Source organism: Cryptomeria japonica, chromosome 11 (genome assembly GCF_030272615.1).
Source record: "Cryptomeria japonica chromosome 11, Sugi_1.0, whole genome shotgun sequence".
Taxonomy (NCBI): Eukaryota; Viridiplantae; Streptophyta; class Pinopsida; order Cupressales; family Cupressaceae; genus Cryptomeria; species Cryptomeria japonica.
In genome coordinates this window covers 528,372,968-528,445,056 of record NC_081415.1, presented here as the reverse complement: position 1 = coordinate 528,445,056, position 72,089 = coordinate 528,372,968, and positions in this window count along the sequence as shown.

The window sequence follows — 72,089 nt, the reverse complement described above, 5'->3', positions numbered from 1 at the left end:
TAACACATCACAAAGGATCTTATCCTTGTATTCTCCAATAGAAAACTCTACCCAGGTTTGTTCATTGTCAAGCACACTCTGCTCATGATTCAACCATGTCACCTTATCTGGGTTAGTGTGGGGTATCCTTGTGAGTTTCAACTTCTAGGTTGCCTCCTCTGATATTATTTTATCAGTTGACCCTGAATCAACTATAACCTTGCAAACTTTACCAAGGATCTTGCATCTCACCCTAAACAATGCTCTCCTATGCTTAGGCTCATTCTTGACTGGCTGTCTTATCAAGATCCTATTGAACATCATATTTTCTCCAATCTCTAATTCAATATGGTCCACCTCAAGTGTCTTGCTTCTTGAAGAGTCTTCATGTGCATAAGCAACCCTCTTTCCATTGTTTGATGATGCAGGCTTGTCAGGGCATCTATAGGCCGAGTGTCCCAATTGTCCACAGTTGTAACATTTCATAGTTGCAAAGTAGGAGTTACCCCTGCTGGTACCTCTACCCCTACTTGGACCACCTTGTGCACCTCTTCCTCTAGAATGGCCCCCTCTAAGATTGCCTTCACTGCCATGTTCAACCAACTTGGCTTCTCCTTGGTTCCTTTTCTCATTTGCCTTGCTTTGGTAACCACCTCGATGATTCACTTGTTCTATACCTCTGCCTTTACCCCTGTTATTGGAGTCTCCTTTCCTTTTGTTCCTCTCTTCTACCTTGACAGCAAGTTGATGACATTTTTGAACAGTAGTAGGAGTCCATAGGCTTATCTCCTCTTGAATGTTCCACTTTAGGCCGCTTAGATACCTAGCCACCTTAACATATTCATCTTCTTGGACTTTGGATCTAAGACAAAGCTTTTGAAATTCTTCAGTGTAGGAGGTCACATCAAGGTTTTTTTTCTTCAATCCCTATCTCTTCTTATGAAGTTGGACTTCATAATCCTCTGGTAAGTAGTTCTCTTTGATCTTACTCACCATGGCCTTCCAATTGGCAATAGGTAGCTTTCCCATGCTAACTCTCTCTTCTTGCAAGTACTTCCACCATGTCAAAGTTGCTCCCCTTAATCTTGATTTGGCAACCTTAACCTTTTGAGCCTCTGTCACTCCCTCACACTCAAAGTGGTTCTCCATACTCTCAATCCATTCCATGACAGTGTCTATGTCCATCCTTCCACTAAAATATGGCAATCCTTCAAAAGCTTTGGTGTTCAAAGCCTTAATAGCATTTACAATTGGTTCTTCATTGAACAAGGGATTTAGTTCAGGTATAATATCATCTATGTCTATAGCTTTCTTTCCTTTATCCTTGGTGTCTTCACCCCAAGGTCCTTGTGTCCTCTGATCCACCACTTCCTGCAGCTTATCCCTTATCTCACTCATAGCTTCTTCAAGGAGTCTATTCTTCTCCTTCTGCTCTTCTACCTCCCTAGCCAGCTCTGCATTAGTGACCATTGTTCTTTCCCCTACTAACTCAATAGAATACAGAGACATACATAGTCCACCAAATCTTTAACCTGGCTCTGATACCAATCTGATGGGATGGGGTTTGGGATAGACTAGCCTAGTCTATGCTCTTGGATCCTTTCCTTGGATCACCATGTGTTCTAACCACACCCTAGGGTCTCTAGGACTTCCCCTACATGTGGAATCCCCTGACCTTTCCCAATCCACCCACCAACAAGTTGAAAAACTACTCCTAAGGTCTCACCTACTCATGAGGTTCAAGAACCCTTACTTAGGCTAATAAAGGTTTGGCTTGCTCCACACCTTCCTAGGTCTTAGCAAAGATAGGTTAGGTCTATTACAAGGTTTTTCCACCCATTCATGTGCCCCCAAGAGGTTTCAAGCTTTCAACCCCTTACCGATTTCACTATTTTGTGTTTTGCCTACAAAATAGGGCTACAAGGATTGTCACCAATTAGGCCTCCTACCCGGTCCTTTAGGGCTCCCTCTTGCAAATGATGCACTTTCTTGTGAATCCTCGCAAAAGACCTGCTATTCATTTGGCAAGGACTCAAGGATTTTTTAGGTTTTAGGCCTCCAAGTGTCCATACACTGCCCTAGGTGGATTTTAAGGTTTTTAAGCGTTTTTAAGAGGGTTTTTAGGCCTGCCAGGGTCATAGTGTAGGTTTGGTACTCTTGCCACCTTTCTTGGATTGGTGGAAGCTCCTCCTTCACACCAATGGTGCTCCACTCACCCCTCTACAACTCCTCTAAAGGGTGCCTCCTCCTCTGACATTCCTTGCTCTCCAAGACCTCTGCAACTTAGCCCTTCCTAGTCAAGCATTGTCCAGTCTCACCTAGGAGTGGATCTTTAAATGGCCTCCTTGCATTTCCAAGGGCCCTACTTATATTGAAATATAGTATAGTGTCTATACTCTCATTCCCCATGGTTTCATTGTGATTCCACAATGGGGAATGGAGTTATGAGCCCATTGACACAAACCAGTCCAAAACTGGACAGTGAGAAGCAATTTACAAAAGATTTACAAACACACCACACTTGCCAAAAAAACACCTAATCTATATGCTCAAAATGAAATTATTTACATGATAGAAGACACTTCACATAATTTTTCTCCCAAATCAATCCACTAATGATCTTTCTTTACTCCATTTGTGCCGACTGACAACAAAATTGCAGTCACAATCAAGTCACTTTGCTTGGTCGTACAACAACTGACATCCAAACCATTAACTTAGGGTTTGAAACTACTTATACTACCCTTCCGTCGGTCTATGTTCCCATATTAGGGTTTTCCATGCTAGCCTAAAGATTTTGACCTCATGGTGGAAAAGTTGTCATGCAACTTTTGCAACTTTTGAGCAACTTTCTCAATGTTGCTTTTCTTGACTCCTAGACCCACATTGGGCTAACCTAAGGACACCATCATGTTGTGAAGTACCCCTAAACACCTCAAAGGCACACATACCCTCTATTTTCAAGAAAATCTCAATCTTGACTTATGACCCTAAGACCTCAACTAGGACCCTAACTAGGACCAATGAGCACATGGCTCTTTATTTTATATACAATGGCTTTATAAAGAAGCAAGAACACAATAAAAAAAAGTGGTGGGAGCCCTTTGAAGGGTTCTCTTGCACCACATTTCTAGCAAGCTCTTTTCCCAACCCAAGGACTTCCGTGGGATTGGGATCCAACTTTGTGCATTTACCCAGTTATATCAACAAAATCAATTGTTATGAAGGTTGCTAGTAGGAGCCTCTAGCTATAAATTGTTGTACAAAAATTATTTGTAGAAGAATACTCAACTTCAAAATATGTAAATAAGTAGAGATATTATATTCTCTAGATATATCTTGAATCTACTCAAAAATATTAATAATATAATAAGGAAAACTAGTCATGGGTCAACCTACTAATTCCTCCTTTGGGAAGACCATAAAACCAACTCTTGTGTATTTGTTTAATAGCATAAATTTTTTGTGGATTAGTTTTTATTAATCTTTAATGTATCATGAAGTTTACTGTCAATTGTATGTTGAAAAGCTAGTGACTTTCATGTGTTTGAACTAGATGTAGTTATTTAGATAAGTGAGAACTTTAATATATATATGTTAAAATCATCATTAAACTATCTATGGTCACAAGTTAATTTCATTATTTACAAATCATTAACTATTCATAATAATTTTACGTTGGTCATAATTATAATACTATATCATAGTACTAGCCATTGGAAGGGGTAGTGGAAGTGGTCTATTATGTGGTTGCTATAATGAAAGTGGGTGCAATATCAAATAACAAAGACATTAGAGTTATATTTAATCTACTTTAATTAAATTATTTTTAGACCTTATAGAAATACCATAAACATTTGGTAAGATTGTTCTCCCCATGGACGGTGTCATGATTGTCACATCACCAGTCAAAGCCTTCAAATAATACATGAATGCATGTTTGGGAGATGGTTAAACAAAGATAAAAAAAAAATATCCCACCTATTTGGAACCTAAAGTTGAAGTCATCCATGAATTTCTGACCTCTTTTGATAGCATGGAGTTATTCTACCAAGGATACATGGTCAATTTTTTGCTTAAACCACATAGAAAGATTTTCCTCTAGCTCACTACAATTACAAATTAAATTAAGTAATAAATTTCTATACTATTTTAATTTATTTCCTATTAAGAAGGAGCCAAGGACTCTAATAGCCACATTATTTTTTATAATATTCTTGGTTGACTAGGTATTGGCAAAGTCCTAGATGTGTTCTATAGGTGTAATAAAATTTTGACCAATGAAATGAGGTTTCCTATTTTAGGATTCTATTCGAAAGGCATCCCTATTGGTAATGACAAGAGGAATTACTCCATTAGAGGTGACAAAGACTTGATTCCATGGAACAACCGTGTAAGGATTATGGGATAACATTCTATTTGGTTAGGACGAACTACTAATTGTAGGTGTAGATTATATTCTTGGATGTGATGTTGATTAATATAAGGAATGCCTATTATGTATATTCCTTCTTGATGAACATAAAGATAATCCCAAAAGACAAAATACTTGTCTTCATAATATGGCCTTGTTTTTACCTTTGACATGAATTATTAGCACAATCCTAGAACCAAGAGATTAGAGTTCCTAAGTGCTCATATAATGTTTTTAGTGACAAAATCTATTAATAAAGTCACCAATCCTCTCAATCAAATAACTTAAGGCTCATTAAATCTATCCCATTAGGTGTGTAAAAAAATAATTGGCACCTAAAATTGCATGGTTCAATATGTCAAAGCAATGGGAATGATCTCTAATAAATGTCTAATACAACACTTCAATCCGATAATGATCACCATTTTTGGCTCAATGCCTCTAGAACACTTCTTGGCTCATTCAAATGTAGTTATCTACAACTCACTAGCTCCCGTATACATTAAGAAATTCTTCAACACATTACACATATCTCTACACTTCCAATAGTTATTTCTCTCTTTCATTTATACCCTCCACAAGCATCACCAAGCTTTTTCCATGTTAGCCAAACAAAAAGTGTAGGCATAAAACATGTATCCACCAAGGAGGTCAACCCTAAACACTTTTGCAGTGGAATAAAAAGTATTATAGACTAAGGAGAGATATAACCAAGGCCAAAAAAAATTTGGCACACATCTCCACATGAGTGTAACCATTAATGATTTAGCATAAATATCCCAAGTCATCTTAGAAAGAACTCAACACTCCATCCAAATATTCCAGTCAACAATCGGTGCTATATAGGCCAAAATCCATTATGTAGAGCACATAAAAGAATGATATAAATTTTAAAGACATTCATGTATCATCCTTTCAAACTGTCACTTTCAAAAGTAGTGATCACAAACAAAGAGATACTAAAACCCTAGTGTTCCTTGAAAACCTAGTGTTAATTATATCCCTAATGTCCAGCATATGACATAATTTTTATAAATTGCTGCTACTTCTTTAAAAATTAGAATATTAAAGATAAAAATAATAATGCAAAATATTTCAATTTAATGTAGTGCGATGGTGCTCAAATCAATACTTTTTATTTCACAATATTGGTCATGGAAACATATTTAGGTGGCCTATATACTGTATCAAATATGTATAAATGTTATCTAGACATATCGATATTTTTATGCTACTTTATAATATTCTCTTAAGAGTTGTATATTTTTATAAATCAACATTTTTTTTATGACTTGAATTGAATCTATGCATTATCATAAACTACATAAGGTCTCTTATGGTCTTGTTTATCATTGTCATTTCAACGTGTTAGCCATAGAAACCTTTATAAATTATTATTTGAAACATCTTTGGTATCTGTAAAACCATTATGCTCTCATTGTGCTACACAATATGTCCTTCTACAACCTATAAAATCACTAACAAAGAGAACTTATAGCCTTAAATAGGCTTCCTTAATTCACACACAAGACCTATTCAAACTCTAAACTTGACAAAGGTGGAGAGAGAACAAGGAAGAGGTGACAGATAAAGTCCATGTTGATACATTGAATAATTTTTTCATTCAAATAAAGAGAGCAGAAGAGAGGATGGGAATGTTGTAGTTCTTTTGGGTTTAAGTTTCTATTATCAATATCTTCATTTTTTCCTATACCATTGTAATGAGGGAAATGTTGTAGTAGTTTGTTGGGATTTATGTTGTCAAGTGTGGTTGCCTCAGTTGAAGTCATTTTGAATGGGTGTGTATATTATTAATTTGGAGATGTGCTTATCAAATTTGTGATGATTTCTTTGAAGAGGTGAAAGATAAATAGAATGTTGATACATGGTCAATAATGTAAAGGACAGTGTAAAAATGGAATCTTCTGAATAATGTAATATTTAACTAGACAAGAAAAGACCACCTCACAAAATATCAAATGGAAAACTTGTCTAAGTGGAAGAACACAAAAGAGGAGGAAGCACCTATGGGATATTCTTATCTCTTTAACTTTATTTCTAATTTAAATGATTTATGTGTAGGTGATACAAATGGTGTAAAAAGGAAATAAAGGTTTTCAATGGAGGATAATTCCTATGCCTTCAAGGATTTGAGAAAAGAGGAAGAAGAATAACATAGAAAGGAGGAAGATCTCTATTCCAATAGGTGGTTGGAAGCAAAAAAAAGAAAAGATGTGATAATTTATAGAGATTTTTATCCTAGTGGAAGGGAACACCATGGCTTGGTATTCTAACTTAAAAGAATGGTTCTATCATATATTATAAACTCTACTATGAATGATTTCTGAAATAGAATCTTGAGAGAAAAGGTAATCCTACATTGCCAAAAAATGTAATAGTTAGCTTGTTGAGATTTTTAGTGTTTTAGTTGTTAAGGTGTATTAATTTTTCAACTAAGACATTCAAATTTTAAAAGAAGGGAAGAATGATGCAAATGGGATCCTAAGAATCAAGGGGTTGAATGTTAGTTGATTTTTAAGTTCTTCCACTTCTATTTCCTAAAATGCTCCTACTTTTTGAGTCTTCAAATGAGTGAATTTAGGATTTCATTGTTTTTGTTTGAAATATTTGTGTGCTAGCATGCCTTGTAAGAATAAATTTATGGGGTTGATCATTCTCTTAAAAATTGATTCTTAGAGTTAGTGATTGAATAATAAAGAATTGTAGGAATTATAGGGTTATTATTTTTTAGATATAATTTTCAATTTGCTGAATAATGAAATCAAAATAGCAGTTTCCTAGAGTATGAAGTTCATTTATTTTGTTGTTATCTATTTTGTTTTGATAATTTTCTCTATATTTAAAAGGATGTGATTACTAATTTTCAAATTCCTAGGAATCATCTACATCACAAGATATGAATATATACAAAACTATTGAATTATCATTTTGTTATGCATTTACATCATTATATAACTTATATCTCACTATCATAGACTTTTTATAGATTCATGTGGGTTTTTTTATTTTTTGATGAAGTTTATACAAATATTATATAAACTCTAAAATCACAAAGGAAAGGTAGAGAGAGTAAGATATAGATAAAGAGTGATAAGGATAGAACGATAAAGGGAGAGAGATAAAGAGGATAGGAGATCTAGAAAATGATATTCAGGGATAGAGAAAGATAAACAGAGGAAGGTAGAGTGGGAGAGATAGGAAGAAAACTATAAAGAGGTTTAGAGATGGAGAGATAGAAATGGATAAATTTGATGAAAATTTCTAAATTACACAAAATATAATAGTTTATTAACAAAACAAGTTAGATAGAGTAAACATAAATCTTATATTTGTTATCAACAATGAGTTTAATCTTCAGTTTTAATTGTTTGTTAGACCATCTAGACTATTTGTAATCATTCTTAATAATGACTAATTTAAACCTTATCATCCAAACCATTCAAGCAAGGAATTAATAAAAATATATATATGTATTATAATGGTGTGAATTTGGAATAAGTGTTTCAACAAATAAAACAACTACCTAGCCAAATTAACCATACATTAAAATAAGGGGGTAGATCTAATAAATATAGTCATAATTTGATTAGGAAAAGGGATAAGAATACTAATAATATTTATCAATTGTGTGTGTGAGTTGTATCTTCCTCTTTCTAAGATTAATTGTAATGCAATTGTAAAAGTAGATAAATGAAGGATTATTTAAGTATTATGACATATTAGTAAACTACAATTGTCACATGGAGCCACAAAATTGGATCTAGGAATAATAAGATGTTTCTAACTTGTCCTTAGAAGTTTGGCCTTATTTTTTAGGACCAGGTAGCACAAATCCACCTTGGTCCTTTAAATATTTTGTCATTGAAATCTAACTTGTTCATGACTGTTGACCTTATGGAATTTCCCAAGTACAATTCCACACCTATTTCCTTTACATATAAATAAAAGGAAAGATGTTGGGGAGAGCGGTTTTCCTTAAGTAAAATTCTAGTTTTGGATTTATCCATGACTAAAATAATACAAATACTAAAATTAATATTAAAAGTAGATACCTTAAATATGCAATTGTTCATGATGGTATAGTGCTCTTTGAATTTAATCACCAATGTTGAATTTAATGGTATGACAAACACATGAATGTGAAAAACCCTAATTACACACACATTCTTACATGAATATTGATGTAACTTTTCTCCATAATGCTTCAATGAAGAAAATGTAGCCTTCAAAAAATGAATATGCTTGATAATGTGTGTCTCATGAATTCATCAATAATAGGGATGGTGTCTTGGTTCTAAAATGAATTGATAAGATGTATTTATATAAGTTTACCCAGGTAATTTACCAATTAGGCCGACTTCCCATAGACATGTGTAGCCCCGAGAATTAAATATTCTTGAAGAGAGATATCACCTCTCACATTCTAAATTGGGGATACCCCTCATGAAAAACTCCCGCAACGAAGTTAACTCCTAATGTCTTGTCTTATATCCTCTTTTATAAAACACTAATTCTGGTAGCCATTAGGTTCTCTTCTTTGGTAGAAATTTCTATCATCCTTCCGGTATGAATGAGCATATTTGCTTACTTCCTTATCCTTGTTTTGATCTATATAGGTTCATCTTCCTCAATCATATCCTCTTCCTCCTTGAATTCTTCCTTTAGAAAAACTTCCACCTCTACCTCATTGTCTCTACTCATGTCTTTTGCTCAGCTTCACTTCTACTTATAGGTCATATTGATAGCATTTGTCAACAATCGGTAATTTGATCAATCTGAGTTCATCTTGTATAGACATTCATAATCCATTAAGATATCTTGCAACTTTTCCAACCTCATCATTGACATGTTTGGACCTGATATTCAGCTTGTAGAATGCTTCGGTATACTCTTTCACACTAGATTCCTTCTGCTTCAAGTTTTACAACTTCTAGAACAAGTTCACTTGATAATAAACTAGCACAAATTTTGATTTTAACTTGGCAACCATCTGCTCCCATGATTTGATTCTCTTTACCTCTCCTTTATGTATCAATTTTCAAATTTTCCCACCAAAGATATGCATGACCTTTCAACCAGGTATAGGAATATTTCGCCTTTCTTTCTTCTGTGGTGTTCCTGAAATCAAAATAATTATCCATTTTAGAGAGCCAATCCATCAATTCATCTAAATTAAATTTTCCATCATAGTTCGGTGGGGTAAAATTTTGTTTAGTGCTTTCCCTACTAAAAACCCTCAGAAAACTCTCTTCATATAGATTGATTGCAGGTGGATTTGCTACTTGTTCTATCAGTGCTTCTTCTTCCTCATCTTCACTAACATCTTCAATATTTTGGTCTCTTCTTCAGGCTGTCTCAACAACTTCCAACTGCATTGCAATTCCTCACAACATTTTTATCACAACAGGGTTTGCATTCCCATGTGCTCCACCATTCCCACTTTATCTTTGTGCCATCTTCATGCCAGTACTTGCAGCTACAGTTCAGATTCACAATCTGCCACCCTACAATAAAATTATCAAGACGATGTAATCTAGAGAATAAAATCTCTCCGATACCACTTGGTATCATCACGGGATAGTAGGGACCTCAAAGTGATCATTTCGAACCAAGCAAAAAGAGTAAACACAATGGAAACACAAGGCTATGATGGAGGAAATGCAAAACTAGATATATTAGATCATGAAAACTAATTATAGATAACCGGTAACTTACAGGTTACAACATTTGGCTCACTGACCTTCTATATACATGCTCAATTACAGAATCGGTCAATTTCAGACCTCTAAATATTAAGATCTATCTTCTAACTTCTCTGGTTGAACTATAATGCTCAATTACAATGATTTATATGATTGAAGGGGATCTAGTCAGCCCAAAAAGGATCAAATTATAAAGAACAAGACCAAACATGTAAAACCAATAGGTTGGCCTCCACCAAAGAGATTGCTCCAGAAAATCCAAAGGATGAAGTGCTGATAAAAGGGAAGGTTGGCCATACATCAAGGAGAATAGGAGCCAATTCTGAAGGCTTTGCAAGGTAGTGAATGGATCTAATAGATTCACCAATGTAAATAGGTCGAAATGGTTCTCATGTTCGAAAACTGTCAAAAAATATGGAATCGATAAATTGCAGAAAAAATGATCCAAACCCTTAGCAGTTAGGAATAAGGAATATGATCATGTCCTCAACAAAAATACAACTCCACAAGATCTGGTGAGCCATTGCAAGAAAAATATATAAGTAAATGTTGAAAGTGCAAAACAAAAAACCAATATAAAAAGGAGATACTTTTGGTTGATGCAAAATTCCCAAGAACGTGGGATACTCCTACATCAGTTTGTGTCTAGTTAAGACACAAAAGATCAAAGTCTATCTACATTGAGTTTAAATTGACCTACGAATCATAAAAAGCTAAGGTGAACCTAGGGATAACACAGTTTAGATCATTTGACCTCATCTTTGGAGGGAATTGGTTTTGAGTCCAGCAAGCCAATATAGATTACTACAATAATAAAATGGAATGTTTAGAGAACCATAGGAGACCAGTGGTTCTCCAAGGAACTACAAAACATTGGTGGTGAGAATGATCTCAACTATGCAACCTCAGAGAGTATTAAGAAAGGGAAGGAAAATCTATTTGGTGAATATAGAGAGTGGTAACAAAGATCAACTCCTTACTTTCACTGACCCTCTTGCATTAGATAATACCGAGGAACTTTTGAAGCTCTCCTAGCAGATTGTGAAAGACATCAAGATTATGAAGACTGGGCATGAGGTAAAAATTGACAGGATGGAGAAAGAGATTCAAGAATTGAAGAGAAAACTTAAGGGTTTGGTGGAGGTCAGTAAGGAAGCCATGCACAATAGTGTTGAGGGCCTTAAGAGAATCAATGAGGAGATTTATTTAGAGAAGGAGTAGGTGACTAGAGCTGAAATGTCCCTTGATACCAATGTGACTAGGATGAACCAGGAGGTGCATGCATCCATGACACTCTATACCAGGACTAGGAGCAAACATCAGGTGACTAGTAGGTTGAGGTTTATTATGGAAGAACTTTAGAAGAATAATGAAAAATCTATCAAAAAAAAAGTTGAGCTTATGAGAGATATTTCTTATACTTTTACTGTTGTTTCCTATTGTAGGTATGTTTGTTATAGTTTTTTGTTTTGGGGTGTTTCCATATTTTTGTATCTTGTTAGTGGTTGGTTAGACTTTGTTGCTTTATTTTGTGTGGGATTTGGGTTTCGTCTCCCTATAAAACTAGTTTATCTTAAGAAAAAACAAAGACCAACTCCTATTATTGAAGATCATCTAATCCTTTGAGAATTCAAAGATATTTGTACTAAGGAGTTTCCAATATTTCCTCTTAAACAAATGATGGATTTCACTATATACCTTGATCTTTGAGCCATAACCTTTAGTAGTAGCTACCTCTAAAGAACCTATAGAAGAAAACTCATAACAAAAGGAAGCAGAAGCCAAATTGGAGATAAAAAAAGCCCAAAACTCCTATCTAGCTAACACCCGAAAGATCACAGTGTTAGCTAATAAACCCATCATCCCATGCCTAGTGGAAGCAAGGAAGGGAACCCTAAGGGGATCCACAATAATATATAATTGACAAGGCTCTCGCTCCAAACCAAGGCAAACAACCTAACAAGAGAAAACAATACCAAAAGCAATGACCACTCACAAAGTAAAGAGCAAGAGGCCTATAAAGAAACCCCAAGAAACACTTAGTTTGAGAGGGGGGAACTAAAATGAAGCCTCCTTAGAGAAATAAATAGGTCAAAAAATTGAGAGAGGATCCAACACAAGGACAAAAATGAAATAGGGGAAAGAAACCCCAACATCAATAGACACTGAATCTAGAAAGACAAATCCACTAAAGCAAATATTGAGGCTAGAATTACCAACCAACATAGCGAGCATAGATACACCACAAGTCCTATAAAATACCCACATACTAAGGGACACAATAACATGCACAAAGTGGAGAAGAACACCCAAACTATAGGCTATATCGAAATGCCTGGAAATAGTAAAAAAGACACAAGACAACAACCAATATCCCGCTAAAACCATGACTTAGAACTCTTTGAAAGACATGTACAAGGATTCATAAATACCCTAGACCCAACTCCATCTAGGTTTACATTATCTTTATAATCTCCATTAGATAGTTAAACCCTCATGCACCCACCTCCACTTCTTCTCTCCAACATACCATGGGGAAGTATCATTTTTCATATTTTTTTCTCATAGTTATTACTTTATGCATGGTTATACAAGTTAATTTACACCACAACTATCATTGTTAGACTTAGTTATATGCCACATCTAACAAATTCAATTTTGTTAGTACCATTATGATCAATATATCCTAAAATACCTTGATAATTGTAATAGTTTAAGGATATGCTTATATTAATATAGATGATTTTCACACTCTATCATGAGTCAACAATTTCAAATATGTATCTTTCCCCCATTTGATATTGATATAAATATCCATATATTGTTTGAAGGAGATTAATCTAGCAGACTAGCCACATTGAGGCATGTCTTGAACAAAGGTTTTCTGAATTTCATAAGGTAGCACATGTTTGGAGTTTGTAAATAAGAGAAATGGCACCTATAACTCAAAATATTAATTTATTCTCATTTATATCATAAATATAACATCCACCTTTATCTATTAGAAAATAAATTCATGTAACTCTTTGAATTGCCCATCTCGCATAGAGTCAATATTCTATTTTTATTAGACAACATTACTTCAATATCCTATAAATGGAAAAAAAGCATCTGCACAAACCCTCAAATACATAGATCTGGAGAACAAGGCTAAAAATCTCTGATGAAGAGAACAGGGGAATGCATATTTGGATCTGTGATACTATATTGGAGTTGAGGAAAAATCAATTCTACAGCTCCCAAAAAGCAGTTGCATACAAACCTATCACAGAAGGAACAAAGCAAAAAAGCTATGGAGGCCAAAATTCAGAGATCCAAAAAAAGGAGTCATATTGATTGTCCAACAAGAATGTAATTCAATAATTACAATTCTTATGATAAATATAAAGAGAGAACCCTTATTAAAGGATACTCAAAACCCTAAAAGTGAAAACTCTAAATAATTATAAGATTGTTAAGTTTAGCTTAAGAGTAGAGTATAATAGGCTAATAATTAAATAAATAATTATTAGATAATTAAAGATAACTCTAACAGTTTCCTTTTGAGGCAAAGACTAAATCTAAAATGTAATATTGAAAACCATAATATTTACTTTGATGAAGTTGTGTATGTCTTTACAAAAAGCAATTAGAGTTATATTTAGGATATCTTCATAAAACATTGATCATGAATGCCACCTTCAATACTTGATGAATGATTGGTTGCTCACTCCTTTTAATTTTTTAGAGTGTAGGATGATAAATTGATCGGTTAGATTGTTAGGTTTAAAATGAGAGGTGTAGATCTCCTTTTATACTTTTCAATGTAAAAATCAAATTATTTTTTTGGAGTATGTCTGTTGGTACTATGGATGACTTTGTCATGTGTTGCATTGGTTTTGTCATTGATGTCAACACTTATCCTTTTGGAGGTCTACATTGTTGATTTGGCACTCTGTTTTTCTTGGTTTATTATTGAACCAACACATTGGGTTCACCGACATGGTTAGTGGCTTATGCACAATCACCGACATATGTTCACCGACCGGTTATATGGTTCAGCAACAGTGATGATGACCTATTATCATCTGGAGATCATTTGGTTATGTCGAAGACATGGATTGGATGTTTGGATTTGGTGTTTTTATTATTGGTCTAATCATATTTGCCTTTACCAATAGATAGGTCTAGGTTATAGACCAGTACAAGATATTATGTTCCAGATCAGCACAACGCATTTTGGAAATGGTTTATTGATTGAATAATGTGTTATTATATTGAAGCCAACATATTGTATTGTATCAAGGCTTATTTTGTTATTGATTTAAATGTAATATCTTTAGGGAGACGACCTCATATTAAGGTCTTAGGTTTTGTATAAATAAATGTAAGATCTAATTTTAGAGATGTAATGATATGGTAACGTATGAGTATATGTACAAATATTGAAGATCATATAAATAGATCCTTGTGCGAATCATGCAGACATTATCTAGAGGTTGAAAGAAGGTTATGAAGGTGTTTGTTAGAGCTTAAACTGGTATTAAATCTCTGTCATATATTATGGATGTTGTTTTCCTTTCTATTTAATGCATTAAGTTATATCGATACTGTTATAACTGTTAATCTATTTTACCGGTATTAAATTTGGTTTACCGACTCTATGGTTTAAGTTGGAATAATTTACATTTGGGTTATAGTTTATTAACAATTGATTCACCCCCCCTCTCAGTTGTCCTTCAAGTTCCTAACAATTGGTATCAGAGCCAAATCCTCTTTTTGTAGAAGCTTAACATCTTGAGGAGATCCTATGGCAGCAAATATTATTAGGAAGGGCAATCCTAATCTTGATGGAACTAATTATGGTATATGGAAGATCAGAATGGAGACACATCTGAACTACATAGGAAGAGATATATGGGATGTTACCGGTGCGAGCAGTTGGAGATGGAGAGGTGGAAGGCTCCTTGTGAGTGGCCGATTGTTTGGATGGAGGAAGAGTGTGTTGAGCTGCAAGGCATTCTGGTGAGTAGACACTATAGTGCTGTCAAGGGTAGGGATGGACTTGCTTGGTCTCCGAATCCTAAGGGCATCTTTACTGTTGCTAGTGATTATCGGGTACTTTTGAACCAAAGTTTGGAGGGTAGAGAGGTGAACTGGTGGAAACAGACTTGGAATAGTTTCTCTTGGCTAAAGTGCAATTGCTTCGCTTGGACTCTGGCTTTGAATAGATGCCTAACTTGGGATAATATTCATAAGAGGGGATTCTTGAGGCCTTCTATTTGTGCTTTGTGTGGTAACGGGGAAGAAGACTCCTCACATTTGTTCTTCAGATGTCCCTTCTCTATACTTATTTGGCACTACTAGTGGGGCGTGTGGAAGTGTCCATGTGTTCATGTTGGTTCTCTGGTGGAATTTTGGAGCAGTTTGGGCAGACCTCCTATCCTATCATCCTTCCTTCAGATGGTCTAGTACATTGGGCCCATCTTCATACTCTGGCAGATTTGGCTTAAGAGGAAGAGAAGGATCTTTCATGAGGCCAGACTGTTAGTGCAACAAGTATGGAATAGAACCATGGTTATGATTCAGGAGACAGTGGAAGCTAAGTGTGAGGTTAATCTTCCTTTGAACAGAGATGAGGCAGACATTATGAGCAGGTTGGGCTAGCATGAGCTGTCTCTTGCCTCCGCGTGTGTCAGAAGAGGTAGATGTGCTATGAAGAAGGTCCAAAGGGTTGGAAAGTGGAGCCCCCCTCAGGATGAGATTATTAAGATTAACACCGATGGCTCCTCCAGGGGTAACCCAGGCCCAGTAGGGGTGGGTGGGATAGGTCGGAACTATATGGGAGAGGTGGTCTTCCTCTTTTCGGTGCATAAAGGGAGGAAATCCAATAATTATATGGAGGGTCTTGCTATTCTCTATGTCCTAGAGAGGGCCTTGAAGTTGGGTTGTAGGAAGGTTATCTGTGAATCAGATTCACAAATTATTGGCAGATGGCAGGGATTGTGCATCAGATCCTTCAGATTAGTTCTTTAATGGAGCAGGTGTCTTTCATCTACATTCCCCGTGAATGGAATAGAGCAGCAGATTGTTTGGCTAAGTGGGCCTCAGAACATGATAGTGATTGGAAGCTTGAAGGATGGGAGCATCTCTCCACAGATTATTGTCAAGTCTTGTGGAAGATTCTTGTTGAGGACATGGCGAGCTATGATGTTGGCTAAGCTTGGTTTGGGCCTAGGGCTCTTTTTTGGGGGGCCTTGGGGCTCTGGTCCTCCTTGTAATTTTTGTGTCTGATCTTCAATAAAATTTTTACCCCTTTTATTTCAAAATTATTACAAAGAGGGTTTTAGCACAAAATAAGTTTGGATATGCAATAATGAAAGAAGGATAACAAATCTCAACATACAAGGAATAAATTTATCTCATCACATTTAAACCAAGTTACTAGGGTATGATTGTGTTTCGTAAGTCCAATGTGTCATTTCAATAAAAAAATTATAAAAGGAGATAAAAGAATTACAAAAGGAGATAAAAAAATTCTAAAAGAAATTGAATAACGAGAACCTAGTAATTATTACAAAGAGGGTTTTAGCACAAAATAAGTTTGGATATGCAATAATGAAAGAAGGATAACAAATCTCAACATACAAGGAATAAATTTATCTTATCACATTTAAACCAAGTTACTAGGGTATGATTGTGTTTCTTAAGTCCAATGAGTCATTTCCATAAACCAATGAATTCCACAAATATAGAAATAGGTTACTAACTTAACATATTGATAAATCAGTAATGATAACTTAGTAACACATTTAAATATATTTTTTATTCTATTTGAAAATATAAAACTTCTAAATACTTTGAATACAAAAAAAAAAAGTCAAAAATTTCTATACAATCTCTTTGAAAAGTTCTCAAGAGTTTCGTTATGCAAGAAGTCCACTTTTACATAAGGCTTCACAGGATAACTAGCTATTAACTACTTTGATAATAGATTTTTCACTCAAATTACCTTCACATATGTGATGTAAGAGGAATATGATTGAAATATTGTGAACTTTCATGTTAAAACATTTTGGGCTAGGCTATGATCACAACATTTGTAAAGAGTACCTTTGTTGTGGTGGTATCCTTGTAACACATCATAAATGTCCTTATTCAATGCAAAATGTACCTCAGTGGATAATTAATTCGAAAAAATAGGAAGTTGATTTATATTATACCTAACTCTTTAATTATATTTCTCAAAGCATTTTCCATTTGTACTAAGAGTTCTAGAAACATGCCAATGGTGAAAATAAATCTGAATCACACATGCATGAATCAATTTGCATGTTCAAATAATAGATCTCCTAATTGGATAACAATTTTGATGGCTTTAAACCTAAAGTTGATGTAAAATGTAACACTTTTCAGCTTCGAATGACTAGGTCCAACTCATCGGATAAGAGGAATATTGTGGGCAATGACTCGAAAAAATGAGTTAAGGAGTATATTTCCAATATATAGAAGGAATATTTTGTCTGTGTTTTTTGTCTCTGCTTTTGTTCAGGGTTGATTCTCTGTTTTGCTGCTGTTTCTTGCCGGATTGGCTATTGATTGACTGTTGTAAAACTTTAAGTTTCGGATCCTTGTAAAACCAGTTTACCCTTATCAAAAAGATACAGAAGGAAGATCTATCGTAATCTGGTTGAATTGCTCACAAAACCAAATTACAAAATTGCTCACAAAACCAAATTACAAAATTGCTTTTCTGGAAACATGCAACCTTAATCCTGCTTCTCTTTTTAGCTTTAGTTTGAACTAATTTTATTGTTAGTATTTTAAGACTGCTAGTTTGTTTTCCTAACAAATAAAGGATAAATCTTTACTGAAATTTAAGAAGAGATTACATCTTCCAGGCCATCTTTATTGAAATAGAATGAGGATATCTTTTTATAAAGATTATATTCTTTAAAATCAAGAGTAAACTGAACTGCTCTGTTTCATGCATTTAACATGCACAAAATTAGAACTCGGATTTACTTTAATAATTCTCAACTTAAATTCCTAAAAATATCATCAGGGGCTTGCTAGCTAACACTTCTAAAAACAGAACTGAACATTGTCATCATCAAACTGCATGTTCCCCAACGAACTCAACTTTACAATATTTTACAAACAAACACAAATAATTACAATTCAAGACATAATTTCTTGTTTTCTTTAATTATTGCCAAGAAATAATTACGGTGGAACTGCATTGCATTGAATTCCATTCCAAATTATTAGCTTGAAAACCTCTTCTTCTGCATTTACCATTTCTTTTTAGTAAATAGAGAGATTTTATGACGAGTAAGAACATTTTTGGACATAGAAAATGAGCAGCATTGATATTTGGATTAAAGAATAGACTAGAATTATTCAGTTTCATGAATCAAATGAACAAATGCATCTCGTCTATTTTCATTTGAATCATTTTTAAAGTCCTAAAAATTAGAATCGACAATATTTAGTTACATCCTTAAGGTAAAATTAAAATTAGGTATAATTACATGCGAGACTAGATGACCATGTCAACTCCCAATATCTTCAATTTAAAATAAGGTATAATTACATGCGAGACTAGATGACCTTTTCAAGTCGCTTGCAGAGGAAGGAACCCCAAAAATGACAGTGTTAACCATGCTTACAAAGAAAGAAGCGCATGGATAGCGCAGTAGTCCAGATTGAATCCAAAACAAGAAAACCAGTAACAAGAAATTAAAAGAAAACAAGTAACACTCAAAACAAGAAAACCAGTAACAAGAAATTATATTCAAGGTAGATATGCTGTCATTTGTCTTGCTTTTGAATGCTGAGATCTTCCGCCAACAAGAAGTCCAACATCATATGTGGAGTTCCAACATTCCAATCACCAATATCATTCCATTGAAACTGTCTGCAAACTCCTCCCCATCTTCAGATTGCAGAAACAGAAACAGGAGAGGAACAAGATTCAATAGAGGGTAAGGAATATAATAACTTGAGAATTTTGTTCCTCTCGAGTTTTTGTTGCTCTAATTAACAATGCCTCCAGCATTTCTTTTTGTGTAGAAAAGACTCTGTTGAGGTTGCAGAAACAAAAACTCCAAAGGGAAAACATTCTCAAGAGGGTAAGAAATTCAACTGAAGAGAGCTGAACAAAGAGACTTCTAAGGAAAATAAAAAATCCACTCAATAGAACTTCCAAACTTTAGAAGAGATTTACCTTTCATCTTCCATTCACACTGAAACTCCATTGAAATTCTTCTAAACTCCTCCCCGTCTTCAGATTGCAGAAACAGAATCAGGAGATGAACATGTATTCTCTATAGGATAAGGAATATAATACCTTGAGAATATTTGTTCATCTCTAGATTTTGTTGCCACTTTCATTTCAGAAATGTCTTTATGTGTAGAAAAGACTCTGTTGAGGTTGTGGAAACAACAGAAGAGAGCTCATCAAAGAAACAAGAGACTTCTAAGCAAAATGAAAAATCCCACAGGGACACCATAGAAGAATCTATGAAAGAAGAGGCAGAGATTACAGAAGAGAGCTGTCATAGTTTTCTTAAAGAGCAAGAAATCGTAAAGCAAATATTAACTGAAAACAAGATAAATAATAAAATATGTCATACAGAACCGTCTTTCAGATAACTAGAGTTAAAAAATAACCGAAGACAAGATAAATAATAGAATATGTCTTGCAGATAGCTGGAAGTAAAAAAACTGAAGATAAAAAATAAATTGACAAAAGACTACAACATAACTGGAAGGCAAGTTGCCGCAATTGGTTCTGCTGATGAGTGTCATTTAGCAATAACATAACTGGAAGTAACTAGCATATATACCTTAAATTTTAATTTAATCTATATTTAGGATGTAAAATTGATTAAAAATAGGCGCCTCGAGAAAGATATCTCTCGTTGCGCAGCACAACATGGAAAACATAAAATAAATCATTATATTATTGTATAGTATATTTTTATTAAAATAAATCATATTATAATATTATAATGTGGAGATCTATGAAATTTTATATATCTATTTAGACTATTTTTAATAATATATATTTGTTGCAAGATCAAAGTGAATACTAAACTCTAAGATATATTAAACTTTATTTAATGGCAAGTATTATGGTTATGGTTAGTGTTAGTGTTGAGGTTAGTGTTATGGTCGACGATAAGGTTTACATCATGGTTTGGGTTAGGGTTATGACAATGGTTAGGGTTAGGGTTAGCATCAATGTTAACCTTTGGTTTTGGTTTGGGATTATGGTAAGGGTTAGGGTTTACTGTTAGGGTTACAATTATGTATAGGGTTTACATCAAAGGTAGGGTTAGGGTAAGCATAATTATAGTTAGGGTTAGTGTTAGAATTATAATTGGGGGTATGGTTAGGATTAGGATTTGATTTATGGTTATGTTTTGGATCAGAGTTAAGGTTAGTATTATGGTGAAGGTTAAGGTTTACATCATGGTTAGGGTTATGATTAGGGTTAGGGTTATGATAATGGTTAGGGTGTATATCATGGTTAGGGTTAGGATCAAGGTTAGGGTTTGGTTTTGGTTTAGGATTATGGTTCAGGTTAGGGTTTACAATTATGGTTAGGATTATGATTAGGGTTAGGGTCCAGTGTTAAGGTTGACTTTATTGTTAGGGATACAATTATGCTTAGGGTTAACATAAGTTAGGGTTAGAATTATTACAATATTATATAGTATCTTTTTATTAAAATAAATTATATTATAATATTATTACATCATTATATAGGAAAGCTTGATTTTAAGGTCAAAGTTAAGGTTTAATTAGGGTTATGGTTAGGATAAGGCATGGTGATTGTGAGGGTTAGTATTAAATTAGGATAATAATTCAATAAGGGTTAGGGTTCATATTAGGGTTAGATTAAGGTCGAGGTTGTAGGTAAGGTCTATTTCTATGGTTAGAGTTAACTTTAGGGTTAGGTTAGGGTTAGCATTCAATTAGAGAGATAAACAAGACTACAACATTGTTGTTGACCTAATGGATTCTGTAACGTGACGTAATTTTTGTAAATCATTGCTACTTCTTAAAAATTTAAAATATGAAAGATAAAAATAATATTGCAAAATATTTCAATTTAATTTAATGAAATCCACAATATTGATCATGACAACATGTTTAGGTGGGATATATAATGCACCAGAGATGTATAAATGCTACTTAGACATATCAATTCTTTTATGCTAGTTTATAATATTTTCTAAAGAATCATATATCTTTATAAATCTACATTTTTTTATGACTTGAATTGAATCTATGGATTATCATTATTCATTCATTGTGATAGTCATACAAACATTTATCAACCATTATTTGAAACGTCTTTGGTAGATTTAAAACCATTATGCTCTCATTGTGTTGTACAATATATCCTTCCACAACTTGTAAAATTAGTAACAAAGAGAACTTTAGACTCAAATAGGCTCTCTTATTATAGTTAATGAAGATACAAGAGCTATTCAAACTCTAAACTTGAGAACACTGAAAATAGTAGAATAGGAGAGATATAGAGAGAGATTGAGAGAGATATAGATATATATGGATAGAGAGATGGGAGGAGAAAAATAAAAATATATAGAAATGAATAAATTGTATAAGATACTGAAATTTAAAATATAACAATGTATTAACAAAGTAAGGTAGACGTGGTACACAATAATATTATTTTGATTATGTATTAGAAATAAACTTGTATGTTTAGATTGAGGATTAAAGCTATTAAATCTTTATTTATTTTCTTTAAAAATGAGTAATTTTAAGTCCTATTATTCAAACAATTTAAAGAATCTAAAGCCGAGCTATTGCTAATAGACTACTAAGAATCAAGGAGTTGACACATTTGATTTTTACTTCTTCCACTTCTATTTCCTAAGTTGCTACTATTTTCCCAGTCTTCAATTTTTGTAGCGAAGAATATTAAAATACTTGGCATTCAAGTTAGCAAAGATGAGAAAGTTGTTTTTTATATTATTTTTTCGTTAGTTTTGAGTTGATGTTGTTGATGTAGTAGTGAATATGGGAGGACATCCCCACTAAGGATGGAAAGAGAGCATGGTTTATTTAATATAAAAAATATATAGTCAAAGGTTTGAGTTCTTTGGGGCTTAAATTTCTATTGGCAATATCCTCCCTTTTTACACTACCATTCTAATGAGGGGAATGTTGTAGTAGATTCTTGGGATCTATGTTGTCAAGTATGATTCCCTAAATTGAATTTATTTTGTGTGAGTGTGTAGATTATTAATTTGTAGATGTTCTTATCAAATCTGTGATAATTTATTCAAAGAGGTGAAAGATAAATAGCATGTTGATACATGGTCAATAATTTTTTCATTCCAATGAAAAGAGGACATGTTTTAATGCTTGAGTTACTTTGCAAATTGATCCTTATGATTTCTAATTTGGTATTTTACTTTTTCATGACTCATACTATGCAAATCTGACTAGGCTAGTGCAATCATGTATTCTCTCTCCTTTACCTTTCTTATGTTGTCCCTTTTATCTCGATATTAGAGTAGTGAGATGTTAAATCCCCTAGGGGTTTAGTGTATCTTGCCCCTTTGATATCTTGATAGGGGTCTTTCAATGCAACTTTGTACTTTAACTTGAGTACTGTTAGTCTCATACTCCCACTAAAGTGTGGGCTAAGTGTAGCATCCTAAATTGAACTCACATACAATTGTGTCCTCACTTAGATATCACTTTGGCGCTTTAGATTTTGAGACCTAGTTAAAGTACTGATTCTTCTCACACCACCTATCAAACTTGAATATTTATTGTATCGATAGTCTCCTCCCAATCTTGGAGCCTTATTTTCTTGGACCATGCCATTGGGCACCTTGGTCCTAAATCAGGCCTAGTGCCATGCTCCTCCCAATTAGGGCCCATCATGGGGCCTCATAAAAGTCACATAATTTGAGCAAGAACCTAGATCCCATGTTGTCATTCTTAGGAACCGGAAGGACAACTAAGAGGGGAGGGGGGGTTAATCAGTTGTCATTAAATTATAACCCAATTGTAAAGTATTCCAACTTAAACCATAGAACCAGTAAACCAAACCTAATGTCAGTAAAATAGATTAGCAGTTATAATAGTACTAGTATAACTTAATGCATGAAATAGAAAGGAAAACAAAATCCACAACATATGACACGAAGATTTTGAGGTGGAAACCCACTAAGGGGGAAAACCACAGTGGGAAACCTTACCCACAATCAGATGATACTACTGCAGATAGTAAGTGTATACAAATGGGGTCTGCACATGCCGAAAGGCCAACCGCCTAGAGCTCACCGCTCAATCACAAAATATGAGTCACACTAACTAGAGTTGGATGGTTAAATCCAATATCAATGTATTGCTTCAAAGTAGCATCCACAATACTGGATTCAAGTTTAGTTTAAGCTCTGACAAATACCTTCCTAACCTTCCTTCAACCTCTAGATAATTTCCGTGTGATTCACACAAGGATGTGTCTATAAATCTTAAATATTCGCACATATAATCATACATTACCATACCATTACATCTCTCAAATGAGATCTTACATTTATTTATACAAAACCTAAGACCTTAACATGAGGTCGACTCCCTAAAGGTATTACATTTAAATCAATTACAGAATAAGTCTTGATGCAATACAATATGTCCACTTCAATATAATTACATATTATTAAATCAATAAATCATATCCAAAATGTGTCGTGTAGATCTGGAACATGATATCTTGTACCAGTCTATAACCTAGACCTATCTGCTGGTAAAGTAAAATATGATTAGACCAATAAGGAAAACACCAAATCCAAACATCCAATCCATATCTTCGACATAACCAAATGATCTCCAGATGATAACAAGTCATTATCACTGTCGGTGAACCATATAACCTACTAGTGAACATATACTGGTGACTATGCATAAGCCACTAACCATGTCGTTGAACACAATCTGTTGGTTCAAAAACAAACCAATAAAACTAGAGTACCAAATCGACAATGCAGATCTCTTGGAGGATAAGTGTTGACATCAATTACAAAACCAATGCAACACATGATCAATTCATATATAATACCACAAATCTCCCCCTTTGGCATTGATGGCAACACTAGATGGAAAAACATCTAAGTTCCAAAAATAGAATGCCAAAAACCAACAAGGCAACAATCTCCAAAAATAGATCAATACCAAAAACCAAAACCAAAATACATCTCTCCAAGTAGAATGTTCATCTCTCCCCAAAGTACAATGTTTTTATATAGATATCTCTCCCCCTTTGACATCAAATGCCAAAGCAGTTAAGAATCGATATCAAAACATAACATCCAGCTAACTACTCCCCCTGAGAAGTATATCTCCTCCATCAAACCCGAAAAAAGATTTTTTTGTTAGTCCCTATCGGTTTGATGTCAATCTTCAACATCTAAGTCTCTGTCGGTGGGGAAATTACCCCAAGCTGCTCTCTGAGATATTCTAATGTTTCCTTAAGAAAAGGCTTTGTAAAGATATTTGCAATTTTCTCTTTAGTATTCACATTAACTAATCTCACTACATTCTTTTCAACATTCTCTTTCAGAAAATTGTACTTAATAGAAATATGCTTTGTCTTAGAGTGAAATACTAGATTCTTTGATATATCAATTGTTGTTGAATTATCACAATAAATAATTTACTGTTCTTTGCATTTTACCTTTATATCCTTGAAACTTTGTTTGATCCATAATACCTTAGTACAATTAGTTGTTGGTGCAACATATTCTGCTTCTACTGTAGATAATGATGTACAACTCTTCTTCTTGTTGATCCATGAAGTCAATCTCCTGCCAAGAAATAATGCACCACCAGTGGTACTCTTTCTGTCATCTACATCTCCTGCCCAATTTGAATATGTATATGCACATAATTCAAAATTATCATTCTTAGGATACCATAAACCAAGATTTGTTGTGCCTTGTAGGTACCAAAAAATCCTTTTAACTTTCGATTCATGATTTTATTTTGGATTGCTTTGAAATCTTGAAACAATACATACTGCAACTATTATATTAGATCTGGTTTCAGTCAAATACAGTAAACCTCCAATCATAGATTTGTACCTTGTCAAATTTATAGGAGCCGAATCATCCTTCAATGTCAATTTATCAGTTGTAGTCATATGAGTACTTACTAGTTTGGAGTTTTCCATACCAAATTTCTTCAAAATTTACTTTAAGTATTTTGTTTGACATATGAATATACCTTTATCTATTTGTGAAATCTGTAAACCTAGAAAAAAATTTATCTCTTCAAAAGTTCCTTCAAGTATACTAAGAATATTACATTCAAATCAATTACAAAATAAGTCTTGATGCAATACAAGATGTCAGCGTCAATACAATAACCAATAACAAATTATCTCCATAATGTGTTGTGCTGATCTGGAATAGATAATGTGTACTAGTTCATAACCTAGAACTATTTGCTGATAACCAAAACACCAAAACCAAGTATCCAAGCCATGTCTTCGAGATAATCAAGTGATCTCTAGATGATAACAAGTCATCATCAATGTCGATGCACCATATAACCTGCTGATGAGCATATACCAGTGACTATGCATAAGTCACTGACATTACCAGTGAACATAATGTGTTGGTTCAACATAATCATAGATCTCCAAAAGGATAAGTGTTTACATCAATGAGAAAACTAATGCAACACATCCATAATACCGACAACAAATGCAAGAAATACTCTAACTGCCTCAATTCTAGCTATCGGTGGAAATGTTTCATTATAATCAATTCCTTCTTTCCGAGAATAATCTTTACAAACTAATCTTTCTTTATTTCTGATTACCTCACCATCCTCATTATATTTATTTTTAAATACCCATTTAGTTCCAATTACCTTTTTGTCTTTAGGTTGGGGAACTAATGTCCATGTATTGTTCTTTTCAATCTGCTCTAATTCATCTTCCATTGCTTTTATCCATTGTTTATCTTGACATGCTTCAATAATGGATGCTGGTTCAACTTGAGAAATTAAACATACCTCTTCATTTTCCAATCTTCCTCTTCTCATAACACCTTAATTTTGGTTTCCAATTATCTGATTCTCTGAATGATTCAATCTTACATACCTGGGTTTATTCACATGTTGTTGTTCTTCAATCATAGTTGAGTTTTCTGATGTTGCTGGTTTAGAATCTACGGACCTTGAATTACCTCTAAAATACTCATCTATCTTCACATTAGTACTTTCAATGATTTTCTACAATCTTTTATTATAACATCTGCATGCCTTGCTTCTAGATGAATAACCAAGAAATATTCCTTCATCACTTTTAGGATGAAATTTTCCAATAGACTCATCTCTCCTAATATAGCATTTGCTTCCACATATTGTGAAGTATTTGAGAGTAGGAGTATGACCAAACCATAGTTCATAAGGGGTCTCACCAGTTTCACATTTGATGTGAACTCTGTTGAAAGTGTAAACCGATGTAGTCATTGCTTCTCCCCAATACACATGAAGTAAATTTTCTTCCATTATCATGGTTCTTGCTACATCTAGAATGGTTTTGTTCTTCCTTTCCACAAATCCATTCTGCTGAGGTGTTCAGGGTGCCGATAGTTGTCTTTTGATTTCATTTACTTCACAAAATGTATTAAATTCCCTGGATGTAAATTCTCCTCCTTGATCAAATCTCAAACATTTGATTTTCTTGCCATTTTCATTCTCTACCATTGCCTTGCAAAGTATCTATCACCTTGAAGACTTCTTATTCTTGTCGGGCCACACAAAGCAGTATGAATTAAATCAAGAATATTATTGGATTTCTCATAAATGCTCTTAAATGTTGTTCTAACTTGCTTTCCCATTTGACATTCCTTACATACTAGATTATGAGGTTTCACAATCTTAGGTAAATTCCTTACTGCCTTAGTTGAACTGATCTTTACAATGTAATCAAAATTCACATGATAGAGTATCTTATGCCATAACCAAATTTCATAAATGTGAGCAATCAAAAATGTCTTATCACTCGTATTCAAATGAAAGATATTACCTTTAGTTTGATTACTGGTGGCAATCTTCAATCCAGTTCTATTTATGATTTTACATTTTCCATTCTTGAATTGTAACAAAAACATTTTTTCCGCTAATTGACCAACACTCAAAAGATTATTCTTTAAACCTTCAACATAATAAACATTGTCAGTATTGTGTTTAAAATCCAAATAAATAGTGTCTCTTCCTTTGATTAAACATGCTTTATCATCTCCAAATCTTACTAGAGCTCCATGACATTTCCAGAATGACAAGAATTTTCTTTTATCACAAGCCATATGGTGTGAGCATCCACTATAATTGATCCATTCATCATTTTATTCATTTTTTGTTGCTAGTGCCTGCTCTACCAGTTTGACAATAGGTGTCGGTTGATCTTCTTTTATTGCAACAAATTCGCATCCATTATCTGTTGGATCTTCATCTGAATCATCTATAACACCTTCATCTGCATAGTAACAAGAACTTATCTCTATTTTTCTTAAAACAGTATCTCTGGTATTCAGGGTCAGGCTAATATGTTCTCTTTGCTTCCTCTCTTAGTCTTGCATGTCTATCAAGACACCTAAACACTATACTTACTTCCTACTAGACCTTTACGCATCTTCCTTGCACATAGTGCTTCAAGTTCCTCATTTTTCCTTCTAATATCCTCAAGTTCATTTGCATAAAGTGCTTTCCAATCAGATTTTTTAGATGATGATGATGATGATTCTTTGAAAGCAAAATCAGGCTTGACAATCGCAACAGGACCAAATTCCTCAAGCTCAAATGTTGAAAGTTTTCTAACCAAGGTATATCTAGATACTGATGTATTAGGTATTGTTCTGAACTCATTAATAGAAGCAACTTTCATTTTGTAAGCCGGTGGTAAGGATCTTAAAACTTTAGAAACAATTTTATCTTGACTTAAAGATCCTGCACAACATTGTATTCCTAAAACAATTTTGTTAACTCTTTCCATAAATGGATAAATTCTTTCATCTTCTTCCATTTTTAAATTTTCATACCTGACCTAATAACATTCCAGTTTTGCAATTTTGATAGTGGTATCTCCTTCATTTAATGTTTCTAGTTTATCCCAAATAGCTTTAGTAGTAGATCGGTCTGATAATCCCATGATTTGTTTATCTGATAATGCGGTCAGAAGTGTTTCTCTTCCTTTGCAATTGTTCTATGTCTTTAGCCAATGTCAGTGGATGAGGGATATTCGGAGTAGGACCAACACAACCATTGTTTATAACATCCCATATATCTCTTCCTATGCAGTTCAGATGTGTTTCCATTTTGATCTTCCATATACCATAATTAGTTCCATCAAGTTTAGGATTGTCCTTCTTGAAAATATTTGCTGCCATAGGATCTACTCAAGATGTTAGGCTTCTGCAAAAAGAGGATTCGGCTCTGATACCAATTGTTAGGAACCTGAAGGACAACTGAGAGGGGGGGTAAATCAGTTGTCAATAAATTATAACCCAAATGTAAATTATTCCAACTTAAACCATAGAGTCAATAAACCAAATTTAATACTGGTAAAACAGATTAACAGTTATAACAGTATCGGTATAAATTAATGCATTAAATATAAAGGAAAACGACATCCATAATATATGACATAGAGATTCAATACCAGTTTAAGCTCTGACAAACACCTTCATAACCTTCTTTCAACCTCTAGATAATGTCTGCATGATTCGCACAAGGATCTGTTTATATGATCTTCAATATTTGTACATATACTCATACATTACCATATCATTACATCTCTAAAATTAGATCTTACATTTATTTATACAAAACCTAAGACATTAATATGAGTTCGTCTCCCTAAAGATATTACATTTAAATCAATAACAAAATAAGGCTTCATACAATACAATATGTTGGATTCAATATAATTACACATTATTCAATCAATAAACCATTTCCAAAATGCGTTGTGTTGATCTAGAACATAATATCTTGTACTGGTCCATAACCTAGACCTATCTATTGGTAAAGGCAAATATGATTAGACCAATAAGCAAAACACCAAATCCAAACATCCAATCCATGTCTTTGACATAACCAAATGATTTCTAGATGATAACAGGTCATCATCACTGTTGCTGAACCATATAACTGGTCGGTGAACATATGTCGATGATTGTGCATAAGCCACTAACCATGTCGGTGAACCCAATGTGTTGGTTCAGTAATAAACCAAGAAAAATAGAGTGGAAAATAAACAATGTAGACTCCAAAAGGATAAGTGTTGACATCAATGACAAAACCAATGCAACACATGACAAAGTCATCCATAGTACCAACAGACATACTCCAAAAAAATAATTTGATTTTTACATTGAAAAGTATAAAAGGAGATCTACACCTCTCATTTTAAACCTAACAATATAATCGATCAATTTATCTTCCTGCACTCTAAAAAATTAAAAGGAGTGAGCAACCAATCATTCATCAAGTATTGAAGGTGGCATTAATGATCAATGTTTTATGAAGATATCCTAAATATAACCCTAATTGCTTTTTGTAAAGACATACATAAATTCATCAAAGTAAACATTATGGTTTTCAATATTACATTTTAGGTTTAGTCTTTGCCTCAAAAGGAAACTATTAGAGTTATCTTTAATTATCTAATAACTATTTATTTAACTATTAGTCTATTATACTCTACGCTTAAGCTAAACTTAACAATCTTATAATTATTTAGAGTTTTCACTTTTAGGGTTTTGAGTATCCTTTAATAAGGGTTCTCTCTTTATATTTATCATAAGAATTTTAATTATTGAATTACATTCTTGTTCGACAGTCAATATGACTCCTTTTTTTTGGATCTCTGAATTTTGGTCTCCATAGCTTTTTTCCTTCATTCCTTCTGTGATAGGTTTGTATGCAGCTACTTTTTGGGAGCTGTATAATTGATTTTTTGTCAACTCCAATACAGTATCACAGATCCAAATATGTATTTCCTTGTTCTCTTCATCAGAGATTTTTATCCTTGTTCTTTAGATATGTGTATTCGAGGGTTTGTGTAGTTGCTTTTTTTCCATTTATAGGGTTAGCAGATTTTTTGGGTGTATTTTGGTACCAAAAAGACTTTACGGTTGGATTTCGGAGGCCGATTCTATGAATTTTCATATAAAATTCCATATATTTTGGTGACAGGTGTTCTGGAAGCAAAAACAATATTAGGCCCCAAGCCTTACGCCTCAAGGCACACAGATCGAGAAAAAAATATTTAGGTGCAGTTTAACGCTTGCTGAGGCTAATGGTGTTAATATGAACCATCAGGGCCATGTTGGTGGTTACCAATGGTCTCCTAGACGGTCACCACCTGACGCTCTTTACAGCATTGACCCCACCCTTCCGATCACCGTGGTGGTCAGAGTAACTGCTACCCTAGGAGCTGCTTGCTGAGAGCCACTTGCTGACAACCGCATATCACCAATTCCCTAACCACCACTACTGTCAGCCACCAAAGCAGCCTCGCCACCTGGAGAAGTCATCGCTTGTCTATCGCCCGAAACACTGTCGCCTCAATGGCCACCGCGCTTTGTTGGCTCACAACCACTGCCATCACCAGCCCGGTTGTCGGCCACTGTCTCATGTCTATGGCTACCTGCTCCACCTAGCCGCCACCACTTCTTAACCCAGTTGCCGCCCTTGCACCACTGCCACGCCGCCTAGGAGCCACCGACCTATTTCCGACCCCTCCCTTATTTTTTCGGTGATTGGAATTTTTTTTGCAGGCCACAGATTCTTCTCCTGCGAGTTTTTCTAGGAAGATTGGTTTTCTGGTGATGATGGCCATACATCCATCAAATTTATACTAGTAGTAGCAGTTAGATGCCAGCATTGTGTAGGCAGCCTTCATGCCCCTTCTAGGCCTATCTAGAGCACCTTCATTTTTTTGGCCTTATGTTAGGCTCACGAAGGTGTTTTTCGACAAATCTTATATCGTCGTAAATATCTTTCTGAGCTCTATCCTGACCGAGAGGTTTGAATTTTTTATTTTTCTTTTTTGATGGTTTGTTTTTTTGTCAAAGCCAAAAATTCATTTTTGCACTCTGGGAAACATAACTTAAGCATCCAAACTCCATTTTTCAAAAAGAAAATATCGTTGGAAATCTTGTTCTGTGAACTTTCCAGTAATATGAGTTTTATTTCCAAATTCTTCTCCAAATACATTTTATTTAATTTTCTTTTCTTTTCAGCACTCTGGTGAATATCTTGGATGTTTCAAGTCCCAGGATATCTCTTTTTGAGTAAGATGTCTCGTCTTTGGCTGATCTTTCCTTATTTCTAGTGTTCTATCTCCTTTGATTATTGTACATCATTTTGTAAGTTCTTTTTTACAAATGCACTAAGATAAAATGCCACTATCCATTGTATACTTGGGATCTTGTACATCTTGTGCCTTATTGTACATGCACTACATTATAAAGTGGCATGGGGGTGGATTTTTGCCTTTTTTTTCCATCTACCTTTGTTACGTCAGTGTTCCTTCCATGATACTAGCTTCATGATGTGTGTCAAGTGAGTGTTCCTTTCATGATACTATGTACTTTTTCTTTGCAACTTTGATGTTCCTAGTTCTTCATCACGTAGTTCTTGTTGGTTGTTCTTTTCAGTGTACCTGTCCCTCTCCCTTGTTAGTATTATGGGTGGTTTCTCATATTGTTCTAATGCTTCCTTGGTTCGATTGATCAACTCTTCAAGCTTTGGTGTTTTATGCCATCTGTATCTTTGAGTTTAGTTGTTTGCGTTTGTTTTCCATCTGATTCGAGTAGTGTCATTTGAGGGAATTCATGCAGATTACAGTCTTCTCTACCTAGTCATGTTCTATTTCAGTGGAGGCTCTTCAGATTAGCATTTACTCTTCGATAGTATTTGCAGCTTCTTCATGCTTCAATGGGTTTGTTCATGATCATCCTTTGTTCTTGTTTTCTAGGACATTCTCTTGTTTGGAGGCTTCTTCAAACCTTCACTAGTCTTCATCTATTTTTGCAGTAGAGTTTTTTTTTTCCCATGTGGTTCACTCTATTTCTCCATCTTACAGAGACTCTTTTGTACTTAGGTACCTCATCAGGCCTAGTTGTGGAGACCCATTATTGCTTTCATGCAATTTTTGTTTAAATGTATTTTAGTCCTTAGTTGTTTTTTAGCTACTCCCTAACTTCATCTTAAGGTGGAGTGTTAGAGTTTTATTTATTATCTAATAATTATTTATTTAATTATTAGTCTATTATACTCTATGTAATGCCCCTCCAGGAAACCCCGAAGGGATTAAGCCAAAACACAAGAATAGAGTGCAATAATTTTTTTTTTAAAGTTACGCCACATTAAGATACAACAAGATATCAAAGATTCAGATTACAAAGCGGAAGACATCAACTAACACCTAAAGAGTTTCCCAACGAGATTACTTAAATTTCACAATTCACTTAACTCACACAATTAATCCAATAAGCTAACTATCTTAATAACAAGATAATTCTTAATCAGGATAATTTCTTTCAAAGGATGGAAATATAAATCACAAGCAATGACTCATCCATTAAGATCTATTCATAATCTTCATTCAAGCTTTTCATTTAAAACTACAAGCCATACATTTAATATTCTAACACACTAGAATTTCATCATAAACATAAGAGATCTTTTCCAGCATATTTAATTTCCTAACCACAACTGAATAGATTTCATTACTCTAAGTTACATTCACTCATATTCCAACTTATTGTATTTTAAAAGACGATTACATACAGGCATCTATGATAAGTCTCATCTAAACCACTTATGCATTTGATCAACATGGCATACAAGAAAGAACTGCATATAAGCATTTAAAGCTAATTCCATTTATCCACTTAACCATTCTAACATAAGCTAATCATACATGATAAAGTTGAATAAAGGAAACATAAGAGAATACATCACATAACACCATAATGATCTCAGAGTTCACCCCTAAAGGGCTACATCTCCGGGTCTGCTCAATTGCAAGACCCCTCTGATAATTAATAAGGTTAAGAATACAAGAGGTTACACCAATTACAATCTGGCCATCAAGGCGAAATATAAATAATATACAAGCGACCGCATTGGTCAATCAATACATAAACGATCCCTGAAAAGAACAGGATCCAGCTGAACATAATCAAAGCTAAAACAAAGGTCCAGAAGAGCATCCACAAGGCTGAGCCATCACCACCCAAGGACTAACATGAAACCGATACTCACAAGGGCAGAGACAAAAGGACGACCCACAAAGGTACTACTAACAGGACAAAACGACAACACACTAGCGAACGCAGGGACAAGTGTCATCACACAACCTGGTATGGATACCATGGCAAGTCTTCATAGGTCCCGGCCCCATACACTGGGTCACCCTGGCAACCTAATCCGAGCTTTCGGCCCATCCAAGCCTCATGTGGACCCACACATCCTCTAGTGAAGACAAGGATGGTGGTTTGCCATTTCAGGCCTTCTCACAGCATGTCGAACCTATGATAGCACTCGTCCCATGTGTGAGGCACAATTATCTTACTTAGAGATTACTTTCTAATCTACTTAAAGGTTATCACTTATTAGACTCACTTTTGACGGGTTACCCAGCAGCCACTTTGGGTGCGGCCCCCAATCGAAAGCCACTTTCCCAGACGACACTAGACTAAACTCAGACGAACTCAAAACCAAGGAATACACATGGTCAGACAAACGGAGTTCAAGAAGAGAGAGACAACCATCAGGTCAAACACGACTCCATGATGATCACTTATTGACGGTACTCTAACTAGAGACCTGACAAACTAAGGTCAACCACGAATCATCATTCGACACCTACACAAGGGATATGACCAACTATGACAACACCACAATACAACAGTCAACTCGAAATCAAGGACTGAAAAAGGTACCCCAAAACATTCTATACGACCGGGACCTATCAAACAAAGCACTCTTGCCATTTCATAATTAAAGGTGAATACAGAAATTAAACTCGCAAAGGCAATAATCAGAAAAGACAATATTTCCTCAAATGATTTAATCATTAAAATTCGATCAAGATTTCTACAAGATCTAAATCAGATTACAGTTATCTGCCTCATCTAGGATAGGTTGTTCTTGGTTTTCTAACTCTCTAAGGTTCAAAGCATCGAACAGACATATTAAGCCATAATGAGTTCTTAAACCAAACTCATATTAATCAAATTCAGACAACCATTAAACAATTAAATAAGATATTAAATCTCCAATCAAAACGTCATTAACATACTGGTCCAAAACCAACCTCTACAGTTTCGCATTTTTCAAACCCAGATGCATAATACGAATCACGGAAATATAAATATAAAGGAAATTCAATAGTAGATACTCATTTCCAAACGCACATCGTTTAAATTCAAATACCCAACGATAAATATTTCACTACTTCTCAATTACTCAAATGATATGTTCTAAGATAATATTAACATCATCAATTAGTAATTACATCGTATTTCAACGATTTTCCAATAACATACTATTCTCTATTATTTTTAAACAATACTACCTCAATTAGCCAAGTGCTCTATTCAGCTAGAAGGTGAGATCTAGATTTATTAATCCAAGATCAATCAGAATATAATCAATGATATTCAGTTGCGAAGTTAACAGTTTTAGAACTTAATCAAGAAGGGAGCATAAGTCATGAAATGAGATTGAATAATTAATTCACCTATAAACTCCATTATAAAAATTAATCAATATCCAAATAACATTTATCAATATTAATGCCACCATAATCCTAATTAAGAAACTAAATAAAACTTAACATTAAAATCGCTTACATTAAAATGATATTAATATCATATGCATTTTTTTTTTTTAATAACAAAAAAAAAAAAACATTAAAAAAAAAAATTTAAAAACTATTTTTAAAAAAAAAAATGCATTATATAAAAGAAAAGGGGGAGGGCGGGCCGTGCCCTAACCCTAGCCGGGGAAATCCCGAGCGGCGGCGCCACCGCGGTGCCCGCAGGCTCCGCGGAGCCCTGCGGCCACCGCAGTGCCGCGGCCACAAGCGGGCTGCGAGCGTAAAGAAAGGGAACGGGGGAGGAGAAAGGGGAGCGTACAGGGGAAGGGGAGGAGGAGCGGGTGGAGCTCCGCTCCCCGCCCTCCAACCCCAACAACAGTTCATTTTAATAAACAAAAAACTCGCCCAGTTCAGTTTTTATGCGTTTAACACAGCGCTAAATAATAAAAAACACAGTCTGAAAATTCCTCCTATATAATTTTTTTGAAACAACAACGAAATTTGTTTATAAATTTCGGTTTATAATAAAATCCATTTTCAACGAAATTTGTTTTGGATATCAAGTTTTTGTTGATGGAATTCATCCATTCCAAACACAAAAAAAAAAGGGTTTCCAAACACCCAAACAGCAATGAGGAATAACACACCTCAATTAAAAATTTCCAGCCAAACTCATAATGGACAATCAAATTGATTTTTCAATTAACAAATTCATTCCTTTCAACCAGAACAGTAAATTCTTTTGGCAACAAGAAAAAAATTCAGAATCCTACCTTCACACGCAATCCTGGAATAGCTGAAGGAGAGCCCACCTGTCAGATCCAGCAAAATTCCTTCCCAAAACCCCCAAAATTTCTTTCCAACCAAAAATTCTCCAAAAATGTCCATCCCCCAATTTTCCCCAAATTTTGGGTTATATGGAAGAGTTGACCAAAATTCCATTTTTGGAATTAAAATTTTTATTTCCAAATAACTCTCCAAATAATTCCTTTTTAAACTATTAGCAACAATTAACTTGCTTTCAATTCCAAAATCGATTTCTCAATCAACTGAAATTTAATCTTTCTAATTTCAAAAGCCAACAGAATACAATCAATCTATTGCGATAAAATACAAAACTTTCTTTTTCAACAGCATATATAAAATGCATTTCATATTCAAAATCAGTCATTAATCGAACTTACTTCCAATTTAAAACGAGCAATCCAATAACAACGAAAATCGCATAACGAAATCCTGATTAATCTAGTCCATTAATCTCTAATGCACAATTACATATTTAAAAAAGATAATTACTAAGGACTAATTAATCAATTTAACCTTGCACACCAAGCACGCAAACCGAGAAGGTCAACCAAACAGACGACTCATGTAATGCCCCGCCAGGAAACCCCGAAGGGATAAGCCAAAATTACAAGAATAGAGTGCAAAATTTTATTTTTTTTAAGTTACAACACATAAGATGCAACACGATAATAAAGATTCAGATTACATAGCGGAAGACTTCAAATATCACCTAAAGAGTTTCCCAATGCGATAACTTAATTTTCACAATTCCATTAACTCACACAGTTAATCCAATAAGCTGATTATTTTAATAACGAGATAATTCATAAACAGGATAATTTCTTTCAAAGGACGGAAATATAAATCACAACAAAGATTCATCCATTAAGATCCATTCATCAACCTCATTCGAGCTTTTCAATTAAAATTACAAACCATACATCTAACATTCTAATACACTGGGATTTCATCATAACATAAGAGATCTTTCGAAGCATATTTAAACTCCTTAACAACAACTGAGTATAATTCATTACTCTAAGTTACATTCATTCATATTCTAACTTACTGCATTAAAAGGATGATTTCACACATGCATTACGATAAATCGCATCTCAACCAATTATGCATTCGATCAACAAGGCATTCAAGATAGACTGAATATAAGCATTTAAAAGTTAATTCCAATTATCCACTTAACCATTCAACATAAATTAATCATACATGATAAAGCTGAATAAATGAAACATAAGAGAATACACCACATAACACCATAATGATCTCGGAGTTCACCCCTAAAGGGCTACATCTCCGGGTCTGCTCAACTGCAAGACGCCCTCTGATAAAAAAATAAGGTTAAGAGTACAAGAGGTTACACCAAGTACTATCTAGCCATCAAGGCGATACATAAGCAATATACAAACGACCACATCGGTCAATAATACATAAATGATCCTTAAAAAGAACAGGATCCAGCTGACATAATCAAAGCTAAAACAAAGGTCCAGAAGAGTATCCATAAGACTGAGCCATCACCACCCAAGGTTAAACACGAAACCGATACTCACAAGGGCAGAGACAAAAGGACGACCCACAAAGGTACTCAAAACAGGTCAAACAACAACACACTAGCGAACGTAGGGACAAGTGTCATCACACAACCTGGTATGGATACCATGGCAAGTCTTCATAGGTCCCGGCCCATACACTGGTAACCCTGGCAACCTAATCCGAACTTCCGGCCCATCCAAGCCTCCTGTGGACCCACACATCCTCTTGTGAAGACAAGGAAGATGGTTTGCCATTTCAGGCCTTCTCACAGCATGTCGAATCTATGATAGCATTCTTCCCATGTGTGAGGCACATTATCTTATTTACAAATTACATTCTAATCTATTTAGGTTATCACTTATTAGACTCACTTTCGACGGGTTACCCAGCAGCCACTTTGGGCGCGGCCCCCAATCGAAAGCCACTTTCCCATACGACACTAGATGGAACTCAAACGAACTCAAAGCCAAGGAATACACATGGTCAGACGAACGGAGTTCAAGAAGAGAGAAACAATCATTTGGTCAAACCCGACTCAAGGGTAATCACTTACTGACGGTACTCTAACTAGAGACCTGACAACTAAGGTTAACCACGAATTATCATTTGACTCTCACAAGCGAATATGACCATCTAAGACAACATCACAATACCATAGTCAACTCAAAATTCAAGGACTGAAACGGGAACACCAAATCATCCATACGACTGGGTCCTACTAAACAAGCAAAACATGTCGTTTCATAATTAAAGGCGAATACAGAAATTAAATTCGCAAGGTAATAATCAGAAAAGACAATATTTCCTCAAATTGATTTGATCATTAAAATCGGTCCATTTTTCTACAAGATCCAAATCAGATACAGTTATCTACCTCAACTAGGGATAAGTTGTTCTTGGTTTTCTAACTCCTAAGGTTCAAAGCATCGAACAGGCAAATTAAGCCATAATGAGTTTTTTAACCAATTTCATATTAATCAAATTCAGACAACCATTAACCAATTAAACTAAGATATTTAATCTCCAACAAAAATCATTAACATACTGGTCTAAAACCTGGCCTCTACAGATTCATAATTTCAATTCCAGATACATCATACGGATTATGGAATTAAAAATATAAAGGAAATTCAATTATAGATACTCATTTCCAAATGCACATGATAAAAACTTATTAACCTAAGATTGGACTAAAATATAGCCAGTTAGATTCAATGACGAAATTATCAATTTTTGAACTTAACCACAAAAGTACATAAGCCACAAAATGAATTTGGATAATAACTAACTTATAAATTCCATTATAGAATTAATTAGCATCCAATTTTACATTTATCAAAATATTGCCTCTTAATCCTAATTAAGAGCACTTTTAAACTTAGCATTAAGAATTTCTTACATAAAAATGATATTAATATCATATGTTTTTTTCTTCTGTTTTTTTTTATACTAAAAATTTACATTGAAAGCGCATTTAAACATCGTTTAAAACAAAATACATTTAAAACAAGAAAACGCTTTTAAATGAATCTATGTTCTTTTATTACAAGAAATGCATATAAAAAAAATGTGGCGAGCGAGCTGGGAAGGGCCGTGCCCTAACCCTAGCTTGGCGCCGCCCACACGGCCAGGCGGTGGTGCCCTGCGGTGCCCGCAGGTCCGCGGTGCCCTGCGGCCACCGCGGCCCTGCGGCCACCGCAGTGTGCCGCGGCCTGGTCTCCACTGCCAGCGAAGGGGGAACGGGGGAGGCATAAGGTTAGCGTGCGAGGGAAAGGGGGAGGAGGAGCGGGGGAGCTCCGCTCCCCACCTCCAACCCCAACCCACGATTAAAACAATAAAAACAACACGCCGCCCGGGGGTTCAAGCAAAGCCCAGTTCGATAAAACAACACGAAAGGCCCAGAAGGTTTAACACATATACACACAGTTGCAAGTTAAAACAAACGCCCAGCTTCGGTTTTAATAAATTTTCGCCCAGCTCGATTTCACAATAAAATAAACAACGCTCAGGGCAAACAAGTATATATTTTTTTTTTTTTGAAACACAGTTCGGAAACAATGAAAATCCGAACGCCCAAGGGTTTCAAACGCCCAAAACCAAGAGGAATTAACAGCACCTCAAAATCACTTCCAGCCAAACTGGTAATTTTACCAAATCGATTCATAAACATGGCATTCGAAGGAGAATTTAAAACCAAGATAAAACTCCCATTTTCATTTTAAACAAAACTAAAAGAATGAGAGTTGGATCCTACCTGATCTCGCGTTCCTAGCAAGATCGGCTGAGGAATCCCAATCTCAGCTGCCAAAGCCTCCAATTTTCCATCTCCAATCCAAAACTTCCCAAAAATGTCCATCCTCCCTAATTTTTCCCCAAATTGGGTTATATGGCAGAGTTGACCCAAAATTTCCATTTTAGGAATTAAAATTTTTATTTACAAATAATTCACAAAATTTAATTCTTTCTCACAAACACAACAAATTAACTTGCCTTTTCAATTCAAAATTCGATTTCTCATTTAAACAAATTTAATCTTTCTAATTTAATAATCCAACAGAATACAATTAATCTATTGCGATAAAATATCAGACTTTCTCTTTCAACAACATAAACAAAATGCATTAAATATTCGAAACAGACATTTAATCGAATTCACTCCCAATTTAAAACGAGCAACCCAATATCAACGAAAATCACATAACGGAAACCAGATTAATCTAATCCATTAATCATCAATGCACAAATGCATATTTAATCAAGAAATTATTAAGGACTAATTAATCCAATTAACCAAACACACCAAGCACGCAAATCGAGAAAGTCAACCAAACAAACGACTCGCAAACCCAAGCAAGAAGGGATTACCGACGACGACTGGCAATGCTCACTTGAGCACGACTAAGGCCGACTAAGGTCTTACGACCACCTAATCCAACTCTAAGGATTAAAAGGTATGCTCAAACCTGTAAAACCAGGTGACGACGAACCTCGCACTCATGCGACTTCGTACCTGAAATCTCCTGCAACCAACGATCCTACATGCATACATATATAATAACTTAATGAATGCGTTAGCTCGATGAATACCATGAAATAAGAACACTAAACAACTAGCATAAAACTAGTGTGAGAACCACATCAATAGCTATGCGTTAAATCAAACATCTGATTGTAACATCATATTACGATTAACTAATCAAGATTAAGCCAAGGTTAGAAATAGACTAGGGTAGGGGTACTACATTCTCCCCCCCTAGGTTCCGACTTACTCCTGGAAGTCGTAAGGCTAGATGAAGAACATGTCGTACGCATCAGCCCTGAAACTCATTCAACAAAGATCAAATTGCACATAGAAAACTTTCCATAAATAAATGAAATATAATTGCAAAATCCTTTACAAACACCATTATCCATTGGCAAGATACATCTAAACCATACGTTCCTTAAAGATATTCTAGGAATTATCCACAATCATAGCAGAGAAACAGGAAATTCCTTCCTTTCATTGCACCAAATTAAAACATTACAAGGAGGTAACCAACAATTACCATAATCATCGATCAAAAATGACAGAAAACATGCCATAAGATCAATTTTCCTTTACCAATCCATCTTTATCATAAGATTTAATAACATAGAACTAGCTCAAAATATCAATTTATACAACCAAATTAGCTTTCATGAAATAAGAGCAACAAAATAACTCAATTGTTTACACTTGCCAGGCATAAGAAAACCTTTCCAAAGACTATGTCCCATAACATAGTGACAAGTTAACACAATTTACTCCATGATACAAATAATAACCATCCACATAACTGGAATGCATAACAGAAAAGGCCACATGTGAGCATGTCTAATGCTCGGTCAAAGGTAACATGCATGATCAGCATCTCTATGCCTGATCTCAGAACAACCATACGATCATAAAAATCCAATATCTCACTCAAAGGCTTGATGGTGCTAGGCACACCATAGCGGTGCTACCTTCCATACAAGACCTTTGTGAATATCCCTTGTTGTGCAAGGTGGTTAGCCTCCAAGAGATAGTCACCACACATAGGTAGGTAGTGGATACTAGCTGCAACACAGCCTCACATACCCCCATCCTCAAGGTTCCTTGCGTCTACTTCCTCGTATACACTCATCCAAGCCCGTCTCCTACGTTCTTGGAGAGGAATTCACATTGCAACACAAGACCAGCATACGAAAACAACAATGATAAACCAGTTTAGCCACCAAAGTACAGATGAATAAAGATAATAAATCCTCAATTCCAACAGTAAGGCAAGAAAATAATCCGGAATCTCAACACCAAATCAAAATGCAAAAGATCACAAGATCGTGGCTAAACCTTCACAGTCAAAGTAAAATAAATTGCTGATCCCCAAAGAAATATAAAGAATGTCACAACTGCACATAACAGCACTACGTGACTAATAGCTAGCCACCAACGAGGAAGGAAGGAACAATCGTCTAGCTATCCTAGTAGCTCATCATGTGGTGTGGCCAAGTCACACATCCCCATGGCATGGCAGTGTGCACCTCGACATCACCCCGCATCACGTCGTCACGTGGCATGGCTCTACCCAATACCTAGCGGTAGGCCGCATGGAAATGTCTACTACATCCCGCATCGTGTCTCAGCATGGCATGGCAATACTCCAAGTGGAGAAAACACACAATGGACGTATCCCGCATGGTAGTGCACCTCGCGGAAAAAGCACGCGCAAGCCACATCCCGCATAGCGACGTATCTAGAAGGATACTCGCCGTAAGTCAGAGGTATACATGACTATGGTCCACCCACATGCCCACCATCACATACTAACTGGCAGCACATGTGAATAAACCTACCTTTCATGAAGACAAGGCAAAGGATCCTCCAAATCATACCATCACTATACACAAGAATCACCATCCAAACTGCTCAAATAAGGAAGAGGAATAGGTTGGCACACATAAACCTATAAATAGGTTCATCAAAGGGAAAGTATTGAGTACACCTTGATACAGTTTAGTAGTACAACTATATCATTCCTCAAAGTAGAGAAGCTAAAGTCGCTTCGCGCCGACATTACTCGTACGCCAATCCATACTATTCAAGGAACGGTCGCTTCGAATACTACCCCTTAACATACTGAGTTACCCACAACCCGAGGTTTGGTACTCAATAGGAAAACAAATAAACAACATCACATAAATAGTATGGTTTCCCATACTCATAAGCAACATATCCTCCATGGTTGATTACTTCACCAATCCATGGGCACATAAGATAAGCACTGGTTTCTTACAATACACACAATTACACCAGCACTGGTTTAGTCACATTACGGGGAATACTTTTCAGTACGCCAACATCTATACAAGGAAGATTCCAATTATGCTTTCTATATAAATAACTGAATCAAATTTACTCTAGATTCAAGTACTGAAATTATTAACAATTCACAATTACATAAGGAAATAACATCATCCCTATATCTTTCTCGAATCTTGTTGCACAATTCACAATTACATAAGGAAATTATTAACAATTCACAATTACATAAGGAAATTACATAATTGAAATCTTGTTGCACAATCAATATGCCACATCTTTTCTAGATCTCTGAATTCTGGCCTCCATATCTTTTTTGCTTCTCTCCTTGTGTGACAAGTTTGCATGCAGGTGATCTTTGGGAGCCGCAGAGTTGATTTTTCCTCTCCTCTAATAGAAAGTACTTTACTTCAGTATTTCATTACAATCATCTATTAAATTTCATGGTTAATTCTAAAATTGGGGTTTGACATAAGGAAAACCTCTATTCCAAATATATTTCCCTTTCTTTATGTGTGTAGGAAATAAGTAAGAACTTGTACTTGGGAAATATGATAGTGTAAATAGTGATGAACATGTTGAATTTTGATAGTGGAAAATTTGAAGGACTAGTGTGAATCTATTTTACCTAGCCATAATAAATTAGACCAAACTTTTGGGAATAGATTGGGCATAACTTCTTTTGCCTAGATCCAAGTTTTTGGCTTAGTGGAATATTTGTAGCATCTTGTCTCTATCAGATTGCTTCAATACTTCATTATTTTCTCCTAATTTCATAACCAATACAATACATCTGAAAAATAAGGTGTAATCATAATTAACCAATTGAATCAAATCAAAATCGTAGTCTCTTTCCTATAAGGATTAAGCTTAGATTTATTAGGTTTAGATCTCTTTCAATGTATGTGTGTTAATTTGGCTAGTTAGTGGATTTAATATCTTAAGCCACTGTTGGTGTAAATAAATATTCATTATGGATATTATTACACTTTACATAAGTTAACTTAGGATAATGCATCTCTTCGTAGTTTGAATTTGAGACACTTAGGGAAGTGTGCACATAGGGATAGAGCTTGTAGGAGAAATTCCACCTTTTGTGGTCATGATTTTGGGGGGGAGTTTTTTCCCACTGGGTTTTCTCCCTTTCTCCATTTGTGAGAGATTTATTTGCATAGTTTTTCTTGCATTTGCATATTGTACATGGGTACCTATCATGGCCTAGTAGCCGAGACCCATCTTGCATTGTTGACTTGAGTTTTCATTCCCCTAAGTTGCACTTAAGGGGGGTGTTGGTATAAATAAATATTCATTATGGATATTATTACACTTTACTTAAGTTAACTTAGGATAATGCATCTCTTTGTAGTTTTGATTTGAGACACTTAGGGAATTGTGCACATAGGGATAGAGCTTGTAGGAGAAATTCCACCTTTTGTGGTCTTATTTTGCTATTACACTCCACATTCGGTGGGTCATCCACCTCTTGTGGAATATTATATTATTTCTCCTACCTATCCCTAGTATTTCTTACCTACCCTTGTTTCTCATTGAGCCACATGTCATGATTGTGTGCTCATACATCCATATGGCCTTGCCTATATAAGCAGGCCTATATTCATTATATTGGTGAATCCAGCTGATCATTTTCACATTGATGAGAATACAGTTTGTTCTTGTCATTCTTTTGTCTCTATTTTAATACTTTTCATTGTGCCCTTGATCTTGGCAAAATCTCACAACCACAATTCATAATTTTGACCAAATTACAAATAAAATAAGGAGACAAAGAACAATATTGTTGCAAGGCTTTATCTCTATAGGATCTAGAAAACAATTTAGCAATAAGTCTTTGGTCATGAGAAAAATTACCACACAAATTTTGTAATGTCTTCTCATGAGTCAAGGGATCACCTTTTCTATTGTACAACTCTAATTGAGGAACCTCCATATTCTCAGGAGGAAGTGTATATATAATTTTATTGAAGAATGGGCTCGCTACATCAAATGTCACAAAATTGAATTTGGATTGAGTTATGGAATCCAATTGGTTTTGTAATAATTTATCAATTTGGGCTAAGTTATTGATGTTTTCCTTGGTGGATGGATTGATATTATACATATTGTATTGATGGAAGAGTAAGATTTTTGTAAATGAAGTTTGAAAGTAAGGATGTTGAATATTGTGGTATGTTGGTATGGTAGATGATTGTGAAATAAATAAGAATATTAATTAATATGATTGTCCACATGACTAACATGTGTAGGATTAATAATTTGTGTGGAAGTACTCATGATACAAGATGTAAATGTAGGCACACTAGGCAAGGATGCATGCATACGAATGGAATGGTTAAATTGACTAGTGGGTTAAGAGTAACCAATTACTTTGGCATAACTTTTGATTGGCATAATATTAGTATCAGCCATATAAAAAAGTATACACATAAAATGCACACCTATCTTATCATTTTGCACAATTATTTTTAATCCTTCAATTAATGGGATTTCCTCCCAATCAAGGTATTGTTGACCCATCCATTGTTGACGATTCTCAAATTCATTGTCAATGTTTTCCAATTGGTCAATAGTAACCCTAGTTAGTTATTTATCCACACCATGAGAAGTATGAGGAAATTGGGGATAAGTGATGTCATTTTTTGGATTAGAGGAAACATCAGCATTCACATGGAATAAATTATCCAATCAAGGGTCCATATCCCTAGTGTTTAAACCTTGGAAGGAATTAAGTTTATAACTTCTTCTCATTGAAATATTGTATCTAGGACTAAGGGTAATAAACCTCATGCACAGAATAAAATTTTATGCAAATATTGAAACCTATGCTTAAACAAACATATTCTCTGTAAAAATGCTTGATTAACAAATAAATTAAACAATTTGAATTATGAATTAAGACACTAGATTCCTTTAAATATGAACATAACATATCATAAAAATCAAATTTGAAAGTACAAATAAAATACAATACAACCCGCAAGTCAATTTTAGAATAAATTATTAGGGTTTTAGTAAATTTAACTTGTAAATTTTTGTAACTCAATTGAAAATATGATACGTGATTTCAAATATTAATGTTAAAGCACATACAAATTAGATCTAAGACAATACATCAGAAATAAGAGGAAGGAATACTTTGGGTTTCCCAAAATGTAATGGGGTAATTTGGAATTAGAGTTTCACAATTAAAATAATATAAAACCACTAACAACACAAATTAGCCAAAACATTGAAAGAGTGGTGAATCCAATAGATTAGATAGCCACCATCGAAGAATGAAAAGGGCTAAAATTCTAATTAGATTAATTGGTTAATGTTTGTTACTCTCTTTATACTTGAAATTGGATTTGTAATTGTGAAATTAGAATAAAATAAGGGATAATTGAGGCTAAATAACAAAAGAAAACTAGTATAGATATTCCATAGAGCTACCAACTGAGATATGGACAAAAGAAGAGAGTCAAAACCTATTCCTAGAAGTTTGATTTGAATATTTAAGATCGGTTATTAGAGATTTACCGTCATCCTTTAAATTTTGCTCTATCAAATGTTGACCTATTTGTCATTATCAACTCTATCTAAATCTCTAATTGCAACTCTTGAGTCTATTTCCTATTCATATAAAGATAGGAAAAAGATTGTGGATACGGATTTTCCTTAGGTCAAATCTTGGTTTTGGAATTAACCTTAATGAAGCTTGTTTGCATCCTCATGCAATATTTTAAGATGTCTTTTAGAACGTTCATAAAAGGTTGATCATGAATGCCATCTTGAATTCATGAACTTGAATTCACTTATTCTCCAATTTAGGTTTAATGCTTGGTTTCTCTCTCACCTGAATTGAATGCTCTCGAGTATAATTGAGATTAGAGAAGTTATTAAATAATTATATTTTGCACCTTTGAACCTTATTAAACCCTCCAAATCTATTAATTTATATACAAGTTATGAACCAACAAAAAAAATGGAAATTCTCTTGATTTTATACAAAAATGATTCTTATTTTTCTACCTTTTGTATTTCCCTTCAGCCCACTTTGTCATCCTACTTAGGCCAACAAATGCAAACATGACATGTTATTCAGTCCACCTCTAGTTCTCTCATTTTATTGTGACATGTTATCCTTAGTTTTCATTTTCTATTTATGGTGTAGTGTTTTCTTTTGTATCCCTTTCCCACTCAAGTCATTATTGATTATTTTCCCACCCTCCCATTACTTTTCTCACATAGATTAGTCCTCAAATGGTTTCCTTCTACGCTTTTTATTTCATTCATTCAAAGTTTGTCTAATGGTGATTATAACTTGCCACTTTTTACTAATGTTTGTTTCCTAATGCCATGTCATCTTAGTTATTTTATGTCTATTTGATGTATGAGCATAGGTATGGTCATGACATACCATGCCATTTTTTTGGATGGATAGCTATCTCCTACTTCCTATTGGTTATTGTATTAGGACTTCCCCTAATGAATTTTTAGATATGTTTAGATCTTACACACAAAATTTTAATAGAAAATGATAGAATTTACAATCCATAACATCCTCGTTAGTGAAAGAGACTTTTGGGGGTACTTTTCCATATGTTTTATGTGATTGGGAATGAAAACCAAAATGCGAATATTGGACACTCTGAACGAGGAAACAAATAGAATAAAGGGAATTTTAATTAAATCAAATTAAATTTGTTATTTATTTCTTTAGGAGTTAAAAAATGAATCAGCTTATAATAAAATATACATTTTTTTCATTTGACTCTTAAAACTAAATTATTGTTATTGGGCATTGAAGCGTACTTCTAGCCTATTCTTTAATTGGAATATCAATCCTAGTGACTTTCTATTTGAAGTTGTTATTTTGTTAGTGGTCATCCAAAAATATTCTTACTGATCATAAAATATGTGTATGTGTGTTCAGTTTCGTTCTCGAACAACAAATGTTGAAATGTGAATGTCTTTATGCTCACTATTATTTTTTTGTGTTAATTATCCATTTAAAAAAAAATCTCAAGTAGTTAAAACATAAAAAAAAAGAAGAAGACTATGGAGAACGTGAGAGTAGAAATATGAACAAAGTAGAGGAGAAATATTTTAATATTAAAATATTAAAATTGAATTTAGATATTCGATTAAGAAGTCAATATCCTTGACTTTTAATTTCTATATCTTTTCAAAGGTGTTATTTTGTCTCTATTATTGAACTAATTTTTTGGTTTCTAGATTCACAACAATGCTAAATTAAATGAAATTATTCACTCTTTCATATGAGGTTTAAACAAAGGTTCCACAAACTTCCTTTGAGTAGGCTTAGAATAACTCCTATCCCCCTGAAGCTCCAATAAATTCCACAAAATAACCTCTCCATTGTTTGTAGTTTTTTAAATGATTATTTATTTTATGTCACTATCACATCTATACATGTTGGTGTGACAGAAACAAATAAAAAGATCAGTATATTGCTAGAATACCAGGGAACACAATCCCAAAAATAGAACATTAATAAAACCTCTTCCACAACACCACAACAGACAAATCTTACAATCATGTCATCCAAGTCATAGCACCTAAAACATCAATATGGATAAATGCATTGTATTTTCTATACTAGTCAAATTCACTTCATATATAGCCAGACTATCAACAAATAACTATCAATATCCACATCAACTACAACACTAATAACCTAAAAGTGTAGTGCCATGTCCACATAGCATAAAAATAATTTCTAAGTCTGAATATCTCCTCATAAATACTCTTTTATTCATATCACATCTCCTCATACTTTAAACATTTTGGAAATAACATTAGTCTAAAGAGGAGCGTTTATCCTAACTATCATCATCATGCTACCAATCAACAACTTGTGACCATTAAAACATCACAATAAATATAAACATCAAACAACAAGAAAGGTGGATTTCCAAACTCCAAAGTGATTGCAATCAATAATGACTATCTCCTCATATTTTACCCAAACATATTTCAGAACCCAATGCAAATTGTAGGTTGAGAACAAATGACAACACTCCCCCCTTGATAGTAAGACAACTCAACAACATCAATGTCAACATAACAATTACATATTCTCTTCTTAAAATTGGTGTTGATCGGTTCTTTCAAATGGGAAAGGGTCAAATGGTTAGATCATCTAATATCTCTTATATCAATATGTTGGACTTCTTGCTACCTAAATATCTAAGCACTCCATAGATGATGTTGGAAGATCTAAGCATTCCACAAATAAATATTTGGTGATCCCACAATAAATTGTATATTCTATTTTATTTAAAAGAGAGACATTTGCCTTGAACCATATTTATATTTATCTTGAATATTCTTTCTTATTATTGGTTTCATCACAATTTATGGGCAAACTAAAAATTTATGTGCATGGATTTCACAGTTGTTGAAGAGAATGTTTGAGTAACAAATGTTTTTCTAGCATATATTCTTTTCACTTTTGTTCAGTATGATGACATGATCCATCTCAATTGTAGATTCGAATGTATGAGGATGATGATTGTTTAAGGTAAAAGAAAGTTATTCATAAAATTCTCATTACATAGGAATTCAAATTATGTTTTTATCCCTTTTCACCAATTTTACTTTGTTCATTATTTTGTGTCAAGCTTGCTTTAGACAATTTGTGAGTGAGCTTAAGGGTATTATTTGAATTAAAATGAAACATTTGAGCAATTACTTATCAAAATATTAAAGATCATGGTTTTTTATTTATTAAAATTATTAATATGATGATAATATTTGAACATCTTCATTTATGTTCTACACGCAAAATGTAGATAATCAAAATAGATAGAATAATATAAAATTATAACTATTAGTTAGTAAAAGCATTCACACATGTTCCATTGCATTTACTTTGGAAATAAATGAGCAAGGACAAGTATAATAGAATGATTATTAGCAATTAATTTTCTATGATGAATACATATTCTACATTCATTATTTTTAAATAGCTTCAAGTCCAACCCATGAATTATAATATTATTAAGAGAATGACATTTGTCTCTATATATATGTGGGATGTTAGATAATGGTACATATGAATATAGTAATGTAGTATTAAATTGTTGATATTTGGGAAATTTGAACTATTCTTCTTCTTAATTAGGAATGTTGACTATGATAAAAAAATTGAATGGAAAACATAAAAATAAAAATATATTTGTGGTGATTAAATTAGAATAGTTATAGATAGGCGTTCTCCCTGTCTTTTGAGACATATGATTAAATATATTTGTGGTGATTAAATTAGAATAGTTATAGATAGAATAGTTATATATGCTTCAATTATCCACAAAGTTTTTTGAGACATGTTTTGATACTTGTTCAGCTCATACTTCTTCAAAGATTAGTTTATTTAAGTAAGTTGATAGTTACCCTCTAGGTTTAGTAGAGTGGGATGAGTATTTTTAAAACATTGTAGGGTTTTTTGGTGCACCATACACTCCAAATATTATGAACATGATTGATAATTTTTCATTCCTCCTTAATGGAAGTTTGAGAAATCATGTCATCCCACTTTTAGTTCCTCCACTGATTGTTCATCAAGTGTCTTCGCAATTGCCTAACTAAAGCTGAAATACAATCTACATTTCAAGAGGTCCATTTAGGTGCCTATGAATCATTTTGGTGGTGGATCTTTAGTCTAGAAACTTATTTACATGGGAAAATATTGGCGAGTTTTAGAAAATGTTCATTTTGATTTGTCAATAAATTCTCTTAACCTTTGTAACATGGAAATATTATCCAAGCTTCTAAATAGGAACTCCATGATTACATTTCTCGTTCATAATTTTCCATGTGGTTATTGAATACAAAAGGTAAAATTTCACTACATTATTCTCAAATTCATAGTTGGATTATTTCTACTATCAATTATTTTACAAAAATTATTTAGCCTCTTCCACTTTGATTCATGATTGTTGAATTGATATGTAGATTTCTTCTCAATAACACATTTGTTATTTTATAATCCCTTCCACTTTTATTTTTAGATATGGTTTTATATTTAAGAATAAACATTTAAATTATTTCCTTGATAAATTGTACATTCAACATTGATTTCCTACACCTTACAACCTTTAATCTAATGGTCAAAATGAGGATTCAAATAAAAAAATTAAAAAAAAAACTTCTTAATTTTTTAAACAAGTATTATTATTATTGGAACACACAACTCTTGTATACATAATGTGCATATCAAAAGATAATTTATATGTCTTCTATTGTACCTTATATAATCATGTATGACATCATTTCTTTGGACCTAGAAATAATGTCTTTGCAAATTTCCCTTCAAGGACTTATTAATGATAATCTACATAAGAAAAAAGTTTTTTTTTTTCAATAGCTTGAGATGCTTAATGAGAATCTCATTAATCATCTTAAACATCTCAATCTTAGTAAAATTCTCTTAATAATAGATATAATCAAGTTTTCTTAATCATTCTTTCCTAGTAGGTTATTGGCACTCTATGAGGATCACCATAATATAAACACGAGAAATAGTACCAAAGAAAAATTTAATCCTAATTGCCTTGGTCTTTATACCATATCTTCCATTTATAATTCTATGAATTATGCATTATCTACAATAGATATTAAGCATCTAAGGAAGCCCATAAGTGTAATTTGTTTCTTTGTCATTTTTCATCCTTAATTTATCTCTCATGTGACACTTATATAACATCTCATACTTACACCCATTCTGGTTTGTTGGTTTATGCTAGTTTCTGCGGTGGAATCAATCTGGTCTGTTGGTTTCTGTAGTTGCGCTCGCGCTAGGCACCCACTCCAACCAATATGAAGAATCCAAAACTCCCCACATTGGGTTACGCATGGATAAAAGAGAAGGTTTTACTAAAGTCTGGCTGGAGTCTGACTCGCTAAGCACTATCAATTGTCTGAGTCAATGCACGAACCCTAGCAGGATGACACCCAGCCTAATCTCGCACATATGCTAGGAAGGCAACAAGTGGGCAGATCTACTAGCCAATTTGGTGATGGGATACGTGGCAACCAATTGGTGGAGTAGTAAGGATACTTTCCCCAAAAATATGTGCGAGCTGACACATGATGATTACTATGTTTATCAATGATCTCTCATCATGACTTGACTGAGTTGATGGGAAAACGGTTTTTTTTTGTTTTCCCTAATAAAAGATCTAGAAACCCCCTCGGCGACTAGATTTCTTGCCTTATTGTGTGGCCTTTTTGTTACTATTTGGAAATTTTCTAGGTCTAGCCCATTTTCTGTGACTCGTCAGTGCCTTCTTTGGTGAGCCCCATTTTCTGCTATTCGGCGACTAGGCTCATAATTGGAGGGGATAAGAACAGACAAGAGCCCTCTACTTGCAAGAAATGGAAGAAGAACAAACCTGTGTGGAAGGAAGTTGTTGATGGGGGACTCATCCCCTACTTGGACCGAATTCATGACCCTTCTCCTCTGCTTATAAAGGCCTTTGTCAATGGATGGAAAAAAGGGATTCTTAGGGCTTATGGCATCGTTTATCATATTGATGAAACTTTGGTGGTGAAGGTCACTCGTCTGGCTACGAATGGCAGAAGATTTTATAGGGATAGGAAAACCAGGGAGGAGGACTTGTCGATTTTCTTTGACAAAGACAAGCAGCACTCTAGAGTCACCAAGATGGTGAATGGTGACTACAATAGAAAAGATCTCAACCCCCCTGGGCTGACATGGCCAAGTTTATAATGAGGTATATTTCTATTGATGGCAGGTATTCCAGCATCTTTTCTTACCATTTCACTATCTTAAATCATTTTAGGCATGGTAAAATCATCTTTGTTCCCTTCTATCTGGCCTCCTCCCTTGAAACTAGCCAAGAAAAACATTTAGAGAACCCTAACAACCCTGTTCTCCATGAGGGACTTATTTTCCTCATCATGGAGCATGCTAAATCCCTTGAAATTGTGCCCCCTCTTTCTGAGACTGGCCTATAAACTCATATCTAGGATATCTTTGACTCAGGAATGGACTCAAAAATGTCATTTTTTGTTGCTTTGGTTAACAGTGCCTCGAGCATTACTTTTTCTATACCCTCAGGCATTTCTTTCTGTGTAGAAAAGACTCTGTTGAGCTTGCAAAAACAAAAACTCCATAGGAAAAACATTCTCAAGAGGGTAAGAAATTGAACAGAAGAGAGCTGAACAAAGAGACTTCTAAGGAAAATAAAAAATCGACTCAATAGAACTTCCAAAAGTGTAGAAGAGATTTACCTTTTATCTTCCATTCGCATTGAAACTCCATTGAAATTCTTGCAAACTCCTCCCCATATTCTCTATAGGGTAAGGAATATAATACCTTGAGAATATTTGTTCCTCTCTAGATTTTGTTGCTACTTTCATTTCAAAAATGTCATTATTAGTTGTTGTGGTGAGTATTTATTTTTCTATAGCCTCAGGTAATTCTTTATGTGTAGAAAAGACTCTGTTGAGGTTGCAGAAACAACAGAAGAGAGCTCATCAAAGAAACAAGAGACTTCTAAGCAAAATGAAAAATCCCACAGGGACACCATAGAAGAATCTATGAAAGAAGAGGCAGAGATTACAGAAGAGAGCTATCATAGTTTTCTTAAAGAGCAAGAAATCGTAAAGCAAATATTAACTGAAAACAAGATAATATAATAAAATATGTCATACAGGACCATCTTTCAGATAAATAGAGTTAAAAAATAACTGAAGACAAGATAAATAATAGAATATGTCTTGCAGATAGCTGGAAGTAAAAAAAATGAATATAAAAAATAAAATGATAAAAGAGTACAACATAACTGAAAGGCAAGTTGCCGCAATTGGTTCTTGGACTGTTGTTGAGTGTCATTTAGCAATAACATAACTGGAAGTAACTAGCATATATACCTTAAATTTTAATTTAATCTATATAGAGTACGCCGAGAGATATCCTTCTCGAGGTGCCTATTTGACTTGGAAGTAAAGATTTTTATTTTTGTTTTGGAAGTCTACAAGATTCACGGATAACAAGACTATAACATTGTTGTTCACCTAATGGATTCTGTAATGTGATGCAATTTTTCTAAATCATTGCTACTTCTTAAAATAATAAAATATGAAAGATAAAAATAATATTGCAAAATATTTCAATTTAATTTAATGAAATCCACAATATTGATCATGACAACATGTCTAGGTGGGATATATAATGCACTAGAGATGTATAAATGCTACTTAGACATATGAATTCTTTTATGGTAGTTTATAATATTTTCTAAAGAATCATATATCTTTATAAATTTACATTTTTTTATGACTTGAATTGAGAGATATAGAGAGAGGAAGAAGTTGAGAGAAATTGAGAGAGATATAGATATATATGGATAGAGAGGTGGGAGGAGAAAAATAAAGATATATAGAAATGACTAAATTGTATAAGATACTGAAATTTAAAATATAACAATGTATTAACAAAGTAAGGTAGACATGGTACACAATAATATTATTTTGATTATGTATTAGAAATAAACTTGTATGTTTAGATTGAGTATTAAATCTATTAAATCAATATTTATTTTCTTAAAAAATGAGTAATTTTAAGTCTTATTATTCAAACAATTTAAAGAATCTAAAGCCGAGCTATTGCTAATAGACTACTAAGAATCAAGGAGCTGACACAATTGATTTTTACTTGTTCCACTTCTATTTCCTCAGCTGCAACTGTTTACCTAGCCTTCAATTTTTCTAACCAAGAATATTAAAATACTTGGCATTCGAGTTAGCAAAGATGAGAAAGTTGTTTTTATATTATTTTTTTTGTTAGTTTTGAGTTGATGTTGTTGATGTAGTAGTGAATATGGGAGGACATCCCCACTAAGGATGGAAAGAGAGGATGGTTTATTGAATAAAAAAAATATATAGTCAAAGGCTTGAGTTCTTTGGCTCTTAATTTTCTATTGGCAATATCCTCCCTTTTTAGTCTACCATTCTAATGAGGGGAATGTTGTCGTATCTTATTGGGATCTATGTTGTCAAGTATGATTGCCTCAATTGAATTTATTTTGTGTGAGTGTGTAGATTATTAATTTGTAGATGTTCTTATCAAATTTGTGATAATTTATTCAAAGAGGCGAAAGATAAATAGCATGTTGATACATGGTCAAAAAAAATTTCATTCCAATGAAAAGAGGACATGTTTTAACACTTGAGTTACTTTGTAAATTGATCCTTATGATTTGTAATTTGGTATTTTACTTTTTCATGACTCATACTATGCAAATCTTACTAGGTTAGTGTAGTCATGTATTCTCTCTCCTTTACCTTTCTTATGTTGTCCCTTTTATCTCAATATTAGAGTAGTCAGATCTTAGATCCCCTAGGGGCTTAGCATATCTTTCCCCTTTGATATCTTGATAGGGGTCTTTCAATGCAACTTTGTACTTTAACTTGAGTATTGTTAGTCTCATACTCCCACTAAAGTGTGGGCTAAGTGTAGAATCCTAAATTGAACTCCCCTATAATTGTGTCCTCACTTAGACCTCACTTTGGTGCTTTAGATTTTGAGGCCTAATTAAAGTACTAATTCTTCTCACACCACCTATCAAACTTGAATATATATTGTATCGATAGTCTCCGCCCAATCTTGGAACCTTGTTTTCTAGGACCATGCCATTGGGTACCTTGGTCCTAAATTAGGCCCAGTGCCATGCTCCTCTCAACTAGGGCCCATCATGGGGCCTCATAAAAGTCACATAATTTTAGAAAGAACCTAGATCTCATGTTGACATTGTTAGGAACCAGAAGGACAACTAAGAGTGGGGGGGGGGGGGGGGTGAATCAGTTGTCAATAAATTATAACCCAATTGTAAATTATTCCAACTTAAACCATAGAACCGGTAAACCAAATCTAATGTCAGTAATACAGATTAGCAGTTATAACTGTACCGATATAACTTCATGCATGAAATAGAAAGGAAAACAATATCCACAACATATGACACAGAGATTTTGATGTGGAAACCCAATAAGGGGAAAAACCACAGTGGGAAATGTTACCTGCAATCAAATGATACTACTTCAGATAGTAAGTGTATACAAATGGGGTCTGCACATGTAGAAAGGCCAACCACGTAGAGCTCACCACTCAATCACAAAATATCAATGTACTCCTTCAAAGTAGCATCTGCAATGCTGGATTCAAGTTCAGTTTAAGTTCTGACAACTACCTTCCTAACCTTCCTTCAACCTCTAGATAATTTCCGTGTGATTCACACAAGGATCTATTTATAAATCTTCAATATTCACACATATAATCATACATTACCATACCATTACATCTCTCAAATGAGATCTTACATTTATTTATATAAAAAATAAGACCTTAAGATGAGGTCAGCTCCCTAGAGATATTACATTTAAATCACTTCCAAAATAAGCCTTGATACAATACAATATGTCGGCTTCAATATAATTACACATTATTAAATCAATAAATCATTTCCAAAATCTGTCGTGCAGATCTTGAACATGATATCTTGTACCAGTCTATAACCTAGACCTATCTGCTGGTAAAGGAAAATATGATTAGACCAATAAGCAAAACACAAAATCCAAACATCCAATCCATATCTTTGACATAACCAAATGATCTCTAGATGATAACAAGTCATCATCACTGTCGGTGAACCATATAACCTACTGGTGAACATATACTGGTGACTATGCATAAGCCACTAACCACGCCACTTAACACAATCTGCTTGTTCAACAACACACCAATAAAACTAGAGTGCCAAATCAGCAATGCAAATCTCTACAAGGATACGTGTTGACATCAATTACAAAACCAATGCAACACATGATGAATTCATCCATAATACCATAAATTCCCCCCTTTGGCATTGATGACAACACTAGATGGAAAAACATTGAAGTTCCAAAATCAGAATGACAAAACCAACAACCCAACAATCTCCCAAAATAGATCAATACCAGAAACCAAAACCAAAATACATCTCTCAAAGTAGAATGTCCATCTCTCCCCAAAGTACAATGTTTCTCCATAGATATCTCTCCCCCTTTGACATCAAATGCTAAAGTAGTTAAGAATCAATATCTAAACATAACATCAAGCTAATTACTCCCCCTGAGAAGTAGCTCTCCTCCATCAAACCCGAAAAAGTATTTTTTTATTATTCCCTATCGGTTTGATGTCAATCTTCAACGTCTAAGTCTCTGCCGGTGGGGAAATTACCCCAAGCTGTTCTTTGAGATATTTCGATTTTTCCTTAAGAAAAGGCTTTGTCAAGATATCTGCAATTTTCTCTTTAGTATTCACATTAACTAATCTCACTACATTTTCTTCAACATTCTCTTTCAGAAAATTGTACTTAATAGAAACATGCTTTGTCTAAGAGTGAAATAACAGATTCTTTGATATATCAATTCCTGTTGAATTATCAAACAAAATAATTACCGTTTCTTTGCATTTTACCTTTATATCCTTCAAAATTTGTTTGATCCATAATACTTGAGTACAATTAGTTGTTGTTGCAACATATTTTGCTTCTACTGTAGATAATGATGTACAACTCTTCTTCTTGATGATCCATGAAATCAATCTTCTGCCAAGAAATATTCTGCTTCTGCTGTAGAGAGAGAGAGAGAGATGGGAGGAGTAAAATAACGATATATAGAAATGAATAAATTGTATAAGATACTCGAATTTAAAATATAATAGTGTATTAACAAAGTAAGGTAGATGTGGTACACAATAATATTATTTTGATTATGTATTAGAAATAAACTTCTATGTTTAGATTGAGGATTAAAGCCATTAAATCAATATTTATTTTCCTAAAAAATGAGTAATTTTAAGTCTTATTATTGAAACAATTTAAAGAATCTAAAGCCAAGCTATTGCTCATAAACTACTAAGAATCAAGGAGCTAACACAGTTTATTTTTACTTGTTCCACTTCTATTTCTTAAGCTACTACTATTTTCCTAGCCTTCAATTTTTCTAACGAAGAATGTTAAAATCCTTGGTATTCGAGTTAGCAAAGATGAGAAAGCTGTTTTTATATTATTTTTTTGTTATTTTTGAGTTGATGTTGTTGATGTAATAGTGAATATGGGTGGACATCCCCACTAAGGATGGAAAGAGAGCATGGTTTCTTTAATAAAAAATATATATAATCAAAGGTTTGAGTTATTTGGGGCTTAAATTTCTATTGGCAATATCTTCCCTTTTTACTGTACCATTCTAATGAGGGGAATATTGTAGTAGCTTGTTGGGATCTATGTTGTCAAGTATGATTGTTTCAATTGAATTTATTTTGTGTATGTGTGTAGATTATTAATTTGTAGATGTTCTTATCAAATATGTGATAATTTATTCAAAGAGGTGAAAGATAAATAGCATATTGATACATGGTCAATAATTTTTTCATTCCAATGAAAAGAGGACATGTTTTAACAATTGAGTTACTTTGCAAATTGACCCTTATGATTTGTAATTTGGTATTTTACTTTTTCATGACTCATACTATACAAATATTACTAGGCTAGTGCAATCATGTATTCTCTCTCCTTTTCCTTTCTTATGTTGTCCCTTTTATCTCAAAATTAGAGTAGTGAGATCTTAAATCCCCTAGGTGATTAGCATATCTTTCCCCTTTGATATCTTGATAGGAGTCTTTCAATGCAACTTTGTACTTTAACTTGAGTACTGTTAGTCTCCTAATTTGAACTCACCTACAATTGAGTCCTTACTTAGACCTCACTTTGGTGCTTTATATTTTGATGGCTAATTAAAGTACCAATTTTTCTCACACCAGCTATCAAATTTGAATATTTATTGTATCGACAGTCTCCCCCCCATCTTGGAGCCTTGTTTTCTAGGACCATGCCATTGGGCACCTCGATCCTAAATCAGGCCCAGTGCCATACTCCTCTCAATTAGGGCCCATCATGGGGCCTCATAAAGGTCACATAATTTGAGCAAGAACCTAGATCCCATGTTGACATTGTTAGGAACCGGAAGGACAACTAAGAGGGGGGGTGAATTAGTTGTCAATAAATTATAAACCAATTACAAATTATTCCAACTTAAACCATAGAACCAGTTAACCAAATCTAATGTCGATAAAACAGATTAACAATTATAATAGTACTGGTATAACTTAATGCATGAAATAGAAAGGAAAACAAAATCCATAACATATGACATGGAGATTTGGATGTGGAAACCCTGTAAGGGGAAAAACCATAGTGGGAAACCTTACCCATAATCAGATGATACTACTGCTGATAGTAAGTGTATACAAATGGGGTCTGCACATGCAGAAAGGCCAACTGCCTAGAGCTCACCGCTCAATCACAACATAGGAGTCACACTAACTACAGTTGGATGCTTAAATCCAATATCAATGTACTGCTTCAAAGTAGCATCTGCAATGTTGGATTCAGGTTCAGTTGAAAATGTGACAAACACCTTCCTAACCATCCTTCAACCTCTAGATAATGTCCATGTGATTCGCACAAGGATCTATTTATAAATCTTCAATATTTGCACATATACTCATACGTTACCATCTCAAATGAGATCTTACATTTATTTACACAAAACCTAAGACCTTAACATGAGTTCGGCTCCCTAAAGGTATTACATTTAAATCAATTACAAAATATGCCTTAATACAATACAATATGTCAACTTTAATATAATTACACATTATTCAATCAATAAATCATCTCCAAAATATGATGTGCAGATCTAGAAGATGATGTCTTGTACCGGCCCATAACCTAGACTTATCTGCTGGTAAAGGAAAATATGATTAGACATATAAGAAAAACACCAAATCCAAACATCTAATCCATATCTTCGACATAACCAAATGATCTCTAGATGATAACAAGTCAATATCATTGCCAGTGAACAATATAACCTATCGGTGAACATATACTAGTGAGTATGCATAAGCCACTAACCATGCCAGTGAACACAATCTATCGGTTCAACAACAAAACAATAAAACCAGAGTGCCAAATCAACAATGTAGATCTCCAGAAGAGTAAGTGTTGACATCAATGACAAGACCAATGCAACACATGATGAAGTCATCCATAATACCAACAATCTCCCCCTTTGGCATTGATGGCGACACTAGATGGAAAAACATCTAAGTGCCAAAAACAGAATGCCAAAAACCAACAAGCCAATAATCTCCCAAAATAGATCAATACCAGAAACCAAAACCAAAATACATCTCTCCAAGTAGAATGTTCATCTCTCCCCAAAGTACAATGTTTTTTCCATAGATATCTCTCCCCCTTTGACATCAAATGCCAAAGTAGTTAAGAATCAATATCATAACATAGCATCCAGCTAACTACTCCCCTTGAGAAGTAGCTCTCCTCCATCAAACCCAAAAGAAAAATTTCTTTTAGTCCCTACCGGTTTGATGCCAATCTTAAACATCTAAGTCTTTGTCGATGGGAAAATTATCCCAAGCTGCTCTTTGATATATTCAAATGTTTCCTTAAGAAACGGCTTTGTCAAGATATCTTCAATTTTCTCTTTAGTATTCACATTAAATAATCTCACTACATTTTCTTCAACATTATCTTTTAGAAAATTGTACTTAATAAAAACATGCTTTGTCTTAGAGTGAAATACTAGATTCTTTGATATATGAATTGTTTTTGAATTATCACAATAAATAATTACTAGTTCTTTGCATTTTACCTTTATATCCTTCAAAATTTGTTTGATCCATAATAACTGAGTACAATTAGTTCTTGCTGCAACATCTCCTGCCCAATTTGAAAATGTATATGCACATAATTCAAAATTATCATTCTTAGGATACCATAAACCAAGATTTGTTTTGCCTTGTAGGTACCAGAAAATCCTTTTAATTGTTGATTCATGATTTTCTTTACGATTGCTTTGAAATCTTGAAACAATGCATACTGCAATCATTATATCAAGTCTTGTTTGAGTCAAATACAGTAAACCTCCAATCATAGATTTGTACCTTGTCGGATTTATAGGAGCCGAATCATCCTTCAATGTCAAGTTATCAGTTGTAGTTATAGGAGTAAGTACTGGTTTGGAGTATTTCATGCCAAATTTCTTCAAAAGTTTCTTCAAGTATTTTGTTTGACATATGAATATACCTTTATCTGTTTGTGAAATATGCAAACCTAGAAAAAAATTTATCTCTCCAATCATAGACATTTCAAATTCTTCCTGCATGTTGTTAGCAAAGTCTTTACATAATCCATCTTCACCTCCAAAAATGATATCATCCACAAATACTGCAATAACCAAAATATCATCATTAGTGATTTTGTAGTACAAATTATTATCAGCTTTACCTTTAGTGTATCCAAGCTTCGAAAGATATTTATCCAATCTAGCATTCCAAGCTCTAGCTTGCTTCAATCTATATAAGGATTTCTTTAATCTGCAAACCATATCCTTATTATCTATCAATGAAAATCCATCAAGCTATTCAATGTAAACATCCTCTTCAAGATCACCATTCAAAAATGCACATTTAACATTCATCTGATAAACTTTATAGTTCTTATAAGCTACAAATGTTAGGAACCGGAAGGACAAATGAAAGGGGGGGTGAATTAGTTGTCAATGAATTTCAACCCAATTATAAATTACTTCAACTTAATACTTAATACTGGTAAACCAGTCTTAATGCCGGTTAAACAAATTAACATTGAATATCAATACCGGTGAAACTTAATGCATGAAACAGAAAGAGAAACAACATCTACAACACATAACACAAATATTTTTGACCTGGAAACCCTGTAAGGGGGAAAACCATGGTGGGAAACCTTACCCACAATCAGATGATATTACTGCATATAGTATGTGTATACAAATGGGGTCTGCACATGCAGAAAGGCCAACCTCCTAGAGCACACTATTCAAATGGGAGTCGCAATGACTACAGTAGGATGGAAAAATCCTCGAATGATGTAGTGCTTCAAAGTGCATTTGTAATGCTAGATTTAGTATTGATGTAAGCTCTAATAAACACCTCCAAACCTTCAAATGATGTCTTCTTGATTCTCTCTATGATATGCTTATATGATCTTCAATATTCGCTCATACTAGATTATAATACTATACTATGACCATTACATACATATCATAAATGAGATCTTACATTTATACAAAACCTAAGACCAAATACTAAGGTTGGCTCACTAAAAATATTTCATTCAAATCAATTACAAAATGAGTCTTGATGCAATACAAGATTTCGGCTTCAATACAATAACCAGTAACAAATCATCTCCATAATGTGTTGTGCTGATCTGGAATAGATAACGTGTACCGGTCCATAACCTAAAAATATCTGTTGATAACAACAAATATGTCAACCCAATTAGACCAATAACCAAAACATGAAAACCAAGTATCCAAACCATGTGTTCAACATAATCAAGTGATCTCTAGATGATAACAAGTCATCATTAGTGCCAGTGAACCATATAACTTGCTGGTGAACATATACCGGTGACTATGCATAAGTCACTAACATTACCGGTGAACACAATATGTTGGTTTAACATAACCATAGATCTCCAGAAGGATAAGTATTGACATCAATGACAAAACTAATGCAGCACATCCATAATACCAATAATCTCTCCCTTTGGCATTTATGGCAACACTAGATGGAAAATCATCTAAGTGCCAAAGCAAAATACCAAAAACCAGCAATCTCCCAGGATAGAGATCAATACCAGAAATCAAAACCAAAATGCAGAGAGTATATATCTCTCCCCAATGAATAATCTCTCCTAGTGAATAATGTAATCTCTCCCCGTAAGATAATGTTTTTCCATAGATATTTCTCCCCCTTTGACATCAAATGCCAAAGCAATTAAAAAAATATACCAGAACATACAACCACCTACTCCTCCTGAGAAGTATCTTTCCTCCATCAAAGCCAGAAAAGGTTTCTCTATTAGTTTATGTTGGTTTGATGTTAGTCTTCAATCATCCAAGTCTCTATCGGTGTGCCTATTACCCCAAGTTTCTCTTTGAGATATTCAAAAGATTCCTTAAGAAAAGGCTTTGTAAAGATATCTACAATCTACTCTTTAGTATTCACATAAACCAATTTCACTTCATTTGTTTCAACATTCTCTTTCAAAAAGTTATATTTAATAGAAACATGCTTAGTCTTAGAGTGAAATACCAGATTCTTTGATATATCAATTGCTGTTGAATTGTCACAATAAATGATTATTGGTTCTTATAATTTTACCTTTATGTCCTTCAACATTTGTTTAACCCATAATAGTTGAGTACAATTAGTTGCTGCTACAACATATTCTGATTCTGTTGTTGATAATGATGCACAACTCTGCTTCTTGCTTATCCATGAAATCAATCTGCTACCAAGATGAATGCACCGCTAGTGGTACTCTTTCTGTCATCTACATCTCCTACCCAATTTGCATTAGTGTATGCACATAAATCAAAATTTTCATCTTTAGGATACCATAAACCAAGATTTGTTGTGCCTTGTAGGTACCGGACAATATTTTTACTGCTAATTCATGATTTTCTTTAGGATTACTCTGAAATTTTGAAACAATACATATTGAATTCATTATATTAGGTCTTGTTTGTGTCAAATATAGTAAACCTCCAATCATAGATTTGTATCTTGTCGAATTAACAGGAGTTGAATCATCCATCAATGACAATTTATTAGTTGTAGTCATAGGAGTACTTACCAGTTTAGAGTTTTCCATACCAAATTTCTTTATTAGTTCCTTCTAGTATTTTGTTTGACATATTAATATACCTTTATAATTTTGTGAAATCTCCAATCCTAAGAAGAATTTTATCTCACCAATCATAGACATTTCAAATTCTTCCTGCATCTTGTTAGCAAAGTCCTTACACAATCTATCTTTTCCTCCAAAAATGATATCATCAACAAAAATGTCAATAATGAAGATGTCATCATTAATCACTTTGTAATATAAGTTGTTGTTGGCACTACCTTTAGTGTAACCAAGCTTCAAAAGATATTTGTCCAATCTAGCATACCAAGCTCTAGGAGCTTGCTTCAATCCATACAAAGTGTTCCTTAATCTACAAACCATATCTTTATCATTTGTCAATGAAAATCCATCAGGTTGTTCAATGTAAACTTCCTCTCCAAGATCACCATTTTTACATCCATCTGATAAACTTTATAGTTATTATGAGCTACAAATGCAAGAAATGGTCTAACTTCCTCAATTCTAGCTACCAGTGCAAAGGTTTGATTATAATCAATTCCCTCTTTTTGAGAATATCCTTTACAAACTAATATTGCTTTGTTCCTTATTACCATACCAGCTTCATTAAGTTTATTTCTAAATACCCATTTAGTTCATATTACATTTTTGTCTTTAGGCTAGGGAACTAATGTCCATGTATTGTTCTTTTCAATTTGTTCTAATCTGTCTTCCATTTCTTTTATCCAATGTTAATCTTGTCATGCTTCAATAACAGATGTTGGTTAAAATTGAGAAATTAAGCATACCTCTTCATTTTCCAGTCTTCCTCTTGTCATAACACCTTGATACTTATTCCCAATTATTTGATTTTTTGAGTGATTCAATCTTACATACCTGGGTTTATTATGATGTTGCTGTTCTTCAGTCCCTGGAGAATTCTCTGATGATGTCAGTGTGACTAGATCCACATTGTATACCGCTGCACTCTGTATTGGTTCATTTATGATCATCTCAACTGTCGGTTCAAAATCTATAGACCTTAAATTTCCTCTAAAGTGTTCATCTATCTTCACAGTAGCACTCTCAATGATCTTCTGCAATCTTTTATTGAAATATCTATATGCCTTTCTCTTAGATAAATAACCAAGAAATATTCCTTCATCACTTCTAGGATCAAATTTATGAACATACTCATATCTCCTAATATAACATAAGCTTCCAAATATTCTAAAGTACTTAAGAGTATGAGTATTACCAAACTATAGCTCATAAGCGGTCTTACCGGTTTCACCTTTGATGTGAAGTCTATTGAAAGTTTAAACCATTGTATTTATTGCTTCTCTCCAATACATGTGAGGTAGATTAGCTTCCAATATCATGCTTCTAGATGCTTCCATAATAGTTATATTCTTCCTTTCTGCAATTCCATTCTGCTGAGGTGTCTGGGGTGCTGATAGTTGTCTTTTGATTCCATTTATTTCATAGATTATATTAAATTCCTTAGATATAAATTCACCTCCTTGATCACATCTCAAACATTTGATTTTCTTACTGGTTTCATTCTCTACCAACTCCTTGAATAACTTGAATTTTTCAAAAGCTTCAGATTTCTCCCTGAGAAAAGTAACCAAAGACATTCTAGAAAAATCATCAATAATTAGCATAAAATATCTATCTCCCCGTATACTTCTTGTTCTTTCCGGACCACACAAGTCATTATGAATTAAGTAAAGAACATTATTGGATTTCTCATAAACACTCTTAAAAGTTGTTCTAACTTGCTTTCCAATTTTACATTCCTTACATACAAGATTATGAGGTTTCACAATCTTAGGTAAATTCCTTACTGCAAAAATTATTTCATCTTCTTCCATTTTTAAAGTTTAATACCTGGCCTAGTAACATTCCAGTTTTGCAATTTTGACAGTGGTATCTCCTTCATTCAAAGTATCCAATTTATCTACAATAGCTTTAGCAGTAGATCGGTATTATAATCCCATGATTTTCTAATCTGATAATATGCTCAGAAGTGCTTCTCTTGCTTTGCAATCATTCTCCAAGTCCTTGCTCAAATTTGGTGGATTAGGTTGACTTGAAGTAGGACCAACATAGCCATTGTTAATAACTTCCCATATATCTCTTCCAATGCAATTCATATGTGTCTCCTTTCCAATCTTCCATATACCATAGTTAGTTCCATAAAATTTAAGATTGTCCTTCCTGAAAATGTTAGTTGTCATAGGATCTTGTCAAGTTATTAGGCTTCTGCAAAAAGAGGACTTAGCTCTGATACCAATTGTTAGGAACCAGAAGGACAACTGAGAGGGGGGTGAATCAGTTGTAAATGAATTTCAACCCAATTATAAATTACTTCAAATTAATATTTAATGGCGGTAAACAATCTTAATGCCAGTTAAACATATTAATAGTGAATATCAATACTAGTGAAACTTAATGCATGAAACAGAAAGAGAAACAACATCCACCACACACAACAAAAATATTTTTGATGTGGAAACCCTGTAAGGGGAAAAACCATGATGGGAAACCTTACCCACAATCAAATGATACTACTGCAAATAGTATGTGTATACAAATGGGATCTGCACATGCAGAAAGACCAACAGCCTAGAGCACATTGCTCAAATGGGAGTAGCAATGACTATAGTAGGATGGTTAAATCCTAGAATGATGTACTACTTCAAAGTGAATCTGCAATGTTGGATTCAGTATCGGTTTATCCTATGTTAAACACCTTCAAACCTTCCTCTAACCTTCAAATGATGTCTACTTGACTCGCTTTATGATATGCTTATATGATTCAACATTCACGCATACGAGATTATAATACCATACCATGACCATTACATACATCTCACAAATGAGATCTTACATATATACAAAACCTAAGACCAAATACTAAGGTCGAATCACTAAGAATATTACATTCAAATCATTTACAAAATAAGTCTTGATGCAATACAAGATGTCGGCTTCAATACAATAACCAATAACAAATCATCTCCATAATGTGTTGTGTTGATCTGGAATAGATAATGTGTATTGGTTCATAACCTAGAACTATTTGCCGGTAATAATAAATATGTCAACCCGATTAGACCAATAACCAAAACACCAAAACCAAGTATCCAAACCATGTCTTTGAGATAATCAAGTGATCTCTAGATGATAACAAGTCATCATCAGTGTCGATGCACCATATAACCTGTTGATGAGCATATACCAATGACTATGCATAAGTCACTGACATTACGGGTGAACATAATGTGTCGATTCAACATAACCATAGATCTCCAGAAGGATAAGTGTTTACATAAATGACAAAACTAATGCAACACATCCATAATACCAACAACAAATGCAAGAAATACTCTAACTGCCTTAATTTTGGCTACTGGTGGAAAGGTTTCATTATAATCAATTCCTTCTTTCTGAGAATAATCTTTACAAACTAATCTTACTTTATTTCTGATTACCTCACCATCATCATTAAGTTTATTTTTAAATACCCATTTAGTTCCAATTACTTTTTTGTCTTTAGGTCGGTGAACTAATGTCCATCTATTGTTCTTTTCAATCTGCTCTAATTCATCTTCCATTGCTTTTATGCATTGTTTATCTTGACATGCTTCAATAACAGATGTTGGTTCAACTTGAGAAATTAAAAATACCTCTTCCTCTTCTCATAACACCTTAATTTTGGTTTCCAATTATCTAATTCTCTGAATGATTCAATCTTACATACCTGGGTTTATTCACATGTAGTTGTTCTTCAGTCATAGTTGAGTTTTCTGATGATGCCGGTTTAGAATCTACAGACCTAGAATCACCTCTAAAATGCTCATCTATCTTACTACTTTGAATGATTTTCTACAATCTTTTATTATAACATTTGCATGCCTTGCTTCTAGATGAATAACCAAGAAATATTCCTTCATCACTTCTAGGATCAAATTTGCCAATAGACTCATCTCTCCTAATATAGCATTTGCTTCCACATATTCTGAAGTATTTGAGAGTAGGAGTATGACAAAACCATAGTTCATAAGGGGTCTTATTGGTTTCACATTTGATGTGAACTCTGTTGAAAGTGTAAACCGATGTATTCATTGCTTCTCCCCAATGCACATGAAGTAGATTTTCTTCCATTATCATGGTTATTGCTACATCCAGAATGGTTTTGTTCTTCCTTTCCACAACTCCATTCTATTAAGGTGTTTGTGGTGCAGATAGTTGTCTTTTGATTCCATTTACTTCACAGAATGTATTAAATTCCCTAGATATAAATTCTCCTCCTTGATCAAATCTCAAATATTTGATTTTCTTGCCAGTTTCATTCTCTACCATTGCCTTGTAAAGTATCTATCACCCTGAAGACTTCTTGTTCTTGTTGGCCACACAAATCAGTATGAATTAAATCAAGAATATTATTGGATTTCTTAGAAATGCTCTTAAATGTTGTTCTAACTTGCTTTCCCATTTGACATTCCTTACATAATAGATTATGAGGTTTCACAATCTTAGGTAAATCCCTTACTGCCTTAGTTGAACCAATCTTTACAATGCAATCAAAATTCACATGACAGAGTATCTTATGCCATAACCAAATTTCATAAATGTGAGAAATCAAACATATCTTATCACTGGTATTCAAATAAAAGATATTATTTAGTCTGATTACGGGTTGCAATCTTCAATCCAGTTCTGTTTATAATTTTGCATTTTCCATTCTTGAATTGTAGCAAAAACCCTTTTTCTGCGAATTGACCAACACTCAAAAGATTATGCTTTAAATCTTCAACATAATAAAATTTGTCAGTATTGTGTTTACCATCCAAATAAATAGTGCCTTTTCCTTTGATTAAACAAGCTTTGTCATCTCCAAAACTTACTAGAGCTCCATGACATTTCTAGAATGACAAGAATTTTCTTTTATCACAAGCCATATGGTGTGAGCATCCACTATCAATGATCCATTCATCCTTTTCTTCATTTTTTGTTGCCAGTGCCTACTCTACCAGTTTGACAATAGGTGTTGGTTGATCTTCTTTTATTGCAACAAATTCTCATCCATTATCTATTGGATCTTCATATGAATCATCTATAACACCTTCATCTACATAGTAACATGACTTTTATCTATTTTTCTTAAATTTGTATCTCTGATATTCAGGGTTAGGCTTATATGTTCTCTTTTCTTCCTCTCTTAGTCTTGCATGTCTATCAGGACACCTAGATGCTATATGACCAATTTTATTGTAATTAAAAAATTTGAAAGTTTCTTTACCATCATACTTATTTCCTACTGGACCTTTACGCCTCTTCCTTGCAAATAGTGCTTCAAGTTCTTCAAGTTCCTCATTTTCCCATCTAATATCATCAAGTTCTTTTCCATAAAGTGCTTTCCAATCAGATTTGTCAGATGATGATGATGATGATGATTCTTTGAAAGCGAAATCAGGATTAACAGTCGCAACAAGACCAAATTCTTCAAGATCAAATGTTGAAATTTTTCCAACCAAGGTATATCTAGATATTGATGTATTAGGCATTGTTCTCAACTCATTAATAGAAGCAACTTTCATTTTGTAAGTTAGTGGAAAGGATCTTAAAACTTTAGAAACAATTTTATCTTGACTTAAAGATCCTCCACAACATTGTATTCCTAAAACAATTTTATTAACTCTTTCCATAAATGGAGAAATTCTTTCATCTTCTTCCATTTTCAAATTTTCATACCTGACCCGATAACATTTCAGTTTTGCAATTTTGACATTGGTATCTCCTTCATTTAATATTTCTAGTTTATCCCAAATAGTTTTAGCAGTAGATCGGTCTGATAATCCCTTGATTTGTTTATCTGATAATGCGGTCAAACGTGTTTCTCTTCCTTTGCAATTGTTCTCCAAGCCTTTAGCCAATGTCAGTGGATGAGGGATATTCGGAGTAGGACTAACATAGCCATTGTTTGTAACATCCCATATATCTCTTCCTATGTAGTTCATATGTGTCTCCATTCTGATCTTCCATATATCATAATTAGTTCCATCAAGTTTAGGATTGTCCTTCCTGAAAATATTTGTTGCCATAGGCTCTCCTCAAACTGTTAGGCTTTTGAGAAAAGAGGATTCGGCTCTGATACCGATGGTTAGAAACCTGAAGGACAACTGAGAGGGGGGGTGAATCAGTTGTCAATAAATTATAACCCAAATGCAAATTATTCCAACTTAAACCATAGAGTCGATAAACCAAATTTAATACTGGTAAAATAGATTAACAGTTATAACAGTACCGGTATAACTTAATGCATTAAATAGAAAAGGAAAACAACATCCATAATATATGACACAAAGATTCAGTACCGGTTTAAGCTCTAACAAACACCTTCATAACCTTCTTTCAACCACTAAATAATGTCTGCATGATTCACACAAGGATCTATTTATATGATCTTCAATATTTGCACATATACTCATACATTACCATATCATTACATCTCTCAAATTAGATCTTACATTTATTTATACAAAATCTAAGACCTTAACATGAGGTCGTCTCCCTAAAGATATTACATTTAAATCAATAAAAAATTAAGCCTTGATACAATACAATATGTTGGCTTCAATATAATTACACATTATTCAATCAACAAACCATTTCCAAAACGCGTTGTGCTGATCTGGAATATAATATCTTGTACTAGTCCATAACCTAGACCTATCTGTCGGTAAAGGAAAATATGATTAGACCAATAAGAAAAACACCAAATCCAAACATCCAATCCATGTCTTCGACATAACCAAATGATCTCCAGATGATAACAGGTCATCATCACTGCTTCTGAACCATATAACCGGTTGGTGAACATATGTCGGTGATTGTGCATAAGCCACTAACCATGTTGGTGAACCCAATGTGCTGGTTCAACAATAAACCAAGAAAACCAGAGTGCCAAATAAACAATGTAGACCTCCAGAAGGATAAGTGTTGACATCAATGACAAAACCAATGCAACACATGACGAAGTCATCCATAGTACCAACAGACATACTCCAAAAAAATAATTTTATTTTTACATTGAAAAGTATAAAAGGAGATCTACACCTCTCATTTTAAACCTAACAATCTAATCAATTAATTTATCATCCTACACACTAAAAAATTAAAAGGAGTAAGCAACCAGTCATTCATCAAGTATTGAAGGTGGCATTCATGATCAATGTTTTATGAAGATATCCTACATATAACCCTAATTGCTTTTTGTAAAGACATACACAACTTCATCAAAGTAAACATTATAGTTTTCAATATTACATTTTAGATTTAGTCTTTTCCTCAAAAGGAAACTGTTAGAGTTATCTTTAATTAGCTAATAATTATTTATTTAATTATTAGTCTATTATACTCTACGCTTAAGCTAAACTTAGGAATCTTATAATTATTTAGAGTTTTCACTTTTAGGGTTTTGAGTATCCTTTAATAAGGGTTCTCTCTTTGTATTTATCATAAGAATTTTAATTATTGAATTACATTCTTATTGGACAATCAATATGACTCCTTTTTTTTGGATCTTTTGATTTTGGCCTCCATAGCTTTTTTTCTTCGTTCCTTCTGTGATAAGTTTGTATGTAGGTGCTTTTTGGGAGCTGTAGAGTTGATTTTTCCTCAACTCCAATATAGTATCAGAGATCCAAATATGCATGCCCTTGTTCTCTTAATGAGAGATTTTGGGCCTTGTTCTTCAGATCTATGTATTCGAGGGTTTGTTCAGTTGCCTTTTTCCATTTATAGGTTTAGCAATTTTTTTGGTACATTTTGGTACCAAAAGGAGCTCGCGGTTGGATTTCGGAGGTTGATTCCATGAATTTTCATATAAAATTCGATATATTTTGGTGAGAGGTGTTCTGGAGGCAAAAAAAATATTAGGCCCCAAGCCCTACACGTCAAGGCACACAGATCGAGAAAAAATAATTTAGGTGCAGTTTAACACTTGCTGAAGCTAACAGTGTTAATATGAACCATCGGGGCCATGTTGGTGGTTACCAATGGTCTCCTAGATGGTCACCACCTGATGCTCTTTACAGCGTTGACCCCACCCTTTCGATCATTGTGGTGGTCATAGTAACTGCTACCCCTAGGAGCTACCTACTGAGAGCCACCTGCTGACAACCACATATCAGCAATGCCCTGATCACCACTACTGCCAGCCACCAAATTGGCCTCAGCACCTAGAGAAGTCATCGCTTGTCTATCGCCCAAAGCACTGTCACCTCAGCGGCCACCCCGCTTCGTTGGCTCACAACCACTGCCATCACCAGCCCGGTCGTCAGCCACTGCCTCCTGTCCATGGCCGCCTGCTACACCTGACTGCCATCGCTTCTCAACCTGGTCTTCACCCTTGCAAAACTCCCACACCACCCAAGAGCCACTGACCTATTTATGGCGCCTCCCTTATTGTTTTGGTGATTGGGATTTTTTTTGCAGACCACAGATTCTTCTCCTGCGAGTTTTTCCAAGAAGATTGTTTTTTTGGCAATGATGGCCATTCAACTATCAAATTTATGCTAGTAGTAGTAGTTAGATGTTAGCATTGTGTAGGTAGCCTTCATGCCCCTTCTAGACC